The 70,595-nt window shown below is 35.0% G+C and overlaps 8 protein-coding genes across 15 annotated transcripts; 5 read left to right on the top strand and 3 right to left on the bottom strand.

Annotated features, from left to right (window-relative positions):
* Positions 1-13,539: 13,539 nt before the first annotated feature.
* LOC107895166 (uridine kinase-like protein 3) lies at positions 13,540-20,222 on the top strand. Of its 6 annotated transcripts, none has more exons than XM_016820423.2 (15): positions 13,540-13,698; positions 14,552-14,711; positions 15,136-15,227; positions 15,673-15,742; positions 16,148-16,266; positions 16,635-16,731; positions 17,094-17,173; positions 17,423-17,617; positions 17,728-17,811; positions 17,924-17,968; positions 18,283-18,343; positions 18,756-18,852; positions 18,946-19,018; positions 19,249-19,331; positions 19,454-19,613. In XM_016820423.2, exons 2-14 carry the CDS (start codon positions 14,561-14,563, stop codon positions 19,282-19,284), a joined length of 1,200 nt encoding a protein of 399 aa, XP_016675912.1. In that variant the 5' UTR covers positions 13,540-13,698; positions 14,552-14,560; the 3' UTR covers positions 19,285-19,331; positions 19,454-19,613. The 6 variants fall into 6 exon arrangements, with proteins under 6 accessions (XP_016675912.1, XP_016675909.1, XP_016675910.1 ...); XM_016820420.2 differs by having other exon boundaries at positions 13,541-13,698; positions 18,756-18,832; positions 19,454-20,222; XM_016820421.1 differs by having other exon boundaries at positions 13,543-13,698; positions 17,474-17,617; positions 17,924-17,984; positions 19,454-20,222.
* Positions 20,223-20,596: 374 nt separating this feature from the next.
* LOC107895164 (fructose-bisphosphate aldolase, cytoplasmic isozyme 1) lies at positions 20,597-22,515 on the top strand. The gene is made up of 3 exons (XM_016820415.2): positions 20,597-20,986; positions 21,200-21,882; positions 21,978-22,515. The coding sequence occupies exons 1-3, from the start codon at positions 20,959-20,961 to the stop codon at positions 22,338-22,340; spliced, it is 1,074 nt and encodes a 357-aa protein (XP_016675904.1). The 5' UTR covers positions 20,597-20,958; the 3' UTR covers positions 22,341-22,515.
* Positions 22,516-22,789: 274 nt separating this feature from the next.
* LOC107895165 (uncharacterized protein At4g26485) lies at positions 22,790-25,011 on the top strand. 2 transcript variants are annotated; one of them, XM_016820416.2, is made up of 4 exons: positions 22,792-23,032; positions 23,489-24,011; positions 24,125-24,323; positions 24,515-25,011. In XM_016820416.2, the coding sequence occupies exons 2-4, from the start codon at positions 23,549-23,551 to the stop codon at positions 24,795-24,797; spliced, it is 945 nt and encodes a 314-aa protein (XP_016675905.1). In that variant the 5' UTR covers positions 22,792-23,032; positions 23,489-23,548; the 3' UTR covers positions 24,798-25,011. The 2 variants fall into 2 exon arrangements, with proteins under 2 accessions (XP_040941170.1, XP_016675905.1); XM_041085236.1 differs by having other exon boundaries at positions 22,790-24,011.
* A 4,004-nt stretch (positions 25,012-29,015) lies between these two features.
* LOC107894366 (uncharacterized protein At4g26485) lies at positions 29,016-29,880 on the top strand. The gene is made up of 3 exons (XM_016819648.1): positions 29,016-29,196; positions 29,330-29,531; positions 29,604-29,880. The coding sequence occupies exons 1-3, from the start codon at positions 29,016-29,018 to the stop codon at positions 29,878-29,880; spliced, it is 660 nt and encodes a 219-aa protein (XP_016675137.1).
* Positions 29,793-32,775, bottom strand: LOC107895163 (protein CLMP1). 2 transcript variants are annotated; one of them, XM_016820413.2, is made up of 2 exons: positions 32,600-32,775; positions 29,793-32,508 (listed from the first exon to the last, which is right to left on the bottom strand). In XM_016820413.2, the coding sequence occupies exon 2, from the start codon at positions 32,426-32,428 to the stop codon at positions 30,125-30,127; it is 2,304 nt and encodes a 767-aa protein (XP_016675902.1). In that variant the 5' UTR covers positions 32,429-32,508; positions 32,600-32,775; the 3' UTR covers positions 29,793-30,124. The 2 variants fall into 2 exon arrangements, with proteins under 2 accessions (XP_016675902.1, XP_040941167.1); XM_041085233.1 differs by having other exon boundaries at positions 29,793-32,294.
* Positions 32,776-34,240: 1,465 nt separating this feature from the next.
* Positions 34,241-35,926, top strand: LOC107895162 (RNA-binding protein pno1). Its single transcript, XM_016820412.2, has 2 exons — positions 34,241-34,555; positions 34,953-35,926. Exon 2 carries the CDS (start codon positions 34,990-34,992, stop codon positions 35,659-35,661), a length of 672 nt encoding a protein of 223 aa, XP_016675901.1. The 5' UTR covers positions 34,241-34,555; positions 34,953-34,989; the 3' UTR covers positions 35,662-35,926.
* Positions 35,927-36,030: 104 nt separating this feature from the next.
* LOC107895161 (protein DNA-DAMAGE INDUCIBLE 1) lies at positions 36,031-40,108 on the bottom strand. Its single transcript, XM_016820410.2, has 15 exons — positions 39,852-40,108; positions 39,661-39,693; positions 39,281-39,408; positions 38,924-39,155; positions 38,670-38,735; positions 38,424-38,486; positions 38,289-38,333; positions 37,976-38,037; positions 37,670-37,763; positions 37,401-37,493; positions 37,236-37,305; positions 37,039-37,109; positions 36,889-36,943; positions 36,468-36,493; positions 36,031-36,337 (listed from the first exon to the last, which is right to left on the bottom strand). Exons 1-15 carry the CDS (start codon positions 39,915-39,917, stop codon positions 36,209-36,211), a joined length of 1,233 nt encoding a protein of 410 aa, XP_016675899.1. The 5' UTR covers positions 39,918-40,108; the 3' UTR covers positions 36,031-36,208.
* Positions 40,109-68,443: 28,335 nt separating this feature from the next.
* On the bottom strand, positions 68,444-69,867 carry LOC107894365 (uncharacterized). Its single transcript, XM_016819647.2, has 2 exons — positions 69,138-69,867; positions 68,444-69,093 (listed from the first exon to the last, which is right to left on the bottom strand). The coding sequence occupies exons 1-2, from the start codon at positions 69,865-69,867 to the stop codon at positions 68,444-68,446; spliced, it is 1,380 nt and encodes a 459-aa protein (XP_016675136.1).
* Between the last annotated feature and the right edge of the window lie 728 nt (positions 69,868-70,595).

Here is a 70,595-nt window from a genome sequence, read left to right as displayed (position 1 = left end):
AATTATGTAGATAAGCATTTCCATAACTTTAATCATCTTACTTACATATTCATACCCTGTATTCAATCACATGCATTTTCGTTTCATGTACATTGTTCTATCGCATAACAAATATTTTGCAATTTAGTACGTATATCATTTCTCAATAAATTTCACAATCGAAACCCCATTTTATCATCAAACACATATATTTCATATTATATGACATGTTTCAATACAATTTTCATATTAAATATCATAATTTAAGTATTTCATGTTGTTCCCCATTTTATTCATTTTAGTCATTTATCCTGACAATCCATACCAACTCAATCAAAACATTTCATTTTATCATATTAGACTCACCTAAATGACTCATCAATCAATAAACATGCACATACAATCAAATATTTCTATCCTAAATCATAAAAGTACAAATCGGGGTTTCACACGTCACTCATCGATAATTTTAGCTTTCCCTTTCCCTCTTGACGGTTTGGTGTTGTCATTAGCTACAAATAATTAAATCAATTTCCAGCCAATTCAGAATAAGATATCAATTTACACGTATTCTACAATTTATTCAATTTAGTCTCTAAAATTGGGATAATAATAACTTTCAATTTAGGGTCTCATATTAGAATCTGATTTCACCATGACTCTTTAGGGACCTTCTATTTCCTATCCTTATCAACATTTCATGATTTTTTTGCATTTTATTCAATTTGGTCCCTAAATTACTAAACTAACAATTAAGCTTTACAATTTAGCCCTTTTCATATACTAAGCGTAATTTCTAACAATTTCACACCAATTTCATTCAATTCGTAATAATGAAAACTTTAAAAAAAAACTTTAACATTTTTACAAATTGGTACATGGGCTAGCTAAATCAAGTTCTCATGACCTCAGATTTATAAAAATTAAAGAAAAATGGCTAGGGACTTACTTGAATTTGCTAGTCAAATTTAAATAAGGGTTTTAAAGCTCCCTTCAATGGAGGATGACACAAGAAGGAAGAAGATGATGATGTTTATCATCTTTTTCCACTAACTTTACATATATATACTTAAATTAAACTTAATTAAACTTATTTAATTAACTAAATTATGATTAACTAGACTTAATCTTTAATTAAATTAATATAATGATAATCAACATCATATCCCACTAACATCCATCTCAAATTGGTCTATTTTCCATTTTGATCCTTTTGGATAATAGCTATTGAAGTCCCCAAGCCTTATTCTAATTAAAATCCTATAACGATTAAAATTTTACGATATAGTTCCTAAACTTTAATTACTCAAAAATTCAGCTAAATAACTTAGAAATATTTCAATTCAATAACATATTAAATCCATAAATATCCCTATTTAACATTTATAGACTCAGTTTATAGAAACATTGTCCCAAAATCACATTTTCTGACACCAATGGGAACCATGAGGTGTATTAAAGCAACTCGAAAAATCATATGTCCGAAAGTTTTGCCCGGAAGTTGTGGAGTATTGAGATGTAGAACTAAACATATCAATCATCATTGATGACCTTGGTTGTTGATGATTAGAACTAGAATCGGTCATCTCCGGAGGATATGCATAGCCTTGGAACCCCCAGCACAAACTATCAATGCGCAACTCCGAATGATAAGAACTACCCTTTGATTGTGTATCTATCCTCGTAGGTTCGGGCTAGGGATCAAGAGAAAAGACCAATATCTTCAACAAGGATGGGATTGTTGGAAAAATCTCATTTTGAAAACAGTATTCTTGCACAGTGAAAAATTAAAATTTTGAAAAACAACCCGGTTTATGATATTTATAGCAATAAACCTTAACTGAATTTGCATCTATGTTTTCGGCCTAGCGGATGTTCGTTGTTCCCATCCTTCAACTAAATTATCTTCTCCACTATTCTCGTACCACGAACTGCTTCGAGTGTGGGCTCGAACGAATTGAATCGAAACACAAAACTAGAAAAAGTTTTTTCTCCTTTTGGGGTGAAAATGAAAATTCTCTCTACTGAATAGAAATCAGTAGAATTGTTATTCCAGAAAAATATTTGTAATAGTTGAGAATAAATTCTCTCTATTTTTCGAAAAAATAACAATCTCTCAAAGTTGTGCTTATAGTTCTACCTATTCCATCTATTTATAGAAAGAGAAGGTAGAACCCTTGTTGAGTTGTAGTGGTTTATTTCAAATAGAAAAACAACATCCTACTTAGAATAGGATTAGGCTGGATGGAACACCCTAGTATTACTATTAGGGTTGCCACCCCCTTCATGTGCATGAGGGGTTTTTGGGTCTCTCTCACATCGGGTCCAATTACAAGTACTTCTTGGGCCTTTTTGACCCAATACTATGTAATGTGATCCAACCCGATTTAGTTTTTCTATTTCCTAAAATAAACTTTAATATTTATATATATAACAATTTTGAAATCCATATTTTACTCCCAACAAAATTTTGATGATTTTACCCTGGTAAAATTTTGACGATTTTGCCCCTAGTAAAATTTCGAGAAAAAAATATGTTCAATATTTCACAACTGAAAATTTTCATTATGAACCGAGTAGTTTAATTTCATTTTCAAGCTTCAAAACAGTCTAAAAATATAAACTTATTCTTTCAATCATTTTTTAAGTAATCCATATAGGATTGCAAATGGATCATTTTCATTTTCATTTTCATTTTCATTTTTTGGAAACTACATTCATTTCCAAATAATTCCATTTCTCCATTTTAGAGAAAACCATAATCATTCCTAAATGTTTCTCATTTCCCTTTTCCTATTCATTCCATTCATTTCTATTCAAATACGCAATTCATTTTTAGTTTCAACGAGCTAGCGGATGGACCATTTGGACATATGTAGTTGAGGCTCAAATGATTTATAATTAAGTTCTGACTTTTCGCCTATTAATTATAATTTAGTCACAAATTCATTCTACTACGGTATTGTGACTGAGCTCTCCCCAATGACATACCATTACAAAAGCAACTACTTAATGCACATCCAATGTGTAACACCCTTAACCCGTATCCGTCGCTGAAATAAGGTTACGAAGCATTACTGAACAAACTGAACATTAAACATACATTTCATACATTGACATTAGCATGATATAATTCATTGATTCACATGAAATTCGTCCCTAAATCGAGCCCTCGTGGCCCTAAAAATACATTAAAATCAATTCGGGACCAAATTGGAAGCAATTGGAAAGTTCATGAAAAGGTTAGAAAAAATAGACTGCATGGGTCACACGGTCGTGCGGCCAGGCCGTATGCCTCACATGACTGAGACACATGCCCGTGTCTCAGGCGTATAACAATCGAAATAAGGACACACAGTCGTGTCTCAGCCCGTGTCCTTACCCATGTAACTCTCTGAGTTGGGTCACATGGCCAAGCCACATGCTCGTGTGCTAGACCATATGCTAGGTTGTGTAACAGCCTGACTTGCATGTATTAAAACCTACAAGGGACACACGGCCGTGTAGCCTAGCCGTGTGTCACACATAGCTGAGTCACACACCCGTGTCTCAAGCCGTGTGAACATGAATTTGCCTAAAAGAAAGCCATTTCTATCACCAATTCAAACAACCAGCTAAAGACCTTTAGAACACCTAATTAAAGCATCAAAACATGACCAAAACCAACATGAAATGACCAATCCAATAGTCCAAATTCATTCAACCAATATACCATATAAGGCACCTCAAATGCAAACATACAAACTTACCTAAACATATGCACTTTACCACATCTCAAACATACACACATAGTTCAATACCATTTCCAAAACTTACCATATCTTCACCTTACTGAATTTAGCTTATCACATACCATTTTTGTTCATTCAAATATGCATCAAATCATTGTCACATTAACACATACTAATAAGGCACAAAAAGTACCAAAAGTATACCAACCAAAATAACTTATACATGCCAAACTTATCAACTAACTTTCAACTAATTATCATAACAAGTCCACCTATACATGCCATTATAACCTTGGACAAAACATTAAAAACTACCGAAATTTATGTTGAATAGTGTGATATACCTCCAATGAGCTTCCAAACTAACCGAGCTTCTGATTATCTATAAAACATAGGAAAGAAAACTACAAAAGCATATAATGCTTAGTAAGTTCGTAAAACATGAAACATAACTTACAATTTCATTAATTAACATTAAGATTAAGCATGATATAATCCAACTGCAAGCTTGGCACAAGCCTAAGCACCATCAACAACACATGTTAGTGCATTCAAACATAATTCATTTGAATTAACATAAGGTAAGCTATTTGTACATGAGCATACTTCTTTTGAATTCATCATTTTCATGAACATAAGTATACTTCCATTGAAGCTTTCCATTTCAATCATTTTCATAATTACAAGACATATTTCATTTGAACACTCACCGTTCCTTTCCTTTTCATGCCGGTTGAACCATTTAGAATATCATCAGATACTCGGGAAAGCTTATACGAAGTGTGTTTACACATATAACTGTAACCTTTCCTTTACATCATTGCTCACACGAGCTGTGAAATGGGCCTGCTTACACGAGTTGTGGAGTATATACAAAAAATGCAGGACCTCAGCCATCGAGAGGACATTCAAGACCAGCACCCGAAACATGAAAATCCTAATGACATGTCATTTGTATCCTACGAATTCCTAAGGTTCAACCAAGACTCGGTAACTGTCAAGGCATTATTGGATATTCATCATTTAATTATATGACAATTAACATATTAACATATAATAGAAAATAACATTAAAATGATAATTATTCCTATGAACTTACCGCGACGATTTGAGTGTAAAAACAAAGTCAATTAATCTGAGGCTTTAGCTTTTCCCCCAATGTAATACCCCTACCCGTATTCATTGCCGGAATAGGGTACGAGGCATTACCGGAGTTTACGAATTAATTTTTTTTAATTCAACATATTTTCATGATAGATTCATGCATTTATATAAGATAACGTCATCACATATCTATAACTAGGTTTGTTAACCATACTAATGGCTAACTTTACATTCATTTCACGTTAACATTTACTTTGTTAGCTTATACATGCCATTGATTTCCAAAATAAAGTTTCTTTATATACCGAAATCCTGAGGTTGACAGTGTGATGTGTCTCCGACCAAATCCGACCTCCGAGCTCTTAACACTACAAAACAGGGAAAAAGGAAACGGGGTAAGCACTTTGTGCTTAGTAAGCTCATGTAACAAGAATTATACTTATCTAATATTTTCAATACAATATAATAAACATTCATATATCCATTCAATGCATTATTACCCTAACATGCACAAACTCAACATTCAAGTTAGTACAATAATTTCCATGTACCAATAATATATACTATGATTGATGAGCTCGTCAATACCATGATTTCCATTTCCTTGTTATTTTTCCATATTTATCCCGTTGAATTTATCGGAATTTCGATGGATTTTCAGAGGTACACATTTATTGTACAATTCCGGGTCCGTCAATTCATATTCATGTGCGCACATTTCCATTTCAGAGAGCACACTCCCGCGAACCTCAACCTTGCAGCGGGATTACCAGTCCAAGCTAAATCCCCTGCAATATAAACTCATAGAGTATTGTCGGGATTACCAGTCCAGGCTAAATCCCCTGCAACGACAATTACTCTAATGAGCTTGGATCTGAATTACCAGTCCAGGCTAAATTCAGACCCTAATTCGGATTACCCGTCCGGGCTAAATCCATTTTACACATATTCTTCGGGAGGGCTATATCAGGATAGGATCACCCGTCCGGGCTAGATCCTTTTTACCATCAATTCCTTTTCAGAGATCCATCGAATTTTCCTTTCATTCAAACGGGATTTCTTCCCATTTTATCAAATATATCAACGTTTCATAAATTTTCATACAATGAACATTCAAATCATATTCACATCAATAACATACAATCTCAAGCAATTTATGAATATAATTCAAGTTACATGAACTTACCTTGATACTTGTTTGTAAACAGTAAAAATCTATTAATCCCGAACTTTTTCCTTTCCTCGATCTAGCTTCATATTTGAATCTTCTGGATCTAAATAAATAAATTTAATTATCAATTTAATACATTTCATGTTCATATGCAACATTCTCTATAATTCAACTATTATTTATAATTCATTCAAAGCTGTCTACTTGAGTCATAGTCACTAAATTATTTATAACTTGAGATACGGAACTCCAAATTAAGATCCGTTAATTTTCCCTGAAACTAGACTCATATATATTTTTACCATAAAATTTTCAGAATTTTTGGTTTAGCCAATCAGTACGGTTTATTCTTCAAAGTCACCCATGTTTCATTCAGAATTCTAGACATATAAATTTAAGTCCCTAATTATTTTTTTTCAATTTTTTATAATTTTTCAAAGTCAGAACAGGGGAACCCGAATTCATTCTGACCTTGTCTCACAAAATTCATTATATCTAAAAATTTACAAATCCATTGCTTACAATATTTCTTCTATGAGAAACTAGACTCAATAAGCTTTAATTCCATATTTTTTTCATCTTCTAATTCGATTCCTACAAATTTTGGTGATTTTTCAAAGTTAGTCTACTGCTGCTGTCCAAACTGTTTTAGTGTAAGCTGTTTATTACCATTTTTCCCCTAAGCTTTTAATAAATGATAATTTCGTCCCTACTCAATTAGCCTCTCAATTGAGCTAATTTTTCTCAATTAACATTTTATTCTATAACCTTAAACTAGTTTACAACCTTTAGGAATCAGAATTTCAGCAATAGACTTTAATTCCAAACATTTTCACAATTAGGTCCTAAAAATCAATTTCCATTGAAATTGCCTAATAAAATCATATCATAAACAAATTAAAGCTTTAATTTCATTATATTTCATCATAAAATTACAGCACTCAACCATGGTGACTTTCAATTTCATCCATGAAATCAAAAACTAATGAATTTAATAGTAGGACCTAGTTGTAAAAGTCTTAGAAATACAAAAATTACAAGAAAAAGGCAAGGATTAACTCACTTGGTGCAAAAATTATGAAATACCAGCTTAGAGAACCCTCCTATGGCGTTTTTAGCTGCTGGAATTGAAGAGAAATGAAGAGAAATCTAGATATTTCCTATTTAGTCCTAGTTTTATTTAGTTAATTTTGCAATATTCCAATTTTACCCTTAATTTATCAATTTTTCTGCTGATTTCATACCCTTGCCGTCCAGCCCAAATAACTTTTGGGTCTAATTGCCTTTTAAATCCTTTCTCATTAGACTCTTAAGCTATTTATCACTCTAGCAACTTTTACACCTATTACAATTTAGTCCTTTTCATTTAATTGACTACCCAAACATTAAAATTTCCTAACCAAATTTTAATACCACATTAATAACATTTCATAAATATTTATAAAATTATTTTTGACTCGGTTTTATGAGATAGAGGTCCCGATACCTTATTTTACCCAATTTCTTCAATAATTTCTTTTTCTAACTAATCACTAAATTGATAAAATTTTCCTATCAATATTTTCATACGATTTTCCTATCATATAAATTTTCAAGCAAAAATATTGAAATAAATTTCTCTTTAAATCGGATTTGTGGTTACGAAACCACTGTTCCGATAACATTGAATTTACGCCATTACACCCGATCTAAGTCCGTACGTGGTCTATCTTAATCTAAATAGATAAATTCAATTCATTTAATACTTCTATTATTCAATTTAGTCCAAATTTCATATTTTTTACAAAATTACAATTTTCCCTAACATTTTAACTTTTTCACAATTTAGTCTTTAAGCTCATAAATTCAAATTTAAACATTTTAATCCTCATCTCTTGCTAGCTTAACTCTCTAGGGACCTAAATCAATCCATACAAATAATCATTTCATGAATTTAACTTGAACTTTTACTAATTTTATAAATAAGTCCCTAAATGTCATTTTTATCAAAAATCACTTTACAAAACTTGTTTTTTATCAACAATGACTCATAATCTACCATTAAATATCAAGAATCACACAAGAGCATTCATGGCACAACCCTAAATATTTAACATTTTTACAAATTGATCCCCAGGCTAGCTAGATTAAGTTACAACGACTTCAAAAACATAGAAAACATTAAAAACGGGCTCAAAATCACTCACATGCAAAGTAATTTTGTTTGGCCGAAACTCTCTCCCTATCTCAACAATGGTGGCCAATTCTTAGGGTTCAAAATGAGGAAGATAATGTTTTATTTCATCTTTTATTATTAACATTAACTTATTTTAAAAAATTAACCTCAATAACTTACTAAAATTTCATTAAAACCAAATCATGGATACCCACTAACCACACTAATGGTCTAACTAGCCTTTAAGTCCACTAATTTAAAATTTCATAGTTATAAGACCCCTTTAACTACTAGAATTCAACTATTGCACTTTTTACTATTTAGTCTTTTTTACATAATTAAGCATGCAAATGATAAAATTTCTTAACAAAATTTTAATACAACTCTACTAACATCCCATAGATATTAAAATAATAATAAAATAATAATTTACTCATCAAATTTGTGGTCTCAAAACAATTGTTCTGATTTCACGGCCTGATACACAATGACCTTGTCATAAGTGTGTTACCCTCATAGGATATCCTTGATCTCTTTGGAATAATATATGTTTTCCCAATATGATCCTATTTTACATTTTCCTTCATGAAAATTAAATCACTATCAAATAGTGATCAAGTCATCCATCACAAAGATGGATGAACCATGGTCACATTTACTTTTCATTAATCACGTAATGCCAATAAGAGGATATCATTTACCCATGTTTTGGGTTATAAATTCCACTATTGTGAATGACACTATATACTGCAAAAGTCGTACACCCAATGCATCAGCTTTTAGTTCCTTGTCTATTTAAACTCAGGCTTTTTCTTACATCAAAGTGTACGAGTCACGCATACATAGTCTGCCATCCACTCAGGATTTAGGTATGCCACACTATGAACTTCACAAGTGAATAAATATATAAAAAAAATTCAGAATCTATTTTGCTTGAGTCCTTTCCAATGTACTGTCAGTTCAGTTAGTCACATCTATGTCTCTATCTTCTGGGAGTCATCCACTCCGATGCCGAAGACACAGCATCTCCTCATTTGGACTTGATAGACAACATATTAGTATTTTAATCGGTTTGCTCATTTTCGATTAGGCTAAGGACATGTTTAGGTTCGTCTACTAATACAAGTTGTCTTTTCGTATTACGATCTAACCACGTAGTATCACTTAGTATTAGTTAAACAGTAGACAACGAATGTGTAACATTTGCTTCCATTTTGCTTTGTGTGCAAAAACCATTTGAGGACAATAATACAAAGTATATTAATCGTAACCAATGAATTTTTTTATTAACCAATCTATTCAAAAAATTACAAGTTTATATTGAAGAAAATGCTACACTTAGGCATCAGATCTAAAAGAGATCAACTCAATCCACTTTGTTGATGCCCTCGTGGGTGCATGTGTCTAGGGACTATCATCAATTGGCCACCAAACAAATATGGCAACTCGTTCTCCATATACCAACGTTGGTAGTGGACTGAGGGCGTGAAATTCCTCATACAAGACTCTAACCAAAGCCTCCTATCCACTCGGGCGTTCAACATTACAATCCATTGTTGTTGCTTCAATGACCAATTATTTGCATCCTTTCCCCTTTTACTAATGTTGTGGACATTTTTGAAATTCATTGGAACGTCCGTAAAGTTTTGCTTACTCTCGAATTATCGTAGAACTCGATCCCTGTTGTATCACTCAACGGTTGAAATTTCCAACACGGGTGCGTTAATGCACCGCACATGTGAATGGTGGTAAGTCGATTGGGTAATTACACCTTCAATGTCTGACACAACATATGAAATCCACATGAACTGCATATTTAATAAGATGGTTATAATGACATGAGTAAAATAACATAACTAAAATAATTACATGACATGAATATAATTTTATTTTGAAAAAAATTACCTCAATTGGGCGAGAGAACGGGGGAATCCCATATGACCCAATATATTTGACAAGTCACACTAAAATTCCTCAAATTCCTGGAGGTATTGGCTTGGGCAATAAACCAATTTTAAAATGGGATAACATGCTTGATAATCGACCTTTGCGATATATAAAAAATGACCGGGTTGAAAATGCTATAAAAAATGAAATGTCAAAAAAATTACCTCCTCCTCGGCGTATGCCTTAATCATTTGTCTGTAGTCAACAAGGGTTTTGGGCTTCCCAATCCCTGGACAAGTAAACCATCTAACAATAAGCAAACTTGTTAGATAACATTTTCATAAAAAAATAATTATTAATCAAAGTTTAAAAAATTTTAACCTATTCACAAGTGGGGAAACATATTGTTGGTCACTTAGTGATGCTAGAAATGGCATTTTGTACAACGCCCAATATTGTAACAGTATCAGACACCTATCCATATCTTGTATATTGTGTTTTATCTCCTCAAAAAGCTCACAATACAAAGTTGCTAATACTTCTGAACCCTAATTGTATGAACAAGTAACTTGAAAATCAACCAACAGAAGAAAGTACATCAGGTGGACTTTATTATTTGCGTCTGCATGAGTACCCCCTATCAGTTTCAATATATACGCCCCAACAACGGACATCTTCTCCCACTCAAAAGCACTACTTGATAAGGTTTTGAAATTGTGCTTTAACCAAGAAATTTTCAATCTGGTAAACTTAGCACCACCATCGCTTAGTGATCGTCCAAGCAACTAATAGTAAAGCGACACAGGTTCGATCACTTTACTTGAACTCGTGACCGCAACACCATTAACTGGGAGCCCGAGTTGCAAAGCAACATCTTCTAAGGTGATGGTATGGGTCTCCACACACCATCGCTCAACCAAAGTGGATATTAAGTCAACCCTTAGCTCAAACATCCTAATCAATGTTGTTGTGCCAAATCCCGCAACATCCAAATAGGGCAAAATAAGTTCGTTCAGCTGGTAGCTCGGACCATGGACACGCGCCCTCAAGACGCAATACTCATCCTGTCTATAATAATTTAACGTATTAGTTAAATATGGCAATTAAAAAAATAATGATGTGCAACTTTATAAATATACCCATGAATAGCACGTAACAATTTTTTTTTCTGACACATTAATCATCATGGTTGTGTGATCAGTTGTTATAATCAAAGAACTCATTTTAATATATGCACAAATAAAATTGAATAAACATATCATTTTAAAACATAAACGCTTCTATGTAATAACATTTACCACAACCAATTTTCTTGAAATATTCACATAATAAAAATATTGATCACCAACTAAACAAAAAAACAATTAAAATAAATTACTGTAACACATATTTTGCAATTGAATTTTAAGTATCTTTATTAAAAATATATAAATATAAACATAACTAATCTAGTGAAATATAAATTACAAACATAAAAAATTAAAAATTCTAAACAAAAAACTCCAACACAAATAAACTTTTCTTCTCCAAAAAACTCAAATACAAACAAATTTGTTTACAAACTAAAATATAATCTTAAACATTAAATCTAAATATTATAATTAAAATATTATAATATACAAATTATTATTACAAATTAAAAAAAAAAACATATCGTAATCTATCCCTAAAACTCAAATACAAATATAATCTTTACAAATAAAAATATAATCTTAACTATTAAACCTAAAAATTAACAATAATTTAAAATCTAAATATATATATATATATAATATATAAATTATTATTACAAACAATATAAACATATCTTAAAACTATTAAACTTTCTCCCTAGAACTCCAGCACAAACAAATTTTTCCTCCCAAAATTCCAACAACCAACTACAGTAAAAGAAATTAACAATAAAATGAAATATAAACATATATAATATACAAATTATTATAACAAATATTAAAAATATACCTTAAAAATATCACACTTTATCCGTAAAACTTCAATACAAACATACTTTTCCTCCCAAAATTTCAACAAAGACAAAAAAAATACAGTTTTTTTTTCTACCTCAATTTCGAAATTAATGGGAAAGGAGGAGCTTGTGACTAATTGGCCATGTTGGACAATAGGGTGTCAGGCAGCCGCAATAACTTTTTCCAGCTTTCTTTTCTTTTCTTTTCCCTCTCTTTTCTTTCCAGCAGGGTTTTTTTAAAATTAAAGTGTCCATCACGTATAGCCACGAAAATACAACACCAATAAAAAATATTATTTTTCTTAAAACGGTATGATTGCATGATGATTGGGAAAAAAGTAAGGTGGTTGGTATCATTAATATTCAGTAGCTAACATCCCATTTTTATAATTAATTTGTTTCCCACCCTTTTTTGTATTTAATTATTTTTTTAGTATTATTTTAATAAAATTTCTAAATTTTATTAAAACCTAAAATTACACTTAATTTAATTTTTAGAAATAACAAATTTAGTAAAATTAGTTTATCATATATATAATAAAATAATAAAATATATTCATTCACATACCTCATCCCAAAACATACATATAATCAAAGAATATTTAAGAAAAGAAAATTCAATATTTTGCAACAATATTTTTTTTTAGTTTCTTCAAGTTTTACTTCCTTATTAAACTTTATTCCTATTTGATGGCGCAATTCAAATATACAATTAACTTTCGTATGATAAATTATCTCATTAAAATAGACGTATACGAAGAATTAATATTCATCTTTTACATTAAATCTATAAAATAAATTAAAATTAAAATATAAATATTAATTACTATTAAAATAAATATAATTCAAAACTTTATTATAAATCACGTATCATATCTAAAAACTCAAACATTAACTAACATAAAATATGAAAATTTCAACCATTCATCATATAGTAACATAATTATCCATAACAGTACATAAAAAATAATTCAAAACTAACCTTATCAACTCAAAACTAAAATTCTAAAATGAAAAACAATATAATTTTTTTTATCTTCAATCTTCATTTCTTGTTTGTTTAGAACAATTTTTCACAACGAAAATAAAAAACAACCCAAATTTTTTCTTTGTTTGGTGAAGAAAGGAAGATTAAATACTGGTTTGATGTTGTCTCGTTTCCCAATCAAACAAACTGAGCAGTGTTGGCGACACGAGTATTTTATATTTGTAAATATGCATACAAAATAAAAAGTAAAAAAATAATAAATACCTATAAAATTCGACATGAGTTAAAAAAAGTATTTTTAATTTCATTGTAACTATTTAGTTATAATAACGATGATAAATTGACAACATCCAGATGTTAGTATTTAAAATAATCCATTCTTGTAATTAATATTATTTTCATCGTATTTTCGTAATTAATTTTCATCTATTAGTAATGTAAAAAAAAAACAAGATTCTCGTGTAGATTTTTCATTTGAAAAAATAATATAGTAAAAAATAAAAATTCCTAAATTAGAAAGAGGGAATATATGATATATGATAGAAGAGTAAAATACATCCCAAATAAAATCCTATTTTGCCTTTCGTTTAGAAAATAGATCTTTGGGTCTTAAATTCTTAAATATAATAAACTCAATAAAAACCTCGAAATCAATCAATCAATCCTGTCCGTATCGCCCACCTCTCTCCTTCTCTGGTTTATCATTCATTAAATCAGGTAATTTTAATTAATAATCCTCGTTTTCATTACTGATTTTATTTTTAACGTTGTGTTTTCTTTTTTCTGCATTCAGTGATCTGGGAAATAACTAATAATCTTTGCTGAACTGAATCTGAAATTGATTTTCTTTTTGTAGTTAATTTGTTATTTTTTATCTGGGTATTTATAATTCTTTCAAATAGTGAGTGATGATCATCTGTGATTTTGTAGGGATTATATAGATTTTAGTTCCACATTTTGGGTTAAGTATTATGTTGATTGGGAGCTAAACTCTCTTTTTTCTATATGTTGGTTTCACTTTATGTCTATTGAGTATAGTTCTATTTTATTGTATGAGAGATTTGATTGGTGTGGCATAGCAAAAAGCCAGTGCTTTGCATTACGGTGTTTTTTGTGAACGTATGACTGGTTACGATTGTTTGTAGCAATCGGCTTAGGATGATTGATAATATGCAAAAACCGAGAAATAAAGGAAGCAACTTGGGTTTTCTGTACAATGATTCTGCTTCTTAATGAATGTCTGTACTCTGTAATGGGATTGCAATGTGCCTTATTTTTTTATCTTATGTTTGTTTGTTGAACTTGTAATATGTAAAATCAAAGGTGGGCTATCTTTTATGGGGATTGGTAATAAGGGGGAAAAACATTACTTCCTTTTGAAGATTGTATGAATGGGATAGGGATTGTTGTATCTGTGAATGTTTCTTGCTTCTTGGAAAAGAAATGAAATGGACTGAGACTCAATTCAATCAAGCCAGAGTCTAGCATATCTGTTGGATACTTGGATTTAGCTTCTATCTTATTTCTAATCTCATGAATTTGTTTTCTTACTTGTAAGTTTTATTTGTAGGTCAAGCATATGGATTCTAAATCAGTTGAGGATATGATAGAGGGCTCGTCAGGGTTCCATTTTTCTGGGTTCCATATGGATGGTTCGAAGTTAAACAATATTGAGAAGCCTACAACCACATTGGCTATTGAAAATGTGCATAAGCAGCCTTTTATTATTGGTAAGTTTGAACATGGCAATTGTTACTATTCATGCCATCTTCTAGATGCCATAATGATCAAAAGTAGTTGGTGCGAATAAGATTGGATAAGAATTCTGATAACAACTTGATGGACATCCAACTCATTATTTATTTTGGAGGAAAAATTTTAGCATTGCCATAGTATAATATTCTTCCGAGTACTGGTTGTTTTCGATTTATTGTGCTTGAGATACTAGCCTTGTTAATAATAGTGATGTATAAGACTATAAGGTTCTTTTATTCAATTTGTGCGGGTTATGGTTTAAAAACTACATAAAGGCACTGAACTAATAGTTATTTCATACTAGTTTGGTTATTGTGTTTGCTTCCTTACAACTTTGTTATGAGCTTTGTCTTTCTAATCATCTTATTATCTAACTGTGGCTATTGTTTTTTGGGTTAGGAGTTGCTGGGGGAGCAGCATCTGGTAAGACTACAGTCTGCGATATGATTATTCAGCAGCTTCATGATCAGCGTGTAGTATTAGTTAATCAGGTAAATGTTCTAAGTTCCCAATGCAGATTCTTTTAAGGATTACTTAGGAAAGGAATTTTCAATGTAAATTGTAATTTCCATGAACTTCCAAAGTTGAATAATTGAAGCTTTATCGAGTGTTTGAATACCTTGCTGCCTGTTTTGAAGCCTATTTCTTCTCAAATCCTTTCTAAACTAGAGTCTCTGAAAAATGAATAGTTTTGGCATTCTGTTGGTTCTGTTCTCCGTCATTAAATTGGCTCTGCATTCAGTAGATAATATAACTGTTGTCAATTATTCAAACAAAGAAGGGAGAGAGAGGTGGCATTTATCAATTAAACATCACTTGCTGAAGAACAGCGTTCAACATTTTGATCTGACCTCTTTCTCTTACCTCTCTTTTTCTGTACTGCTAGAAACAATTGGTCACCCATTGGTTAAACTTTTAACATGAACAATGTGCCAGGATTCCTTTTATCACAAACTCACTGAAGAGGAACTTGCAACAGTTCATGAATACAACTTTGACCATCCTGGTGAGAATAGTTCTACTAACAGAGATCAAAAATATCTAGAACACTATGATCTGCTGAGTTGATCTGCTTATTGATTGACTAAGACTCGTAGTATCAATCTTTCATCTCAAAATAATTGTTTACAAAATGTTTTCTATGTATTATTTCAGTAATGGAGCTCTCAGAAATTATTTTCCTTATATTCTGAATTTCTAAGTGCTTGATATATTTCACTTGCGCTAAATTTTGAAGTATTTGATATGTTCTGAGAGCATTCGAGTATTATTCATCAGAAAATCGAAAAAAGGCATGTCTGCATCGATTGTCCTTAGCAAAATGTATGACTGTAATTTACGTGCATGCTGTTTGTGTTCCACTTTATGTTTGCTTTGAATTTTATTGATACAATGTTGTTATTTTCTGCAGATTCATTTGATACAGAGAAATTATTAGATTCTATGGAGAACTTGAGGCATGGTCAAGCCGTAGATATTCCTAATTATGATTTCAAGAGTTATAAGAACAGTGTTTTTCCGGCAAGAAGGGTATGTTCTCAGAATGTTCAGCATGCTTGTTACTATGTAATGGATCCCACATTTATTACATCTTGTACTTGGGTGCTTTTTGGTTCAAGGTTCGCTCAAAATTAATTTCTTCAACATGGTACACAATGAAACCACTTTTTGATAAATCTTTTGCCTTTAGTAACTAGAATTCAGTTATAACTGTTTTGTATGTACAATGTCCAAGCTCTTAACATTTTCTAATAATTCCTTATAAATGGTATATATGTCTTTCCACATCCCCTTTTGTAAAATTTTCTATAGCAAAGGAACTTTGGTAATGGAATTTCAATTCATATTTCTTGTTTTAAGAAGTCCAGAAACTCTCACAGCCACAAAACTTTCTGCAGGTTAATCCTTCGGATGTTATAATCTTGGAAGGGATACTCATTTTTCATGACCCTCGTGTCCGAGAGTTGATGAACATGAAAATATTTGTTGATACAGGTTATTGAATTAAACTTTTATCTCTACTATTTGGCTGATGATGTTTTTTGTGTGCTTCATATATCTGGGATTAAAAATTTTTACTGCCTAAATTCTATATTTATTTAGTTCTAGACAAAGAAGCAGTTCTATGATATTGTTGATTGTAGTATAGTTTTCTTACCCTCCAACATCAGTGTTCTTCTCTTGAAAGATCTATAGATCCCAGTTGCTGAGGAAACAACAACCTTTTGTTGATTTATTATTTATTTCTGAAAATTTTAAGTGAATAACTTGTGTATAGTAGGGGACATATCATTTGGGTTGTTTTGTTGGTGTTACTAAGTTGGGCTGTTACTTCACATTGAAACTTTTCAGTGCAGATGCTGATGTACGATTGGCAAGAAGAATAAGGCGTGACACCGTTGAGAAGGGCAGAGATATTGGTGTTGTCCTTGATCAGGTCTACATTTGCTTTACTATTTACACTGACAAATTTTTGTTTTAAAGTAACTGGGCACCACAATCTCGTTGTTTGTCTGTCTCTGGCATAAAACAATAGAAATGGCGCTTTACATAAGCTTCTAAAAGTGTTTCCAGCTGTTGTTCAATGCAATAAATCCTTTCTATTATCACTAATGTTTCCAGTTTCTCTTCTTTGGGAAGGGCTTCTTTTTAGCTTATATTAGAATGCAATTAATTTTTAATGCAGTATTCAAAATTTGTGAAGTCCGCTTTCGATGACTTTATACTTCCAACAAAGAAGTATGCAGATATTATCATTCCCCGCGGAGGGGACAATCATGTAGCAATTGATTTGATTGTGCAACATATTAGGACAAAGCTTGGCCAGCATGATCTCTGTAAAATCTACCCAAACCTATATGTCATTCAATCAACTTTCCAGGTATATAATTTTTTATTTTCTGCTATTAACCAAAGGTGTAATATTTTTCCTGCATGTATTGAGAAGATAAATATACATTTGTTAAAAGAAAATAGTTTTGATTTATGCAGATACGAGGCATGCATACCCTCATTCGTGACTCTCAAACAACGAAACATGACTTTGTTTTTTATGCTGATAGGTTGATTCGTCTGGTGGGTGTTTATTGACTTATATGCAATTCATTTGTCTTCTGGTTTTCTTACATGGTAATGTAATGCAACAAAAGCTCCCTTGGGTTTCTCACTCATTGAAGATCTTTTCCAGGTTGTTGAACATGGGCTGGGACATCTGCCATTTACAGAAAAGCAGGTGATCACTCCAACTGGTAAGCTGGTGCTACTTCGTCTAGTCCTGGGCATCCGGTAAAGTTTTCTTTAGGTTATGGAAACTTTGAGTATGGTTTTATCCTTAAACTTCATTAATGTTATGCATGTTATATCTAGTTGTAAAGATTTCTGATCTGACATTGTCTGGTTGAAATGTTCTCTGCAATTGGATTTTGTAATATACTCTGAAAGTTTCAAGTTGATTCTGTAATGTTCTGTCATAATGGCTCATTTTCATTTGCTTAGACAGTGCTAGTTAGTCATAAATTATTCATATTGGTGCTATTGTTAATGCAGGGTCTGTCTATACTGGTGTGGATTTCTGTAAGAGGTTATGCGGTGTATCAGTTATTAGAAGGTACAACTTTGTCTCAAGTCTTAAACATCTGGATCAATAATTCCATGACTTGTATTATATAGACCTTTCTTCGGAACATGTCAATGACAGTGGTAGAAATTGCTTGACGCTGTGGTAATTTTATAAGGGTAGAACATAACTACTGCTTGTATGCCTTAGGCATGTGAACTTAAAACTAATACTCTTGTAGTTTACCGTGTTAAATGGGTTTGGGGAGTTTAATGAAATATTTCAGATAGTTCTACACCCACAGCAGAGGTGGTGGAGTGAGTGCAGCTGCTTTTCTGATACAAGTTGAATCTATCATGATTTAACATATTGCTTGTCTATCACACACTCACACTATATCTCAATGCACTCCACACAGATTATTTCTAATCATTAGCTACTGACCTTTTGAAACCAATGCTAGTGGTGAGAGTATGGAGAATGCTTTGCGAGCATGTTGCAAAGGGATCAAGATTGGCAAGATTCTTATTCATAGGGAAGGTGAGGACAACGGTCAGCAGGTTTGTAAACTCAACTACCTTCCGGATATGAAAATTTGTGATCATTTGCCTACTTTCTCACTATGTTTCCTTCTTGCTCCTACGATTGGGTAGCTTATTTATGAAAAATTACCACAAGACATCTCAGAAAGGCATGTGCTGCTACTGGATCCTATTCTCGGCACGGGTTTGTTTCTTTTCATGGTTGATATTAACTTCTGCAATAGCAACATGTTTTCATGTTAACCATTTTGTTTTATCATTCCATTCCATTTTTTAACATCATTTGGTTTAACATGTTTAAAAATTGTGCACAGCTGGAATTTGTATTTAAAAGCACCCTGTGAAAATTCAATGATATTTTTCTTTTTCATCCATCTAGGACTAGTGATTTTACATATTGCAACTATTTTATAGGCAATACAGCTGTCAAAGCTATTTCATTACTTATAAGAAAGGGTGTACCGGAATCCAACATCATATTTCTCAATCTCATATCCGTAAGTTATTGTTGTTTCAAGCTGTTACAATTTTCAGTATATTGTGGGGTTCTTCTTTTGAATAATTTAGATTTAGATTTACTTATCATCTTGCTCTACCATCATGTCACTTGATTCCCCAGGCACCTCAGGGTGTACATGTGGTGTGCAAAAGCTTCCCAAGAGTAAAGATTGTGACATCTGAGATTGATATTGGTTTAAACGAAGAATTCCGTGTTATCCCTGGTATGGGTGAGTTCGGGGACCGATATTTTGGAACGGATGATGATGACCTGCAAGTGGTGCCCCCTTCTCAATAGCCTAATTCAAAGTCTTCCCCCTGGCGAAACTACTGTGAGCCGGAGAATTCAACTGAGCATGATTTAGTACATTTTGCGCTTCGCCTAATCATTTTTGAAACAGTTTTGACTTAAATCAGACCTAGAGTCCCATGGTTGATTTCTTTTTTTGTCATTGTTACTCAAACTTGGGTGGGATGTGCCGGACATGGAGATGTTCAATTCTTTTACAGTTTTTCCAAGCATGGGAGAGTCATATCCTTATATCCAAGTTTGAATACATGTCAGAAATAGGCGTCAGATATAAGTAGTACAAAAGAAAAAAAAATTGAAGTGTCGGAACAATAGAGTTGCCATTTACGTATCTTTAACATCTGTTGAGATAATGCTTGAAAATGAGTCTTAAAATACCAGAAAGTTGGAAAGAGCTGACCTAGTAAAACCCTCACATAGAAAACTACTTGCTTTTATCTTTTCCATCGTACTAGGGGGAGTGGCTGAAGGAGGTCCCAACTTAATAAATGATTCAGCAGCCTCCCCAATATGTTGTGTATTTATAAACCACAAATTTTCACTTCGATATAATGAAATTTCATTTTAGATTTTGAGGTTACCAGGAATTGAGCACTGATGATTGGAATCAAGAGTTTTATCTATATTATTTTGGTTATCTTAATAGAAACTTTTCTTCCTTTCTACGCATCATCTCTAATCATCCTTTCTAGCTCAAGCGAGTGAGTTGAATTTAAATATTTTAGAATTCCAACATAAATAATTGAGGCCAAAACTGATTTCTTTTTCTAAATAAATAAGTCTGATAAAATAAATCAACATTTAATTATCTAAAAAAAGAAAATTCAATGGAGTGGAGAATCATAATGAAATTATGTTAGCTGACAGATATATCAAAATCAAATAATAAGTAAGAAAGTTGTCGCCAAACATGTTAAGTTGAGGCCGAGCGTTTGGACCAATTGTTAAGGATGTGGCTAAAATAGAGGAATTGAGTTTCCATCTCTCGTTTGCTCCGATTCCCCCTACTAAACAACAGCTTCAATTGGATAAGCAATTTGCGATTCCACTGCATACACTGTAACCCGGGATAATGCATGGATTTAAGCTGCCACTTGGGCAGGAATGCCATCACTCATTACTTTATCCCACTATGATAATTTTCCATGGGCTATTCTTTTGACACGTGTACCCTACTTCATGCATGGTATCTCATGGATTCCTGCATGCATATTCCTTACCACCTCATCTATATAAGAGTGCTACCCCTTTGGATTTGCTTTTGTATTTTCCTCTTGTTATTATCCATATTATATCTTCCTCTCCACCCTTGAACCATGTCGGCTTTTGTTGGCAAGTATGCAGGTGAGCTCCCGTTTTGGATTTTGGCTTTCGTTGTCTTCCCCTGCATGTTTTATTCCGTTGTATTTGGGGACATGCATGTAAATCCTTAGTGACCACAACACTTGATCGATCCGTACCATAAATGTTCATATTTTTCATTACAGATATGCTATTTTATGCATGATTTTGTTAGTCCTAGCTTTGACTAAACCCTATATGTATATTTTCCCCCAGAGGAGTTGATCAAGAACGCCAAGTACATCGCCACGCCAGGCAAAGGTATTTTGGCGGCGGACGAGAGCACAGGCACCATCGGGAAGCGTCTCTCGAGCATCAACGTCGAGAACATCGAGTCCAATCGCCAAGCCCTCCGCGAGCTCCTTTTCACCTCTCCCAACGCATTATCCTGCCTCTCCGGTGTCATTCTTTTCGAGGAAACACTTTACCAGAAAACCTCTGACGGGAAACCCTTCGTTGAAATCCTCGAAGAGAACAATGTCATTCCAGGTATCAAGGTCGATAAGGGCACCGTTGAGATAGCCGGCACCAATGGCGAGACCACTACTCAAGGGTTCGACTCCTTGGGTGCGCGTTGTCAGCAATACTATAAAGCTGGTGCGCGTTTCGCCAAATGGCGTGCAGTGCTCAAGATCGGTCCCAACGAGCCATCCGAGTTGGCTATCCAGCAGAACGCGCAGGGGTTGGCTCGTTATGCCATCATTTGTCAGGAAAATGGGCTCGTCCCCATTGTTGAGCCTGAGGTGCTAACTGATGGCCCTCATGATATTAAAAAATGTGCCGCTGTCACTGAAACCGTGCTTGCCGCTGTTTACAAGGCGCTGAATGATCACCATGTTTTACTCGAGGGCACCCTTTTGAAGCCCAACATGGTCACTCCAGGTTCTGACAGCCTAAAGGTAGTGTAAAAACCCATATGTTATCTCATGTATACGATCAATGAAATTCCTATATTATACTGATGTCTGAAAAACCATGTACCGATTCACCACAGGAGGCACCAGAGGTGATTGCGCAATACACAGTAACCGCACTTCGCCGAACCGTTCCACCAGCAGTGCCAGGGATTGTGTTCTTATCAGGAGGCCAAAGCGAGGAAGAGGCGACGCAGAATCTGGATGCGATGAACAAACTGGAAGTGTTGAAGCCATGGACGCTGTCGTTCTCGTTCGGGCGAGCCCTGCAACAGAGCACGCTTAAGACATGGGCGGGGAAGAAGGCGAATGTTAGGAAAGCGCAAGAAGCGTTTTTATCGAGATGCAAAGCGAATTCGGAGGCCACGCTGGGGAAATACAGCGGAGGCAGTGCGGGTGGATTGGCTTCAGAGAGCTTGTTTGTTAAGGGTTACAAGTATTAAAGCATTCATATGTTCGTTTGGGAGTTGGTTGATTTCTCATCTAATGGGGTGGTCTTGTACTATATATGTTTTTATTCCTACGACTCACTAATTTCTGCTGTCAACTTAATATTTACTTTATTTTTCAACCAATTCCTAAGGATAATGTAAATGGCCTTCCCATTTTTTCCTCTTCCATAGGTTTCTTAATATTAATAACCTTTATCCTCTATTATATCTAGGTATAGGCCATTTATTTTTGTAATAATATTATTTATTTGGTTGACGAAAATCACATTTTTATTAAATTATTTATTTGGTTGACGAAAACTGACTTACCCTCTGCACTTCCCAAAGAGTTACTGTACAACTCCTGGCCTTGCCCTTGTGTCAAAATCAATATCATTGTCGGAAGCAGATGCTTAAACACAAAGAAAAGAAAAGTTGATACTTTACTAAAATTTACCCCCCGCAATTGGAATAACTTAGCGTTAGGTGAAAATTATTAACCCAATAGAGAGAAATGCTTTCCTTCTCCTTCAGTTTGTTTGTTGACCATAAAGACTTTTACTTCCTTTTTCCATGCTTTCTTTCTCCCCATTTCTCCGCAATTCTATTAGTGCATTAATCCCTTTAATAATCTCTCTCCCTCCTTTTCTTTTTCTGCATTTAATCTGCAACATTCCATGCCAAAACCCGCTTCAAAGTCAAAGGTATTTAATTAATTGCTTGCTCTTAACTTCTTTCTTTCTTTTGATGATCAAAAACATCAAGATCATATGTGCTTAATGCGTGGCTAATCATCTAATTTATCTGTTGATGGCTGGATTTTACAATGATCTTTGATCTAATTCTGGTTTTGAAATTGCAATGATCGGGTCTATGACCTGTGATCATCGAACCTGTATGCACTTCATGAATGACAGCAATGTTTTCAATCATCGAATTAATCATTTTAGTTTTATTTTATTGTATTACACAACGTACAAGTGATAATGGCTATGTTTCCCCAAGGAAAATAAGATTTTTTTCTCGGAAAATGGCACTAACATCACATCACCAGTTTTCAAAGAAAAGAAAAAAGAAAACCAACGTCTCATCAAATGCTTTGAACTTCGATACGACGGCTATTAACTCACTAAGAAACCCCACAAAATTGCTCCTCACAGGCAGCGTTCCATTGGCGCTCTGTTTCCTTCAATGCCATGTGAAGAAGAAACGGAGGATCAATGGATCAAATAATCTCCTTCATTCAAAAAGGTTTGGTGGGTTTAGTTTTTTACCCCTTTAAAAGATTGCGGAGTCGTCAAAGCGTGGAAAGTTCAGAGGATTTAGAGGACCCAAAGGAGCAATGTACCCTACTGATTTCCACACCGGAGCTGTCGGATGATCCTTCATGTAACAGTGAGAGCGACACGGATACCATCTTTAGATTACATCAAAATGTGGGCACTACTTGCATTGATATCGTGGGAGACAACAGCAGGCAGGACTCTGATGTATGTGTGGTGAACGTGGAGAATTTGGGAGGAAGACAACTAGTTGGAGCAGGGGAGATTAGATGGATACGCCATTATTGCAGTTCTCAAAGGATGTTGTTGGTGGGGGAAGGCGATTTTTCATTCTCTGCTAGTTTGGCTCGTGCTTTTGGTTCTGCAACAAACATGATTGCCACTTCTCTCGACTCCAGAGGTAACAAATACGTAACCTTATGTAAATTTATCAGATATTGTTAAGTAAGAAGAAAATAAGTAGGAAAGTCCTGTTTTAAACTGGAATTGTGTATTATTTATTACATTTTGCAGGGTTCTTGTTCAGAAATTATAAGAAGGCAATAGCCAACATACATGAACTAAGGGTTAGAGGATGCATTGTTTTGCATGGGATAGATGCAACTGAAATAGCGAATCACTGCTACCTGGGAGCCTTTAAATTCGATCGAATCATTTTCAACTTCCCGCACGCTGGTTTTTGTTCAGACGAACCAGGCGAATCCCAGAGACGGTAAGCAAAACAGTTCCCAAGCCAGAAATTATTCTTAGAGGTCATAATTAAATGAAATTTCACCATTACATTAATCTATAATTTCGTACTTTTAAAGGAGCTTATACTGAAATTTTACCGTCTTAGGCCAAGGTGCTCCCAAACTCTTAATGTTAATTCCATTTGCTTGCTGGTTTTCTATATTGTTGCAGTCGGCATCAGTTGCTGATAAGCTTGTTTTTGAAGAATGCAAAGGAGATGATTGAGGAGAGAGGCGAAATCCATGTGACCCACAAATCGAATAGGTTCTTTCGGGACTGGAATTTGCGGGGATTAGCGGCTGCCGTTGGGCTGAGGCTTATCCAAGAGGTGCCGTTCAATTTTACCGATTATCGGGGGTACCGCACCAAATATGGGTTCGGTGGTGACAACAATTTCAACTGTAATCCTAGCAAAACTTACAAATTTGGTCTATTTCCGATTATGTCGCCATGAAAAGGCCTGGAAATTTAAAGATGAACTGATTGTAGGGGTATTATTATGCTTATGGTAGCCTTCATTTACATCTCAGTAGCCTTCAGTTTCATGCTTGCATTAAATGCATAAATTATAACTTATTTATCAACCAAAACTTTATTCTGTAACTTTTAGGATAAACAATCTCTGAAAATTTTAAATTTAATTATTAAATTATCTCAATTTGATTTTTTATTCATTGTGTTGTTAAGTCTGAAATAGTTGAAGGACTGTTTATTTCTTGGATAAACTGTCGAATAGGTAACTCAATTATAAGAGAGTTTATATTTTGGTCATTTTAAAATTTTTTTTTTATTAAATTTTGTAGCCACTGTGATGTTAAGTTGATAAGTTGATAATGAAACTTTTACGTACACTTTTTTATTGATTTAATAATAAATTTAATTCTTTAATATTTATACTTTTTATCTTGGTTTTTTTCTTTTGTTCTCTGGCTATTCTTTTATGCTTTTAGTCAGTGTTATTCATCGCAAGAAAACTTGAAAGCTTCTAGACTCTAGTTTCTTGTGCCAAAAAGATCATAAATTGTTAGTAATTTTTTTTAACGCTTTAGATTAAATGATGCTTCTCCAACACGGTTTCTAGTTTTTGACGCTATCATGATAAGTTGTTAGAATGGATTTTTAATATAAATTTTTATGTTTTCCGGTACCAAAAAAACTTAAATAATAAAAAATTATATAAAAAAAATTTAAGCGCCAAATAATGTTTAGGGTTAAAACTTTTTTTTTTAAGACTTAAGGCTAAATTGATAGAATATTTAAATATTGAACGATAAAATTTGTTACTAGGCCTATAAAAAAGGTCATGTCAAAACCTTTGTTATCAACTTAACGGTATAGTGATTAAAAAAAATTGATTTTGAAAACTTTAGTGATTAAAAAATTTCTTTCTTATAATTAGGTAACCAAAAAGAAACACTCATAATCAAGGACCATTCATGTAGTTTATTCAAGAAATAAACAACCACGTTATCTGAACTTAATGGCACAATGACAAAAAACGAATTTAGATAGTTTAATGATTAAATTGAAATTTTTCATAATTGAATAACCAAAACAAAAATACAATAAAAGTTTAGTAAATAGTTGTTTACCCTAATCTTAATATAAAAATTATAATACTCTTGACAGGACTGAGGAAATAATAATAATAAATCAAAAATCCATTTGAATTAGGATAACTAATATCTTTTATGTTCGTTTATAGTTCATGTTAAAAGTTTGTGGTTGCACCTCTCAAAAAAATTGTATTTAAAGTTCAAACCTACATTCTCTTCTTAGAAATGTCATATGTCTTATTAATGTACTCAGCATTTGTTGACGGTTATAATAGGCTTAATATAATTTGTATTTGTGTAATTTATTTTATAACGAAACGAATTGATTAAGGGTAAAGTATCAAAATAATTACTTTTTTTATCTTAGGTTATATTTTAGTCACTTATGTTTGAAATGTTACATTTTAATCATTTACATTGTCGCATTGTAACATTTTAGTCAGCGAGCCGTTAATTGTTATTAACGGTGTAATGGTAAGTTGACGTGGCACGTTAAATAATCATTTCAAACTAAATTTTTAGGTTAATTTATATAATCGGTCCCGATATTTTTTCATTTTGAATAATTTAAATTTTTTCCTTTTATATTCTTTTAACTTTATTTTCCATTCTCTTCTATTTCTACCTATGTTTTCCTCCCGTATCCATTTCTTTTAACGTAATTTTCCTATATTTTCTATTTGTTAAAACTAGTCTCTATACTTTATTTTTTAAAATTTTTAATTTTTTCGAGTGAGGCGAGCTTGTGGACTAATTTTAGCAAATGAAAAACATAGAAAAACTACGTTAAAAGAAATGAAGAAGGGAGGAAAGGAAAACAAAGAGAGAAACAAAAGAGGATGAAAGAAAAAAGAAAAAAAAAGGAAAGTTTAAACAACATAAAATAAAAAAAATTTAAATTGCTCAAAATGAAAAAATATATATATAGAGACCAATTGTAGAATTTAACCTAAAATTTTCGTTTAAAATGATGATTTAATGTGCCACATCAGCTTACTGTTAACGATAATTAACGGCTTAATGACTAAAATGTTACAATTTGATAACGTAAGTGACTAAAACGTAACATTTCAAACATAAGTGACTAAAATGTAACCTAAGATATTAATGTATTAATAAATTAGTAATTGTAATTTTAAAAATAAATCTTTTTTTTTAATTGGTGTTATACAATTTATGCCTCTTGTGTAATAATTGGAGAAAGAAATCTTTATTTACTACATATATATTACAATAGTTAGACATAAAATAAAAAATAATCAGTACAATTTTAAATTTGAAATTAGAAAGATAAGTAATAATTAAGACAGTTATTGGAGTGGCTAAATTTTGCCAATTAAATTAGTTTATTACTAACCCAAATATTAAAAAATGTGTAAAAATAATACTTTTACTAAGCATAGCATTAGTGTTTATTACACAAATCACTTTAATTGTTTTCACAACATACTAGTCATTTTTGTTTTGATTTTCCTTTTCATATCATGAAACAATTAATCTGTTTAGTAGGGGTGAGTATTCGATCGAGTCAAAAAAATTTGAGTTAGTTAAGTTGACGAATCATATTTTAGCAACCGAACTCAATTTGATTTTTTTTCGAATCGGATCGAGTGAAAAAATTTTGAGTTAAGTCGAGTCAAGTTAACGAATCATATTATTTATACTCAATGTTGTGTTTACATGGACCGATTATTTAACTAGTAGATGGAGTACAAGATTATTTAACTACATAAACAATATAATTGTTTTACCTTTTAACTTAATGAGTAAATATTTATCAAAACAACGTAATTTTACCTTTTAACTTAATAGTTTTAACTTTTAACTTTAGGAAAGGTAAACATTTATCAAAACGACGTAGTTTTGCCTTTTCTTATTCAGATTTTCGGATAACTCGAATTGTGATTCATATTCAAGTTAAACCAAAAAACTTATTTTTTTATTCAAGTTGATCCAAATAACTTGATTAACTCAAATAACTCGAACTATTTAATTCAAAATTTAAATTTTTTATCGAGTTTTTCGAATCGAATCGGATTTTGCTCACCTCTACTGTTTAGTCTACAAAAAGTAGGGGTTAGTTTTGTTTTTTTTGGATAGTTAGTATGAAAGCTCGCCTAGCTGGACGTGTTTTTCATATTTTATCTTTAAAATCGGTTTATTTTCTTAATTCTTGTAAAAAAATGACCTATTTAATCAATTAACTAAAAAAAAAGCATGTATACCCAATTTAGCCAAAATTGTAACATAAAAATTGTTTTTGAAAATGAAAATAAAAATATTTTCAAAAACCAAATTAAGATTAAATATACTCGCATCACAATTTTAATTATTCAATTCTATTTAGCTATTCATATTTAGAAATAATAATTTGAGGATTAAAAAAAGAAAAAGAAAGAAGAAAAATCATTTCTTCCCAAAGGTGCCAAATATTTGGTGAGAAGCAGTCAGAGTCAGAGGCAAAGCCAATCTGATTCTTGCAAGATCGTCCATGCCAACTTAATAATATGGGTTTAATTCCCTATGCTTTGAAATTTGAATTCCTATGCCACCATTCCCTCGTAAAGCCTCACTTATTTTTACTCTCAACTTCTTTTATTTTTCTTAAAACTTTTCATATATTTATGAAATAACTTAATACCTTTTAGAAGAAAACAAAATTATAAGTGACCCAAATCTAATAGCACTGAGCTCGCAATGGAATAGAAAAGAAACTGGATTTCATAACAAGTGTGAGAGAAAGCTGAAATTTGATCAAAATGGCTATGTTTTAAGGCAACTAATGGCGGAGGAGTTGAAGATTTTTAAATTTAATCCCATGTTGGATGTGCCAATTAATTAACTACAGATAATAAACAAACTAATCTTGAATCATAATGCTGCAATTAATTTTGGCCTTTGATCTTCTGCATTCCATACACTAACTAGACGAAACTAAGGCATAATTTTGGCCTTTGATCTTCTGCATTCCATACACTAACTAGACGAAACTAAGGCATTGATTGATGCAAAGATTCTTTGGAAACATGAACCTCGAAAAACTATAAAATCTTGGGTTTGAAGGCATGGTTCAATGCAGGATATGAAAAGGCCAGGCCTCTAGTTCTTATAAATACATGGGATTTGGGAAAACTGCATGTCAAAGGAATGAAATGGAAGCAGAAAAAAGTACAAAACATTATAGCAGCAGTCATAAAATACTGCTGGTTGGTGAGGGCGATTTCTCTTTTGCTGCCTGTTTGGCCACGTCTCTAGGTTCTGGTGTTAACATGGTCGCCACTTCTCTTGATTCGAAAGGTTTGTCGTGGAACTTTTGATGATATGTTACAATGGTGTAGGTTCAATTTTTTACTGTTCTGCTTGACTGAATGTTATCACTGTTGTTCAATGTTGATGTTTACTGATTGTATATATTGTCTGTGAATGATAGTGATGTTAAACTACAAGTACAATGACGCAATGGCAAACGTGTCTCGACTTGAAGAGCTTGGATGTACAGTTATCGATGAAGTAGATTGCTGCACTATGAGCCAACATCCCAAGCTCAAGTCGAACTTGTTCGACCGTATTGTCTTCAACTTTCCTCATGCTGGATTCTTCTTCGCGCGTGAAAGCACACCTTACGTTATTGAGTAAGCTTTAATTAACCTATTTACGTATATATTCGAAGGGTATGAAAAAAGAAATAAATGGTTTTTTTTCAGTCTCCATAAGAATGTGGTGAAAGGGTTTCTGAGGAACGCAGTTGAGATGCTAACAGAGAATGGAGAAGTTCATATAACACATAAAACAGCACATCCATACAAGATGTGGGAAAGTGAGAAGCTCGCTAATGAAGTTGGATTAGGGTTGCTTGATAAAATTGCATTTTATTACTGGGATTATCCAGGATATAAAAACAAAAGAGGAGAATGTCAACATTGCGATAAAAGCTTTCCAATTGGAGAATCCAGTACATACAAGTTCAAGATAATGAATTAGTTCATACCAAATTACATGAAATCAAATGAAGTAGTTTATTGCAAGGCTCAATGGTGTCCAAACAATATCCAAGGAAATGAAAAAAAAGGGGTCAGATTAAACATAACCTCGAAACCCAAAATCTTTCAAGTACAACACTCATCAATATAGGGACCCAATTGTTCATTTGCAAGTAGATGAGGAAAAATGCACTTTTCATTCACTAAAACTATCACATGGATTATGGTAAATACCAATTTTGTATTTACTTGTCAGATATTTGATTCACATCTCCAACTACCTTCTTTTCATCACCTTCAACTGCATCTCCATTTGAGCAATGATTCTTCAAAACTGTAGAAATGTCAGCTTCAGATGCGCCGGCAAGCTTGAAGCGTTCAACGGCAGTATTGAGATTCTTTTTCCAACCATCCATTCCTAATTTGCATTCAACTTGGGATCGTTCGAAGAGCATGTTGCCCCAAAAAAGATGTATTTGTGATCTCATTACAGCTGCTTGTTCTGCTACTTCTTCGGCTGAAAGCTCACACTGATTACCTGTTCCTGGTAGCTCATTTTCAGCACCGCTTCCCAGTTTCTTCTTTATCTTCAACAACTCTTCCTTCTTGCCTGAATTTGGATCCTTCAACTCATTTACTCTCTGCTGCTCCAACTTCTCCCACATTTCTGTTGCGTCTTTCATCATCTCCTCTGCACTGTTGAAAAGTTGAAGTGTTTCCGCAGGATCCCATGTTGAGAGGTCTATTTTCTTTGCAAGTGCAAAAGACCAATTAAGTTTAGCCATTTCAAAATGTTGCTGTCCCAATGCTAGCAACCCTTCATAAAAGTCCGGCTTGATCGAGAGTGCTTCAGCATACTTCTCTCTTGCCAAAGAATACTTTTCACCAACCCAATCGTAGGCTGTTTGAAGTTTCTCTGACACTACCTCCTTCCCGGCAGACTCATCTAAGGGAATCCGTTTCCTTGCAGAACACATATGAACATTTCCCCAATTAAAGAAAGCCAAAGCAGCCACCTCCTGGAACTTAGCAGCTGCTTTGTCAAAGAGGATTTGAGCTTCCTCACTTGTAACCGTCTCCTCAAGAGCCTCTGAACAGTGCTCCATTCCAAGCTCATGCAAATCAATATGAGCATCCGGGTCAATACCAACATTGGTGCGGAAAAGCTGAGCAAACTCAAAAAGCCAATCATCCATCTCAACTTCCTTGCACTCTGGATCTTCGTTAGCCCCAATTTTCCCCTTTGAAGATTCTTTCTCTGTCTTTTCAATCTCCACATCAACACCTTCTGAAACAGAATCACCAAGAGACGAGTGCGACACACTTTCATCTGACTTAGCTCCCTGGCTCTCCAAAGGCTTCTCTACCTCTTCTTCCGGTAGTGGAGGCTCCTGCTCTGGACTCACCTCAACAATGTGCAACCTCAACGTTCCGAATCCACTAGTTTTATCAGCTTGAGGCTCTATTGGAACAAGAGCATCTACAGAAGACTCGGCCAATCTGAGTTCTGTTGTGCAAGTAATAGTCACCAAATCTCCATCATTATCCTTATATTTGATCAAAACTGACTTGGATGAAGGAAAACGTTTGCTCACAATCTCTCTCAACACTTTGAAGCTGCAATTCACCGGCATTTGAGAAAGCCTAATGTCATGATCGTAAACAAGTTTCAATGGCCTCCATTGAATTGCAACCTCAGGAACCTGCCCACGCATAGAAGTGGAAAAAGACTTTTCTCTCAGGCCATCCTTATTCGGATTATCAGTTGCTTTTGAAGAACCACTGCAAGGCTTCAGCATGAGTTTTGGCAACTGGTTCTTGTTCTTGGAACCAGTTTCAGGTGCTACATTCATTTGGTGCTTATCCAGCTTATTATTTGGTGATACAGCTGATCCTTGAGGTGGTGATGTTGATGTCTTCTTAGGCACTGGACGAGCAGGTAAGCAAGGCCCAAGGCCAGCAATTGGTGCACCACGAACAGCAGAAGCCCCAAGTGCAGCCGGAGAGGGCCGGCTCTGGAGGTCTTGCTGAGCCTCCAGACGAGGACCCAATGCAGTCCTTAATCTCCGGCCAATCTCCAAAGCGTCCTTGTTATTGGGTTCAGCCCCCAAAAGAAGTTGCACATCCTGCATAGCCATTTCATACTTTCCAACAGCCTCAAAGGCTCGAGCCCTTCGAAGAAGAGCTCGAACGTAGAGAGGCTGAGCCTGGATTGCCATATTACACTCAGCAATAACAGCATCATAATCAATGGGTTTCATTTGCATCAAACAAGCAGCTCTATTGCTGTGAAAGACAGCTCGGTCAGGGTGGGTTTTGGGGATAAGCCTAAGAGCATTATCATAGAGTTGAAGAGCAGCCATATAGTCCTTGTTTTGATACTTGACATTGCCTTCTTCTTTGAGCTCATTGGCTCTTTTCGAAAACACAGAAGAGTCTAAGTCAACACCGCCATTAACATGTGAATTTTTATTACTAGAATTATTATCAACTGAAACCTGGTTTGCATTTAAACCACCCTTCTTTTTTCTACCTCCTGATTTCCCCATAAAATGACTAAAAAATATTCAAACTTTATGATTCTCTCTTTCTATCAAACACAGCAGACTGAAGAAATTCTATTCTTATTCTGATACAAAACAAAAGTAGAAATGCTTGTAAATTATGGTCGTGTGATAGAGAGAGAGAGAGAGAGGCAGAGTGAGGAAAATGGTACTTACAGAAAATACTTAATAAAGTGAAGAGCTTGCTGCTATCTTTCTAGCTTTGATCATTGAATCAGGGAAGTGGGATTTGCTCATTCAAATGCCTGAGAGTTGAGAAAGGGAAAATGGGGTTTTGATTAAGTGAAAAAAGCAAATGGGGGGGTTTTGGGCGTGCAGAAACCCTAGTGGTAAAAGATAGCCATAGTAGAGTCAGATATATCCACTTTTGGACAAATTAAGCCTGCAACCTTGGGCCCATACCCCAACTCGAATACAACCTGTGTATCTTACAAATATTTTTAGGTTAAACTATGTTATTAGCGTCAGTACTTTAATAAAATTTAAGATTTAATCCCGGTTAAAATTTAATTTTCCTGTTTTTTTTTTAATTTAAAACTCATAGTCTAATCATCTTCCTTTTTTTTATAGTTTTTATCAAAATTTTTCAATTTCACATCACATCATATGAAACAATCTAATTAACATGCTAAATTAATAAAATTTGACAAAAAAAAGTGCTAATAATTTTAATTATTGGACTAAAATTTTTAAATCACAAAATTTTTAACTCTTTAAGCATAAGAACTAAATCTCAAAATTTGTCAATATGTGGGGATTAAAAACAATTTTAACTTATTTTTTAATATTTTGTTTTAAAATTACAACTACTAACTAAAGGTGTAGACACATCTTCGGTCAATTTTAATTTTAATATTGAGTAAATTAGTAACTCTAAAAAAAATTGAAGCAATTTGATCCTTGTCATATTTGAAAGTGAACAACTAAAGATAATTAATTACAAAGTTAATGCTCGCCATTAAATATGATTAGTAAGAAAATGTGTAAATTTAGAGAACTAAATTCATTATTAAATCTATAATGGATGAAAAATATTGATAATGTAATTAGAGGTGATCATGGGCAAGGCTGGACTCAACTAAAAATTCAGGCCTATTTATTAGGCCCGAGCCCGACTTGGCCCAAAAAATGGACCTAAAATTTTGTCCAAGCCCGACCTGAATAAAAATGCTAAAACCCAAGTCCGACCTTGCCCGCCCGTATTAATTTTTTATATTTTTTAAATATATATAATATATCAAAAATATTAAAAATATCAAAATAAATATCTCCCAAAAAATTGAAATTAAATTTTAAAAAAATATGTAGACTTGAATAATAATAAGATAAATACAACTTAATAAGCAAATGTCTCTAAAATAATAACAAAATTAACAAATGCCTTTAAAATAATAATAAAATTAACAATAAAATAAGTTTTATATAGTATTCAAACAATAACAATAAAATAGTAACAACATAATAATAAAATAATAGTAAAATAAGGAGAAAACTACAAGAAAATAACATTCAAAAACAAAAAAAGAATAGATTTTTTTTGTCTTTTAGTGAATTCGGTCAGGTCTGGGCCAAAAATATCTTACCCGAGGCCCGGCTTATTTTTTAAACGTATCTTACTTTTTGTTCAAATATATTTTTTAAGCCTATATTATTTACTGAAACCTTCTCATATTTCGAATAAGCTTTCGTATCAAGCCGAGTAGCCTATACCATGATCAGGTGTACTTGCCTTCCATTAAATGCTCACAAGATTAAATTACTATAATTGTACCGTACAAGTCCTTTTTCCAATAATATGAGAAAAGATGGCTTGATTTGTAGCCCACAGTTCATGAGGATGTGTGCAGTCTGCTTAAAAGCCCAAAGTCCAAGGCACAATTTGGCGAATACAGGCAAAGGGTTTTAGGTTTTAAGGTTCTTCTCTGCCTTTCTGATTGACGCTACTCGTCTCCATCTCTGCTTCGAGTTAGGCTCATTTTGAGGCTTCTCTCGTTTTAAAAATAGAAACAACTTCAAACTGTGCCTAACCGCCTTAGTTCGCTCTTTGACGACGAAATTACCCTTTGAGTATTCACTCCAGCCACCATCCGTTTCTTCCAACTTCTTCTCCAGGTCACTTCAACCTTTTACTTATCCTTTTCTTCAACTCTTATCACTCTGAATTCATGTATATAAGATCCGTGTTTCCAGAAGTTCTCTTTTTTTTTTTTGGGTTCTATGCAAAATTTGTTCTATTGAGTACTACAGCTTGTGATGAATATGTCTTCAATTATGCTTTTTTTTTGTTATTATTTAAGTTGGGGTTGGTTAGTTTAGCTTTGGGGATTACTCGTTTCTGTTATTGATTGATTCTGACATATTCAAGTAAGAAAATTTGATCACATTGAACATAAATCTTAGAAATGTAATGCTGTTTTTATGTCTAGTATAATTTCTTCATGTTGGGAATTTTTCAGTTTTTGCACTTCAATCATAACTTGGAATTTGTTTTAATTTTGGCTTCATTCAGGCTTTAAGTGGATTGATTGTATTGAAATAGCAGAAAGATGTCTACTGAAGCACCCACCAGCATGGAGACTGAAACAGTGGCTTCTAAAACTAAACTTGAATCCAATACATTGCCCCCAAAGCCGAAATTCGAGCCTCTGAAAGCTCACGAAATGTCCGATGGTCGAATCCAGTTTCGAAAGGTCTCGGTTCCACCGCATAGGTATTCACCTCTGAAGAAATACTGGATGGATATCTATACACCAATTTATGAACAGATGAAGGTTGATATCCGTATGAACCTGAAAGCTCGGAAAGTTGAACTGAAAACTAGATCCGATACACCTGATGTTAGTAACCTACAGAAGTGTGCCGACTTTGTTCAGGCTTTCATGTTGGGTTTCGATGTCCCAGACGCCATTGCTCTTTTGAGGTTGGATGAGCTATATGTTGAGTCCTTTGAAATCAAGGATGTAAAGACACTCAGAGGAGAGCACTTGTCTCGTGCCATTGGAAGACTGTCTGGGAAAGGTGGTAAAACGAAGTTTGCTATCGAAAATGCTACAAAGACTCGGATCGTCATCGCTGACACCAAGATTCATATACTGGGATCTTTTGCTAACATCAAGATTGCCAGGGATTCTCTTTGCAACCTCATATTAGGTTCCCCTGCTGGGAAAGTCTATTCAAAACTTAGACAAGTTACAGCCAGATTGGCAGAAAGGTTTTGACTGTTCTTTGTAATTTGATTGGAGTTTTGTTCTTGAATCATGGGATTTTAACTGACATCCGCCGGGGGTAAATGAAAAAGAAAGATAAACAGGATATGGTATTTGTTGGGAGTATTACATGTGAAATTTTGACAGTGAGGGATTTAGTGAATTTTCTGGAAACCATCCTATGAGGTTTCTTTTATGAGTTTTTTCAATGATATTTACTTCAATGATGGTGTTTAAATTTGCATTTCAATGAAAATATCTCCTTTGTTTTGGAGAATTTACACCTCTATGCAAACAACACTATTAACTGCTGCATGAAATTTCAGGTACATGATGAATCTGCAGTTTAAACTAAAAACAAGGAAATTTCAATTAAGGAAATTAAAGAGTAATTTCAGTTTTCTTTTGAATTGCAACAATTTGGCAATTGTGTATGAACAGTTCGAATGAAATAGATAATCGAAGTACATAAATCTCAATGCGTTAAAAGTTTGTAATTGGGTGACTGAAATCAGAACATTAGTTCTAAAAAGAAATGAAAGAAAATTGGAAGTGATTTTCAGCCTCCAAAGAGAATTCCAGCAGCTTGTTCTTCATTACCATCACATAATTTAAGAGCTTCTATCACCATTTCTCTTGCAAACCCCAACTCAATAAGCTTGGCAACTTTGGCTTCAAATTCAGGTTTCTGCAGAAAAAATAACGAAAGATTAGGAACTGAACCAACCAAATTCCTTGGGTTATCGAATACAGCTTAAAGAAAATATTCTGCAAAGAAGCTAGCAAGGAGCTCAAAGAATTGTTTAGAGAAGACATACATGTGTTGCATCGCCTCGTGCACCTCCTGGAGCAAAGAAGAAAAAACATCCAGAGAAATTCATAATCGTAATACAAATCCTTTACAAATGACTTACGTAAGGCCTCTTTCAAGAAACAAGAGCTCAACCGATGTTGCTAGGACTCACTCATTTTTCTTATGTGTTCCATGCATGTTCAAAAATAAGTCCCAGAATATCACCCTCCAAGGACCCCTAAAGACATGATAAAACTTGGAAAGAAATGACAAACCCATGTAGGGTACATACGCATTCTCAACACTCAAACCTGGTCAAAACTAACTAATGCCAGAAATCAGAACATGTACTTAAAAAAAAGCCATATGCTTGCATTAAGATGAATTTCTGGAGTAAAAGCAACATGAAACATGCATGACAACATCGTGAGATGCCAATTACTAACCAGAAGACTGGCCTCCAGATGGCACATTAGCATTCTTTGTTGTTCCATTTTTCACCTGAAGGATCAGACAAAAGTTCAGTGTGTGTTGTAGCAGATATATATACATTTGTGTGTGTGTTTGTGTTGTAGCCAATATGTAAAAGGACTTACAGAAGCTCCTGAGCTTGATGCTTGTTTTGCGTGCCTTTCTTCATCAAGGAAGCGAGAAGGGATGTCCTTTTCTGAGAAGAGTAAATACTTGGTAAGAAATTCAATTGTGGAAAGTCATGAAAAGATTGACGTCAATGATTGCGTGATAATCTGGAAGCTTTGCAACACTTCCACAATATAATGATAAAGTCACCAACCTTGCAAAAATGGTACTGAAACTTCTCCTCCTCCAACTCTAAGCACATTATTCTTCAAGTCAATAATACACTGTACAAATGTAGCAGTAAGGTTTAAGCAGAGTTATGAATGTGAAGCACAAAAATGGAGGAATACGTCACAATATTAAAAAGAGATGAAGCTACCTGGTGTTTACGGAGCATATCCAATCCAAAGAGGAACTCCATATTGGGAGAGTCCAAAACCAAGAAGGAGCAAGGATAAAATATCTCCCCAATCTACAAGAGAAACCATGAAGTTGGATGCAACATTAAGCATAATGAGCAAGTAAAGAATTGTAATAAATGAGACATATGATGAGGATAACTTATTGGACAAATTTCATATAAAAGCAACCAAAAAGGAAAAGAAGATTACGAAGTGTTTTATACTAGAAAAACAATAGACATACTACCTTGATTGGAGCAACATGAATTCGTCCTAGTATCTCGGATTGACCAACTCCATGAGCAATACCTTTATACCTTTGATCCATAAGCCTCAGCAATCTGGAGGAAACAACACCAAAACAGCAAGACTAGTATCAACAAAATTGCCCGTTTCAAGAAGCCAGACACAATGTAAATTACAAGCCCCCACACCTTCTCCATGTAAGGAGGGACAGGAATATTTCAATGACTAATGCAATTAAGCTACGATGACTTCTATAGCAGAAGGAACTTTCTAGATATCAAAAAGGCAAAACGTTAGTAGTACATACCCACATCGCTCAGCACAGCTTTTAGAAATAATTGTTGACTGGGCACCACTATCAACAAATGCCTAAAAAAAATTATAAAGTAAAAAAAAATTAGTATTCTCAGAATCCTGTATTCAAACATCAAGAGTATATACAAATAAAATAATGCAAAATTTCAACTAGAAAATCAAAAAACAACTGCAGAAGTGTTCCTTGGATGTGCACAAAGAAAGGAAAAGTATCACAAAAGGTATGACGGAAACCATACGCTACAATCTCATAATGGTGATCCTTGTGAAATATGTGTGTGTAAAGGACCTGCCATCTAATTTACCTTCAATGGGACACCATTAACCTCCATGTCCACGTACAGCATAACCTGATTAGTACGACAAGAAGATTACATTCTAAAGGGGAAAAATAATAAATTTAAATGGGTACACTTCGCAAGGAAAGCGAGCCTACATACCACCCTTGCAAAGCCTTCAGGATTATATTCTAAGGCAGCAGCCCAGTTCTCATCAATCCCTTTCTGCATCACAATATTGTAAAAGGTCAAATAGCCAAAATATCATATTGTCCAGGAAAAGGAATCGAGTGCTAAGTATGGAGATACCACAATCCTTTGTCAAACTGTAAATTAATATACAAACACATTTCAAAAGGAAATAAGATACAATTAAGTTAGATTGATCGAATGTTGAGGAAAACTAACCTGCCGAATGGCAGCCTCAATTTTCTTTTGTGCTTCAACATCAAAAGGATCAGCTTGTAGAAGAGCCTATAGGGCAAGATTAAGTAAATGTGCGTCAATCAAAGAGATGATCAAGCAAATACAATTTTATCATAAGTATGATCATGCTGTTCTAGTATTTTATAAGTTTTCTCAATAATTTTATCAAATCATGATACATTCACCACTGATTCACAACCAACTAAAGGCATAGACAACTAATATAAGCTACTCACAAGCTCCTCCTCCTCTTGTTGTCGCAATTCAGATCTTCGTTGATGACGAGCTCGGAGAATCTCCTGCAGTTTGTTGAGATCGTTTCCGACAACGGCTTGAGCAAGCTCAGGATCGGTCTGAAATAATTGTCCAATTAGATTAGAATCCTGTCGAATCTGTTGTTGGAAAGCTGCAGGATTCACGGCAGATCCATCAGGATTCAAGCTCAAGTCATTCCTAGATGCACTGCCACTGCATTGACAGTACACATCCATGTTAAAAATCTCATAACAAGCATCCAAGTCAGGTCAGTGATATTTCAACAGATGAGATTAAAAAGAGTCAACGTCAAAAAACAAGATAAGAAAACTACTTGCCTTGAAGCAACACCAGAGACCATCATAACTAGGTCATCATCCTTAACACCCAAAGCACTCAATTTCTCAGAGTTGTTCATTTCCCTTCCATTAAACAACAGTTGCTGCTGCTGCAATGGCACCATAGTCTGCCCATAAAACCCAAACAAGCTCTAACCTATTAGCATAAACTTCGATCCACCTCCAACTCTCAAAACTTCTTTTGGGGAAGGAAGGGATAAAAATTGTATTTTTTATCAACTAACGTAAGCTAATGAATCTCAATAATCAACTTTCAAGAACCCCAAAACTAAGGAAAGACAATGGTTTCAGTTAACCCCCAAAAGGATTAAATAATTTAAAAAGGAAACATAAAGAAAAAAACGGTACTAATCTCTTACCTCAACTTCTAGCAAAGCTTTCAAATTTTCAACCTATTAGAAACAAAGGAAAATACCAAAATCAGCAAAATAAGTATAAAGATTGAGGAAAAAGGGGTAGCTTTCAAAACAAATTCAATCTAATAAAACAAGTAAAAAAAATCAGCAAAAAGGAGTAAAGAATTAAAAGAAGGGATTAAAGGGTGCTTAACAGTTTCATGAGGATCAACATCCAAGCTAAGGATCTGTTCATCTGCAGTCATTACAGTAATTCTCATCCCGGCAGTAGCTTTAGATCTTCTTCGTCTCTTGTTAGCTGAAGGGTTTGATTTTATGAAAGTTTTGGGTTTAATTTACCTTTGTTTGAATTTACTTTATATTGGATGTTGTTTCTTACGACAGAGTTTCAGTTCCCTTCGCTCTTTTAACTTGTTGTCGAAGTAGGTGCAAGTGATTCTCCACAATGGGGTCTAGAGTTAATCGCTTACATGTCATACTTTTATTGGTAGTCTTCCACTGTACGTTTTCTTTTAGATAAGTATATCAATATCGATTTTGGTCTATGATACTAAATTTAAATTCCTTAAAAAAAAAAAAGGTAAATATACAGATATTTTTAAGTTTTTCTAAATATATGTTATAATTTTTAGTATTATAATTAAAATAATAAATTTTGTAAACATTGATGACCAAATTTATTATTACTTAATAAAAAAAATTGACATTAAACTTTTGTTACTCTCTGAAGACAAAAGTAACTAAAATATTTAATTTTAAAAAATTAAGTAATTAAACAAAAAATATTAACAGTGGATGACTAAAATAGAATAAATTGAATAGTTAAGTAATTATTTTTGTGCTTTGCCTTTTTTTTTCATGACATTATTTCAAATGAAGCTTAAAGGTGAAAATACCTCTTTAGTCCTCAATTTCAACATCGAAACGAATTGGTCCTTCTTAAAAAAATTGAAACAATTTAATTTTTAAAGATTTCAAAAGTGAGTAATTAAAGACAATTAATCATAAAAATTGATATTTTCTATCAATCGTATGTAGTTTTGATTGATTAATAATAAATTAAGTCATTAATATTTATATATTCTATCAACTTGATCCTGATTTTAAAAAAATATATAAAAAATATATAAAATTTTAAAAAATTAAAAGATAATATATAAAAAACTTTAGCTTAAAAATATATATTAAAAAAATAAAATTTATAAATTTTGAGAGTTAAAATTATTATTAACTAATAAAATTATGTAAAATTAATTAAAAAAACTAATATTGTATTTAAAATTGATAGGGAATAAAATTTATTTGATTGTTTTAAAGAGGGAGGTGAAAAATGATATTGACCGCCTAAACGGGAAAAGTTGAGGTGTTTCAACAATTGAGTTGGGTTCAGACTGTGCGGTTGGATTCAAATTATTAAATAATATAATGGTTCTTATGTCCGATTGCAGAACCTAGCTCCTTTATTCAATCCATGTATTTCCATTGCCTTTTTTAAGTTATTAACAACTTCCATCTCTAAACCCAAAAAGTTAACCAAGTCTCCATTAGTATTTAGTATTTATTTATATATTATGTAATTTGTTCTTATCATAATTCACTTCATATTTTAGTTTTTTGTATTGAATTCAGTGACTGATTACTAAGAGAATTTTTAATTTAAATCTTTTATGATTTATAAAATTTTAAATTAATAATAGTAAAATAATATTTTTATGTCTAAAAATAATAAAAATTTAATCATTTTAACTTTTAAAAAATTATAAAAATATAAACTATTAAAATATGAAATTATATTTTTACTATTATAAAAATATACAATTTAATTCTGACAAAAAAAAATTTTCTTGACTCCACTACTGAGTGAATCAGGATGTCTATCCTCCTTCAACTTTTGAAATAATTAAATTGAGTGTTTCAGCTTTGAATTCCAAAAAGTCCATATCCCTCCTAACTTACGCAGAGAGGCCACATTAAAAAAATCACGTCTTTAAATTGAAGAGCATCACTCAAGAATCTAAATATAAACAGGTACAAACAAACACATCATAATATTCATAAATCCCAAGAAAGAAACAATCCAAACTGGGAAAAAAATGAGATTTAAAAACCAAAAAAATGGGAGGGAGGAAATTAGAATTGAAGTGGAGCTCCATAACCCAAGAAAGGCCTTCCACAAGGAGAGAATAAAGGATCACAGGGATAAAAATCAATCTCATCGTGCGTTGAATTTTTTATCTTCTCTATCCCTTTCTTGAAAACACCAAAACCAAACAAAGTACCGATCACAATCACTATAATTACCAAACATGTGCAGCACATACATATTCTCCCAAAACACATCTTTTTTTTTCTTTTATTTACAGGGAAACTTTTTGGTTTTTAACAGAAAGAGAGACGTGAAAAGGGGAGTGGGAAATGGAGGTTTTTGGATCTGAGAAAAACGTGGAGTGATATGTTTGTGACTTTGGTTATAAACATATGGACTGGGCTTTAAGCCATTTTTCACACTCTAAATTTGCAAAAGATTTAGTGTTTCTTTTCAATCATCAAAAATGGGTATAACACAAGAAACAAATATCTTGCTCCGTTGTGGCGGTCCAACTCAGACCCTGTCTTTAGTCCACAAACATGCCGACTCGAATAGTAAAGGCTTTTGCAATCAAATTCCACCATCCATCAACCACTTCAAACAAGATCTAAAGAGGCATCACAATCGCATTTAACAAAATCAACAATGGAAAATTCCCAAGAAGTAGGCAATCCAGACTTGGGAAAATAGTTTCTATTCGTAGTCATTGGCTCAATTAAGCAATAGTACTGCTGAAAGACAGACTTTCCACAAATGTCAGCAAAGAGGAGCTCTTGTCTCGCTTCTTTGATGTTACCAAAACGAAAATTTGTTTATCTTCCTTGCTATCTGAACCAAACTCATTGTCGAGTTTGTCTTTACTCAACAAATGACCTTTCACATCCTCGAACAAGAGTTTGTCTCTGCCATAAATCATGATATCCTTGAAAGACTTATATGAAGAGGGTAAAGAGCACAATAATACCATAGTCTGATCTTTATCATCAATCTTAACCTCAACATTCCTTAAATTATTCAAAAGAGTAATAAATTTACTAATGTGATCTCTAAGTAGCTCACATTCGTTCATGCGAAACGTAAATAAATGTTGTTTCAATATTAAACGGTTAGCTAGAGACTTAGTCGCATAAAGAGTTTCTAACCTTTTCTACAAGGCGAATGAGGTTTTCTCCATCAATATTATGACACCCCTAACCTGTCTCCGTCATGGGATTAGGGTTACAAAGCATTATCTAACAATCGAAAAAAACATTTAACATCAAAACATCTAAATAAAATAATTTAGCACTAAATAAATAAATCTCATTAAAAACCTAATAAACATATGCATTTGGACCTAAATCGAGCCTATCAAGCCCTAAAAATGGTTTAGAAGTAATTCGAGACTAATTTGAAACAAATCAGAAGACTTGAGAAAAAGTTGTAAAATTTGAAAATAGTGGTCACACGATCGTCTGACATAGCCCAGGCCGTATAACAATCGAATAAAGGGACACACGGCTGTCGAAACCATCTTTTTATTTAAAATATTTTAGGTTTAAATAATAATAAAAAGCGGGGAATCAACTTTTGAAAATAAAACATGGAGTCGCCATCGATCCTTTTGTTTTGGTGTGATCGGATCACCTAAAAATGAGGTTATTTTAATAAAACATTTTTGGTTACTAAAACAACAGTTTTGGTCTACAAATTTTTGAGAAAACGGGTTCGGGAGTCGATTAAATATTGTCCTTATATCTAAAATTAAAATTGTTTTTGAAACGTGGTTCTTTTTTTAATAACGTTTGAATAACCCAAGTTGGTTGCCAAAAATCTTCTTATGTCGATGTCCGAAAGTTTATAATTCGAAAATCACAAAAGGATACTCAACTATTAGGCCCAACGAAAAAACGAAATCTAGCACAGTAGGGCATGATTCCTCGAATTTCCAAACATTGAACATTGCCTCAGCTTAGAAAATACGAGTGAAATTTCGAAAGGATCTTCGTTTGTTTTAAACAAATGAAAAAGCGCAACCCAGCACGATAGGGTTCGATTCTCAAATCGCCAAACATCGAACATCGCTTTCGTTTTGAAAGGTTTTTAATAAACATGAATGAAAACCTAAAGGAATATTCGATTGTTTTGAACAAACGAGAAATCACAACCGAGCACGATAGGGCATGATTCCCAAATTGTCGAACACCGAGTATTGCCTTCGTCTTAAAGGATTTTTAGAAGACATGAGTGAAATTTTGAAGGGATATTTGATTATTTTAAGTGAACGCGAAATTGCAACCCAGCACGTTAGGGCACGATTCCGCGAGTTACCAAATATCAAATATCGCCTTCGTTTAAGGGATTTTCAAAAGACATGGGTAAAATTCTAAAGGGACCTTCGATTACTTTGAGCAAACGAGAAATTGCAACCCAACACGTTAGGGCACGATTCCACGAATTGCCAAGAATCGAATATCGCCTTTGTTTTAAAGAATTCTTAATAATTGTGAAACTAGCTTAAAACGCTTTAATAAGACGAAATTAATTATGAAATTTGGATTTTATAAAACCACATTTCAAAAACCAAGTGGAAAACGATGACATGGGATCATTGACATATATGAGATGTGATCAACTAACAAACTAATAATTAAAAACAGCTAACCTAAAAATGTAATCCGATTGCAATAATGCATGGAGAATAGTTGATGTGACAATATAAGACAATGAACAAATAATATGCTACAACAACATGCATAACATAAAATGATTACTACTAGATGCACAAAACAAAATGCAAGTCGAAGAAGCAATATGATAAAATCATTTCAAAGCAATGATAAGTACATGACACATACTATATGATTTGATGAATTGATAAATAAAAAAGTATTTACAAAGACAAGCTTAATAAACACATGCAATCATTAAAATATATATTGTAGAATGAATATTTTTAAAATACGTAATATATAAGTTGATAAATTTGCGTAGAAACTAAGAATATATATAATTATTGAAAGCAATATTATAGAATTAAAGTTTGAATCCAATTGTATGTAAATGTAAATGTTTTAAACACAAATTTATTTAAAGGTTTACAAAATACATGATAATAAAAAAGATACAAAAGAGTAATAAAAATGCATGACAAAACATAATGCCCAAAATAGATTTAAAAAAATGTACATATAAATTTACAAAAAGAATGAGATTAATAATAATATACCTAAATTTTTTTTTAAAATAATCTAAAAATTATACCCATCCTTATATCAAAACATTTAAAATAATAGACTATATATACACAAAAACAATATAATATATAGATATACTCAATAAATAATAATTTTATAATTACAAAAATGAAGTTTCCCAGAATTATTTCATATATATGAGAGAGAAAATATTTGATAAATCACAAAGTAAAAAGTGTTTTAAAATAGAAAAATCCATTAAAGTAATAAGTGTATTAATATATATATATATACATGTAAATTTAAAAGTAAGTACATGTAAATTAACATAGAAACGATAATATGTATATGACTAAATTAATTTTATTATATATTATATACATAAAGAATATGCTTACATATGCGTGAAGAAAACTATATACGTAAAATGTATGGGTTTAATAGTGCATATAAATCAAAGGTATGTACTAATATAGACAAGTATAATAATAATTTAAATTTTACACAATACATATATAAGACATATTAGAATAACAAAAATATAGGTTAAAGTGCATGGATGAAACCAAAAAAACCATTAGGTGTATGAAATGATATTAACATTATCATAATATATGCATGTATATCTATATAAAAGAACACTTTAGACAAACAAATTTGAAAGAAAATAAATAGATAGATATATATAATTACACATAGATGTATGCACATGGAATGAAATTACTTATTATAATGCAAGTATAGATACGTATATATGACTATGTGTAAAACGTTTATATAAAATACGCACGATATGACGATGATATTATAAAAAAATAAAAATAAAAGAGAAGCAATTACTAAAATAGATTAAAATGTATAAATAATTAATTGAGAAAAGAAAGCCATAAGCTAAAAGGATTTAATCAGAATCAATCCCAAAACAGAAGGGAAATTTTGAAAACAAAACAATACACTACACCAAAACAGGTTTTTAGCGGCGTTTTTTTAGGCCTTTAGCGGCGCTTTTTAACGCCACTAAAGATATTTGCGGCGCTTCTTAAAGCGCCGGAAAAAATGCCGCTAATGAAAACGTCGCAAATGTTTGCAGCGTTTACAAACAAAAACGCCGTTAAAGACCATGTTCTTTAGCGGCGCTTAGAAAAAACGCCGCTAAAGATCATGTTCTTTAGCGGCGCTTAGAAAAAAACGCCGCTAAAGAACATGTTCTTTAGCGGCGTTTGTAAAAAAATGCCACTAAAGACCATGTTCTTTAGCGGCGCTTAGAAAAAAACGCCGCTAAAGAACATGTTCTTTAGCGGCGCTTAAGGGAAAACGCCGCTAAAGATCATGTTCTTTAGCGGCGTTTTTTTTCTAATCGCCGCTAAAGAACATGTTCTTTAGTGGCATTTTTACAAACGCCGCAAAAGAACATGTTCTTTAGTGGCGCTTTTATACAAAAACGCCACTATTTTTGGGATTTTTTTTTATTAAATTTTTCATTTTTTCTGCCCTCCTGTAGCAAAATTTCAAAAGCAACATTTCAAAAGCAACCAATAGCAATAAATTTATATAATATTTTAACATAAGGGAATAAAATAATATTAATATCAATAAATAAAAGTGAATTCATATTGTTTTTGCAAAAAATGTTAAATGTTAAATGTTAAAATGATAAAAATATTTATGTCATACACTATGAAGGTGGAAGTTGCGACTTAAACATCTTCATCATAATCTGAAGCTGCTGCTGAAGTTCGTCGTACTTTTTACTCTGCTCTGCTTCTCTTGCTGCAGCCTCCGCTTCCCTCGCTGCAGTCGCTGCTTCCCTCGCTTCCGCCTCTGCTTTAAGTTGTAGCTGGAGTTCTTCATATTTCCTTTGAACCTCAATTGTAGTCGCTTGCATCTGAGCCATTTGGTCTTTTAACCTCTGAACTTCAGCTTGAGCCTGACTCCCCGAAGCCATGTATTGGTGGGAGCTGGATCCAAAATATTGGGTTGGGCTAACAAAAGATCCTTGAAATCGAACCCGACCATACCTTTCAGGACCCAAAACTTCAGTAATAATCCGATTATCAATATCTTCAAGATGAACCGAACTATCACTAGAAGCAATTGCTTCGTACTCCGCCTTTTTATCATTTAGTTTTTCCTAATAAATATATCACATAGTTAGGAACACAATATTATATATTGAAAAACATATGCAACATAACAATAGTCGCATTAACTGCAATGAATTAAACCATTAGAAAATAAACACTATAAATAACTAAAATAAGTCAAATCGTATTAAGTAAACGTACCATTATTTCAGCAGCTTCAGGAGTCATGGGAGATCCATCTTTCTTCCTATGTGTAATTTCAAAAAGTTGAAGGCGTCCAACTTTTTGACCGGACGACCGTTCCTACAATATAGTAGTATAAATATTATTTAATAGAAAGTTATACATATTCGACAATATTAAAAAATTTAAAAATACCTCCGCCTCAGCTACACATGCGAAACTTCTCGACCCGGCTGTGTGGGTGAATTTTTGTTTCTGCCTGCTGCTTATTCCAACTTGTTCACGATCCTACGTTATGAAATTTTTTAGTACGTAAATAGAAAATACTATAAACCAAAATAATTACAATAGTTTAGAAGGACGTCAGACCTCGCCTTTATTCGAATGCCAAAATCTAACCGCATCTTCCCATTGGTACCTCAACATACCCGGCGGGACATTTTGCAATTTCTCATCGAGGGTTGTTTTTGTCTTATAATAATTTTTCTTCAAAGTACTTTTGTTGTCTCTCCATCTTTTTCCCAATGCCTTCTTTACATAAGCATCCGAGACCTCTAAAGCAAACCTCGCCTGCAAAAAACAAAAAACACAAGTTAATAAAGTAAATATAAATGAAACTATTTCCCAAGCATTATAGATGACATTAACATTTTGTTACCTTAATATTATCGAGGGCTTGGTTTTTGTTGCTATCGGGCATTTGATGCCATGACTCGTAGTTTATAGGTAACATATTCGGATTTCGTGCTAAAATGCCCATGTATCCAGCTAAAAGTCGAGCTTCTGATCCAACAGGCTGACCAAAACTGTTTCGTCCAACTTTGACACGCTCGACTGAATCTAACTCGTACAACTCTCTAAGTAGCGTACGTCCTCGACCTCTGCGCGTCCCACCATTTTCAGCTACAAATGGTATATTATAATATAAGAATTTGAAAAATAAATCAACTATAACAGAAACACGCATGTAAATTAAATGAAAAATTACTTTGAACTTCTGTAGGATCCTCAGCTGTAATCGGAACATTTGAAGATCCAACTGCTGTCTGTTGTTCAGTACTATTAGTTTCTGTCGAGTTTGGATTATTTTGAACAATGCTTCCCCTTAGAATTTTTCTTCTAGGCATTTTATCTACAATACACATAAAATAGTTAATAACTTAATAGCTAATTACAACAATAACAGCACATATAAAACAGTTGAAACATATAATAAGACGAAGATTTAAATTATGATATTATATATAATTAAACAATCGTAAAATCTTACTACATCATTATTCGTAAATATCTTCATCGGTATCCTGACGAACCCATCCAAATTGTGCACTAGTACTAGGGATATTATCGTTTAAGTTTAGTTCTGGAAAGGGTAAAGTTACTGATCTATCTTCGATGTTATCTCTACTTCCACTGCCCATATCAAACAAGTCTCTAGGGATGTTACGGAGTACAACGTACCAACCCTCATCAGTTGGATCTTTTGAGTAAAAAACTTGTTTGACTTGAGATGAGAATACATACGGCTCATCTATCAGTTGTTGTCCTGTGTGAATCAATCGGTCAAAGTTCACCATTGTAAAACCAAATTGATCTTGCTTAATTCCACGAGCTGTATTAACATCGGCCCAATCACCACGAAATAAGACAACTTTCCATTTGCCGTAGTAATCCAACTCAATTATGTCAGTAAGTTGTCCGAAATATTCCACATTTCCCTCGACAGGATTATTGTCCCTAGCACTAGCATAACTCGTAATTGCAGAATTGACAACAATTCCACAATTTTGCGTTCTCCTCAACCTCTCGCGATATTTTGTATGAAATCTGAATCCGTTGATGAGGAACGCACTATATCTTTTAACCACTCGATTTGGACCTTGGGAGAGCCATTTAACATCGTCGTTTACGTTCTTCCCGCTCCAAACCTATTGAATGGAAAGTAAACTGAGTAATTCATTTGTTATGAGAAAACATTATTATTTGTAAGCGGAAGCTCGAACTGCATACCGTTTGGCTTAACCATTCATAAAATGATTCTGTAAACAACTTATTGATATCTCGATGTTGTGTTCTTCGGGAGCGCAAACGAGATCTCAATATTTGTTTGTACTCACTGTGTTAAAAAATGTGATCTTTGTTAGAAGATAAACAATTATTAGTTTGATAAATATTTATCAAATTTGTAGAACTTACTTCCGTAAAGGTTCCAATAAATCGTGGTGAAACAGAACATATCGATGTGCTTGTACCCACGATAAATGATCTAATTCTGTAATTTCAACTTTTCCGATTGGTTCTCCAAAACTTTGGAACAAATAAGTATCGGCTAAGTTATGATCCGTGAGTCCAGCATTCCTATTTGGTCTGTTTAACCTTATTTCAACATCTTCCAAATATCTTGAGCAGAAGGTCATACATTCTTCTGCCAAGTAGCCTTCAGCAATCGATCCTTCTGGATATCGCTTGTTGCGGCAGTAAGACTTTAATTTGGATAGAAACCTAAACATAATATACAACATTTCTTAATTATTGAAACTAAAGGCATAAAGGTGAATGAAGGAAAACTTTAAAACTTTTAATTAACACCTTTCTATGGGATACATCCATCGATAGAAAACGGGTCCGCCAAGAATTACTTCGTGCGGGAGATGGATTATCAAGTGAACCATAATGGTGAAGAAGGAAGGTGGGAAGATTTTCTCCATGTTGCATAAAATTAAAGCGGTTCGATCCTGTACCTTCTGAAGTTCTTGAACGTCCAAAACTTTGCCACAAATGGCTTTCATTATGTTGGATAGTTCAATTATACAAGACGTCACCTTCTTGGACATACAACATCGTAGAGCCACTGGCAGTAAATCTTGCATCAAGATGTGATAGTCATGTGATTTTAGCGAATATAATCTTCTATCTTTAACACTAACACATCGAGATATATTTGATGCATACGCATCTGGAACCTTTATATCCTTCAACACCGTGCAGAACAATTCTTTTTCCGTCTTTGACATTGAAAAAATAGAAGGCGGCAACCGATATTTCCCATTCGGAAGTGGATTGGGATGAAGATCAGGTCGGATTCCCATTTGGACTAAATCAAGTCGACTCTGAAGATTGTCTTTTGATTTTCCGTCGACATTCAAAACTGTACCCACAATGTTCTCGCAGACATTTTTCTCAATGTGCATAACATCAAGATTGTGTCGTAGAAGGTGATGCTCCCAATAAGGTAACTGAAAAAAAATACTTCTTTTTTTCCACAACTCCGCCTCATTAGGATCGTCCTCTTCATCAGAGTCATCATCAGCTTCATCATTGGATCTTCTATTTCTTTGCGTGTTTGGCGGTTGGTTCATCTTCCCATAAATAAAATTCATATCTTCCAACATGAACAAGATTTCAGAGCCACTGGTCTGCGAAGGAGCTTCTCTGAACTCTTCAGTACCGTCAAATACAGAACTCTGAAATCTAAATCTATGATTTTCCGGTAACCACCGACGATGCCCCATGTAAGAGAACTTCTTCCCATTGTATAACCATTGCGAACATGTTTGTGCAGCACAACAAGGACACGCATAACGACCCTTGGTACTCCAACCGGATAAATTGGCATAAACGGGAAAGTCATTAATGGTCCACATTAAAGCTGCACGTAAATTAAAGTTCTCCTTTCTCAGCACATCGTATGTCTCAACACCAACCCACAATTGTTTTAACTCTTCAATAAGTGGCTGCAAATAAATGTCGATATCATTCCCGGGCCCTTTCTCTCCAGGGATAATCATAGATAAGATTAGGGAAGATTGCTTCATGCAAATCCATGGAGGCAGATTGTAAGGAACAAGCACTACTGGCCAAGTACTGTAGGCAGTGCTCATGATCTTGAAAGGATTAAATCCATCAGATGCTAGCCCAAGCCTCACACTCCTAGGATCGCTTGCGAAGCTTGTAAATTTATTGTCAAATGATTTCCAAGCTAAAGAATCTGCCGGATGCCTTAGTAATCCATCAACGGTTCGTCCATCATGGTGCCATGTCATTGACTCCGCTGTCTTCGACGATAAAAAAAGCCTTTGAAGCCTTGGTATCAACGGAAAATACCGTAAAATCTTGGCTGGCTTCTTCCATGACTGTGCATCATTTTCATCGTCGTTCCCATCTTCTGTGTTTCTACTTGTCCAATGAGAGTGGCCGCATACATGACAGCACTGTTGGTTTCTCCGATCGCCCCAATACAACATGCAGTCATTTGGGCAACTATGGATTTTGTTATACCCAAGGCCTAAATCTTTTATCATCTTCTTCATATCTTTGCAGGACCGAGGGATTTTTGCAAACGGGAACATTTCTCTCAAAAACTCTAACAGCATTGTCAACGAGTTTCCCGTCCACCCTCCCAAACACTTTAATTGAAAAAGACGAACACAGAAGGACATCTTTGAAAATTTTGATCCCTCATACAGTTCTTCGTTCATGTCATTAAGTAGCGCGTAGAACTTCGCCGCTTCTCCATTCGGCTCTTCATGACGTACACTACTTCCCGGTTCGGTAAAAGTATTTCCACCAATATTACAATCATCAGAGGCCATAAAGTCCGCTGGGAATGATTCGACACCATGATTGTGCTTATTAAATGCATCCCGCAACATACCTTCCATGTCATCCCCTCTACCAGACTGATGGTAAGCAGTATCAGGATAAGTTACATCCATACTTGAAGAGGAAGTACTAGGCGGGCATTCTCCATGAAATAACCATTGTTTATAACCCCGAACAAACCCATCAACAATTAGATGCTCGTATACAACTTCACGATAATGCCAGTTTATGTTGACACACTTCTTACACGGGCAAAGAATCATGTTCTCTTGGCTTGCATATTGAAATGCAAAATTTAGAAAAGTCTGTACTCCATTTCGATAACCGTCGCTTACCCTTAACAAATTCATCCAAGACCGGTCCATTTCTTAGATCTTGAAGTCTGATTTTCACCAGAAATTGCAATGGTAAGTTATGTAAGTTATGTAAGTTAAATGTATTATGTAAGTTAAATGTAAGTTGTAAGTTATTATGTATTATGTAAGTTGTAAGTTAAATGTATTGTGTAAGTTGTAAGTTAAATGTATTATGTAAGTTGTAAGTTATTATGTATTATGTAAGTTATAAGTTATTATGTATTGTGTAAGTTGCAAGTTAAATGTATTATGTAAGTTGTAAGTTATTATGTATTATGTAAGTTGTAAGTTATTATGTATTGTGTAAGTTGTAAGTTATTATGTATTATGTAAGTTGTAAGTTATTATGTATTGTGTAAGTTGTAAGTTAAATGTATTATGTCAGTCAAATGTATTATATAAGTTATGTAATTCAATTTTTTATCTTAACATGATATAAGTTATGTAATATTATATAAGTTATCTTAATATTATATAAGTTAAGAAATTGTAACTTTAATTTATGTATGTTATGTGAAATTTAACTTTAAAATAAATAGTCAGTAACTTTGAATTAAATTATGTATGTTATGTTAGTTTTAACAAAATTTTTGTAAGTTATCTAAAATTAAACTTAAAAATCGGTCAAAGTTTGAAATTTTTTTTCCAAGATTCAAATTAAATAAAAGAAAACAAAACAAACTAAATTTCCGTGATTAAAATAGCAACTAAAGGAAAAACAAAAAATTTGGACGAAAACATATAATTATTTTAAAACTATACAAGCTTTTAACCAAATGTTTATATTATTTAGAAATAAATAACCTTCATTTTCGAAATAATTTACTTGCGATATAGAATAATATGTATACAACAATTAAGCATATTTGATATCAATGAAACTGAAATGTGAAAAGAAAGTGGACTAATTTGTTATTGAATGTAACGTATAGTTCCGAAATTTCGAATAATTTTAAAATAAAATATTTTAATGTAATTCCGGTACAATTTAAACAATTGCTTCTATTTTGCTCAACATATATAACAATCGTTGATGGATAATACAAGAAAACATAAGTCAGAAAAGTACATGGCAGTTGTAAAATAAGTAAAATGAAACATAAGCTAAAGGAAAACAACCAAAACCAATTGCATGTATACAAAACCAGTGCCGCAAAAGAAACATTTTTCAAAAATCATCATGATAAAACTAGATCTGATTTAAGTTATGAACCAAAACATACCTTAATATTTCACTCAACTTTGTCTACTTCACTCACACCAACAAAGACAGACTGCAGTCAGAAACATGAATTTGGTTAAGTAATTTGGGAAAATGCATATAAATAAGGGAAAATGTATATGAATTATCCTGTACCTGCCCAAACAATAGTTTGGCCAAAACACAGGCAGCAAACCAGATGTCAATGGTCAGATATGAAAATAATTGCACCAAATATTAATTCTGCCTACAGTAGATGAACCATGATCAGTTAGCAGCAAATATTTTTTCAGTTTGTAAAACTTTATCAATATGAGAACCAAATATGTTAAAAAAAGAATGCCATCTATGCACAAACGATTTTAAAAAAATTCAAAGACTTAGAAAATATTAAAACACTAAACCTTTACTGCATATATGTGTGCTGTCAACTTTTAACATTGAAAAAGTAATAACGAATAAATAAATTAGCAGTACTGAACAAGCTAACAAGTTAACAATTAAATAACCCCACATCAAGCATATCAAAAATCAAAATGACAACAAATCATTGTTTTTGACAACTTGGTAACATCATCTCTGCTTCAACTTCCAAGTGATTGAAAGAAATATCAAGTTCATTTAGCCTTGACAAATTGACAGAAACACAGAAAACAAATCATGCCTTGAAACTCATTGCTTGATAGAAAAAGTGACTGGTCTGCGTTAATATTATATAATTAGCAATGAAGGAAAAGTGCTATTGAATTGATTGTTAGAGAGATCCACGTGACAGAGTGAGATCATATTTCTCAAGCATGAATTGATACTTCCAAAGAGATTATTAAGAGAAAATTAGTTCTTTCAAAAATAGGTTGTCACGTAAACAGTTTGGAAGATTCTATTGTAATTAGCGAGCAATCTAAACTAAGGGGCGGTTGTAACTAAATTATTGAAATTTGGCTAAGTGCTTTAATAAGTTAAATTTTTTTCCTGCTAATATCCACTGAAGGGGTTCTACTGGTTGTTGAACCCTAAAAGAGATAACAGAAGGAGGCATGCAGTTTGACGTCAAAGCAAAAGACTAGCACATGGGGACTGCAAGCTGAACCAAATCCCCCCAAAACACAAGCAACAAGTACGGATATGCACGGATAAGAAGCATGCAGTTTGAATTTAAATCGGCATTCCAGTCTCCAGAAAATGTTCACGCATGAAAAAGAAAAAGGAAGTTGACGAACTTATCGATGGTTGCGGTACCGGATACGCACGGAGGCTGTGATGCAGCAAAGAAATCGGCGCCGTTCTGGACTACGTTGGGGAACTGTTAGGGATTAGGGGAAATTTTAGGGATTTGGGGGAGATGTCTGTTTTGGGGGGGTGGAGAATCGGGGACCTTATGTTAGTTTTGTTTTGGTGAAAATGGTGGAAAACAAACGACGTCGTTTACGTCAACATATTTAACCCCTTTGCGGCGTTTATAAACAAATGCCACTAACTATATCGCCAAACGCAGTCGTTTCCCCATCAAGTAACTAAACCTCTTGGCGTTTTAGAAAAAACGCCACGAATAATATATAGAAAACGGCATCGTTTCTATTAAAATTAAAACAACATTGCGGCGTTTTAAGCAAAGTGCCACTACTAACAATGGAAAACGACGCAGTTTCCTTAAGTTATAATGCAAATTTGCGGCGTTTAATAAAAGCGCCACTAAAACCAACTAAGTAAACGGCGTTGTTTTCCGTAACACCATTTCGATTTTGCGGCGTTTATATATAAGCGCCACTAAATATAAGGTCAAACGCAGTCGTTTAAAGCAAACTCCTGTAATCTTTAAAATATATTTGCGGCGTTTTGGGTGTAACGCCACAAATATCCTTGAAAACGATGCCGTTTCTGTAACAAAGAAAACATACTTGCGGCGTTTTATCTAAAACGCCACTAAATGTAATAAGAAAACGGCGTCATTTTTCGTAACACCATTTCGAGTTTGCGACGTTTATATATAAATGCCACTAAATATAAGGTCAAACGCAGTCGTTTAACGCAAACTCGTGTAATCTTTAAAATATATTTGCGGCGTTTTGGGTGTAACGCCACTAATAACAATGGAAAACGACACCGTTCCCGTAACAAAGAAAACATAGTTGCGGCGTTTTGTATAAAACGCCACTAAATGTAATAAGAAAACGGCGCCGTTTTCTTCACAACTTACAAGATTTTACGGCGCTTTTATAATAAACGCCGGTATTATTTCATCTATTGCGGCGTTTCATGTTTAGCGCCGCTAATTCTAATGCAAATCCACTAGAAACGGCATCGTTTTCAATGAATACAATTTAAACCCTAAAACCATCTAATTTTTGTAAGCTTCTGGGATTTAATCCTTTTTCATATATATATTTATTAAATTGATAATTTAAATTTAATTTAATTCGAATTATATTGTAAAATATCCACATTTAAACCATAAAACTCATGACCCGTGACCCGTTAGCCGGAACACCGTACCTGAACCCAAAAACTAGAAACAACCATAAACAAACCCTAAAATCAAATATTATATCATAACTTATCTTTAAACCCTAAACCCCAAACTGGCCCTTAAATTTCCAAACCCCAAACCCCAAACATTAAACTCTAAACTCAAAAACCCAAATCCCAAACCCCAAACCCCAAACCCCAAACCCTTACATCCGAATCCTAAACCCCAAACTCAAAAACCAAGAATCCCAAATCGTAATATTATTGTAGTACAAAATAAATATTTTAGATACTTATAATATCAAATGGTATGAATCTCAGTAATTAAATATAACATATATTAATATATATCTCTTAAGCCATAATTTCAACTATATATATACTCATAATTTCAGTTTATTAAATTTATTATTATCTCATTTACAATTACGTACATAAAGAACATATATTTAAAATATAAATTAAAAAAATTAATCTAGACCCTAAACCCTAACACGACCCCTATAACCCTAAACCCCTAAACCCTAAGTCTTAAAGCCTAACGTCTAACCTCTACACCCCTAACCCCTAAGCATCTCACTTAATTTGCATATCATTATCCAGAGAAAAAGATCGATGTTTCAACCCATTCTACTGGGGCATGGACTACAAAATATTATTAATTAGAGTTTGGTGCCCACTCCACATCGTTTTAGGAAGCTATATGCCATGTCCAATGCATATTATCATAATTATTCATCATTATCCGTACTAACCCGACTAATTAAATAATATATAATATTATTAATCACGATATTAATTTGGTGTTTTATATTACTTTGTTTGATTTATATATTAATTTAGTCGAACTATATATCAAATTTTTTTCTATTTTTTATTCTTTACAACACAACAATTTAAGTTGTATTATATTTTATTTTACTCATAATTTTATATATATATTTCTACTAAAGTAATTTAAATAAACTGTGATTGAAAAATAATAATAAATAGTTAGGACTTAATTAGGACTTCTCTTTAATTAATAAAAACATTTTGTATTAAACATTAATATTATTTGTTATCATTTAAATGTAAATTTGACCAATATATAATAAATACAACGAAATATTCATCTTATAATAAAAAATATATCAAATCATGAGATAATTGGAATCGTTTTTTATTACTATTAGCGGCGCTTACAGAAAAACGCCGCTAAAAAACAAATCATTAGCGGCGCTTTTAAGAAAACGCCGCTAAAGGCCCAAAAAACAAAGAAAACGGCGTCGTTGCCCTTAGGTTTTTTGCGGCGCTTCTCAGAAAACGCCGCTAAAGACAGGAGCATTAGGGCGCTTTTGTAAAAACGCCGCTAATGGCCCAAAAACTCAATAAACGACGTCGTTGGCCTTATTTTTTTGCGGCGCTTTTTGTGAATCGCCGCTATTGCTTATTATTAGCGGCGTTTTCGTTAATGCGCCGCTAATGTTCAATTTTTAGCGGCGTTTGTTGTCCAAACGCCACAAAATATACCGCTAAAGACCTGTTTTGGTGTAGTGATAAAAGAAAGGACCACTACGCGATGCACGCAAATGCACAGGGGCTCAATCTGGAAATATTCCAGGCTCCCAAAACGTGGCTTTGAAGCTCGGACCGCAATGCAAACGCGCGCAAATTGTGGGGAAAATTTAAAAGGAAAAGAAAGGCGAATATAAACTGATTTGCACATGGCGAGAAAAGGGAGGGACCTAGACCACAAATTTCCCATTAATGGGAAGCACGTGGATCCTCTCCAGGTCGGGTCACACGCGCGCGGGTCGTGCCAAATAGGTCCACACGGCGTCGTTGCAAAGGCTATTGAACTTAGCCTGAAACGGCGTCACTCCATGCCCTCAATTAAAAGGGAAAATCGGCCCAAAAATTAGAGTGTTTTGGCAAAGCAGACAGGGGAAACTGAAACCCTAGATGCATGCCCTCATTCAGCCGCCGTTCGACCCTTAATCCACCACGATGATTGATGGGTAATAGTCTGCGGTGGAGCCTTCTTTCTACTCGACTTCAAGGTTTGATTATTCTAGCCACGAAGCTCTCTCTCCGTCTTCGATGTCGACGAAGGGGATGGAGATCTCCAAGGCACATTCACGTAGGTAAAGCTTTTTGTTCCCTTTCTTCTTTTCTTTGTGCAAAATATGCAATGTATAAATCTGAAGAAACAAGAAAATAGGGGGAAAAGAATCAAAAAGGAAACCAGACTCTGAATCTCACCTTTCAATTTCTTTTACGTTTTGTATTTTCAAAATGTATTGATTGTGTGTGTGTAACCGATTACAGGGATTGAGATTTCGGCTTTATTGCCGAAAAAGAGAAAGGAAAATCAATAAAAATTAATAGAAAAAAAATACAATATTTCTTTGTTTCTATTTGCTCCTGCTCTGTTTGTCTTTTTGCAGGTACGGGTGCGCGCTGACGTGTGTATAGGAGCTTGGCGTGGTTGTTGGAGGTGTTGTACGGCGCCTGGAGGATGCAGGGGTTGCTGCATCATTAACAGAAGACTGCTAGGGTTTCCAGTTTAGGCATTGGGCTTATTGGGCCTATTTTGGGTCGGGTCTAGGTTTAGTTATTGGGTCTGGGTTATGTAACTGGGTTTGGGGTTGTAAAAAGAATATTTAATGAACCGTGGTTATTTATTTATTTATTTTATATTTATATATATGTTTGGGGTTTTTAGCGGGCCTGGGCCAAAATTGGTCACTACAGCTGCCCCTCTTTGCTCATTGTCGTGCAACGAGAATAGAGCAAAGACTATTAAAAGACCAATTTTACTGAGACCTGCTGAGTCTCGATTTCTCGGTACTTATTTTCTTCCGGTAGCTTCAGTATGCCCCACTGCAACTTTAGGGAGATCTGTTTCGTGTGTTTTGATCCTGCTCTACTGCAACTTCAGGGAGACAAGATCTTACAATCTTTGGCCTGTTGCCCTAATACTTAGGGGATTAAGGCTCGTTTTCTTCGATCTGCTCTACTGGAGATGAGATTTGCAATCTTCGGCCTACTCCACTACAACTTTAGGGAGCTAGGTTGGTTGTGTAAATCTGCTTCACTGCAACTTCACGAAGACTAGATCCACCGTCTTTGATCTGTTCCACTGTAACTTCAGGGAAACAAGATCTAAAATTTCAGCCTACTCCACTACAACTTTAGGGAGTAGGTTGGTGGCCTAAATCTACTTCGCTGCAACTTCAGGAAGCCAAGATTCGCCGTCTTCAATCCTCTTCACTGCAACTTCAGGGAAACAAGATCTAAAATTTTAACCTACTCCACTACAACTTTAGGGAGCTAGGTTGGTGGCCTAAATCTGCTTTGCTGCAACTTTAGGAAGCCAAGATTCACCGTCTTCGATCCGCTTCACTACAACTTCAGGGAAACAAGATCTAAAATTTCAGCCTATTCTACTACAACTTTAGGGAGCTAGGTTGGTGGCCTAAATCTGCTTTGCTGCAACTTTAGGAAGCCAAGATTCACCGTCTTCGATCTACTTCACTGCAACTTCAGGGAAATGATATCTGTAGGATTCACCAACGTCACTACACCGTCTTCTAAAGACATGATTTGTAGAATTGGTTTCCTGTATCTATGTATGCCAACTAATTAGGGTGTCATGATCAAAATGAATCAAATGCCCCTAACTAAATGTGGTGTCTATGTCTAATAATTAGAATGCTATGATCGAAATGAGTCAAGTGCTTCTAACTAAATGAATGACTATGAATATAGAAATGTCATGAGAGTAATTCCTTTTTTAAATGTTTAAGGTATTATTGCTTATAGTTCATGCGAGTTTCATCATTGAAGTGCCATCGCGTCTTCTTGTCTAGCTGTTTTCTTTGGCAGAAAATTTAAAGATAGTCGCAACTAGGACTATTCTTTTTCGAATGTTTCTAACTTTTGAACTTGGTTTGTCCTGACTAGTGGCCCTGTTTCAGGTCATTGTACTATTTAGAGACTTTCTAGAGTGATATGCATAACATCTTTTATGTGAATATTACATGTCCAAAAATCGCGATTTCAACAAAAATACTGGAAAGAGATTATCATAATTGACAAAATGAAATTTTATTGAGTAAAACTTGAAGTGAATACATCAAACAGGATAGCAAATCTACTAAAGCACAAAATAAAAATGAGAAAAGAGATGCCCCAGATATCACAGCACGAGTTTCACTATTCTAATTTCTCAAAGGCTCCTTCGAACCAAATGTGTATTCAAGAGATCCTACACATTTTGTTGATGCTCCGAGGTGTACTATTCTTCTTTCTTGCTGATTTCGGGAGGACAAGACTACCATATGCCCCATATTCAAAATTTGAGCTACCCGTTTTCGGGTTTTTAACTCAAAAGCCCATTTATTTTCAAAGTGCCCTTTGCGGGTTTTCACCTTGGCCTCTCTATCTTTTTTTTTTGATTTTAGAGCGCCCTTTGTGGGTTTTCACTCTGGCCTCTCTTTCTTCAGGTAAAATACTTCTTGACCGAATCTGAGTTTACAGGATTGGGCAAGTTTTTACCATCCATCTCGGCTAGAATCAATGCTCCTCCGGAGAAAGCTTTCTTCACCACACAAGGCCCCTCCCAAATAGGCATCTATTTTCCTCGAAAATCCTTCTGTATGGGAAGGATCTTTTTCAAAACCAGGTCTCCCTCATGGAATTCTCTAGGACGATCCTTTTTATCATATGCCTGCATCATTCGTTTTTGGTACATTTGACCATGACGAATAGCTCTTAGCCTCTTTTCCTCGATCAAGTTCAATTGATCATATCGAGATTGGATCTATTCGGCTTCATCCAACTTCAAATCCGACAATACTCAAAGGGGATCTCCATTTTGATTGGCAAGACCACTTCCATTCCGTAGACCAAAGAGAAAGGGGTTGCCCCAGTTGAGGTTCTGACTGACGTTCGGTAAGCAAAGAGGGCAAACGGTAATTTCTCATGCCAATCTCTGTAGGTTTCAGTCATCTTCCCCACAATCTTCTTAATGTTTTTATTGGCCGCTTCCACTACCCCATTCATTTTTGGGTGATATGGCGACGAGTTGTAATGTTTGATCTTGAATTGACTGCAGACTTTCGCTATCGTACTGTTGTTCAAGTTTAATGCATTGTCTGATATGATCCTCTCCGGCATTTCATATCGACATATGATCTCTTTTTTCAGAAATCTACTCACTGCCGACTTTGTAACACTAGCTACGAAGCAGCCTCTACCCATTTGGTGAAGTAGTCAATAATCACAAAGATGAACCGATGCCCATTGGAAGCCTTTGGTGATATTGGTCCAATCACATCCATACCCCACATAGAGAAAGGCCACGGGGAAGTCATGACATACAACGGTGAGGGAGGCACATGAATTTTGTCTCCGTAGATTTGGCATTTATGACATCTCTTGGCGTAATTGACACAGTCTCCCTCTATAGTGGACTAATAATACCCGAATCTCATAATTTGCCTGGCCATTGTAAAGCCGTTAGCGTGCGTCCCACAGAAGCCTTCATGGACTTCTTCCAAGATTTTCTTAGCCTCTACAGCGTCTACGCATCTTAATAGCACGTGATCCTTTATTCTTTTGTATAAAATCTCCCCATCTAAGACATAGTCTATGGCCAATCTTCTCAGCGTCCTTTTGTCATTCTCGCTTGCCTAGTCTGGGTATTCACGATTCTTCACGTATTGTAGTATATCGTGATACCAAAGGTGGTCATCTTTTTCTTCGTCTTCTTCAATATTGTAACAGTGGGCCGGAGTTTCATAAATGCTCATCCGGATGGGTTTGACATCTTCTTGTTTGTTCACCTTGATCATGGAAGTAAGATGGCCAAAGCATCGGCCATCTGATTTTCGTCCCATGAAGGTAGCAGAAAGTAATGTCATCGAACTCTTTAATTAATTCCAGGACCAATTTTCGGTAATCGATCAACTTGGGATCTCTAGTCTTCCATTCTCCCTTGAGTTGATAGATCACTAGCGCAGAATCTCCATACAGCTCTAGCACTTTAATCTTGCGTTTTATGGCTGCGCGGATACCCATGATGCACGCTTCATATTCCGCCATGTTATTCGTGCAATCAAAATCTAATTTACTAGTGAATGGATAATGATCTCCGTTTGGGGATACTAATACTGCCCCGATTCCATTACCCACGACATTTGATGCCCCATCGAAGTTCAGTTTCCAGGGAAGTTCTTCCGGATCACCTTCTTCAGCGGTTGCAACACACATCAGGTCTTCATTCGGGAAGTCGAAGTTCAGTTTCCAGGGAAGTTCTTCCGGATCACCTTCTTCAGCGGTTGCAGCACACATCAGGTCTTCATTCGGGAAGTCGAAGTTCAGAGGCTTGTAGTCTTCCAAAGCTCTACTGGCCAGAAAATCTACTATTGCACTCCCTTTTACTGCCTTCTGGTTTACATAAACTATGTTGAATTCGGAGAGCAGAATCTGTCATCGGGCCATCCTTCCATTCAAAGCTGTTGACTCCATCATGTACTTCAAAGGGTCTAATTTTGAGATGAGCCGAGTAGTATGATACAACATATACTGCCTCAGCCTTCGAGTTGTCTAAATTAGGGCACAACACAACTTCTCTATCTGTGGGTAACTTGTCTCACATTCTGTGAACTTTTTACTAAGATAGTAAATGGCTTTTTCTTTCCTTCCCGACTCATCATGCTGACCCAGTACACATCCCATAGAATTCTCAAATACTGCCAGATACAGTATCAATGGCTTATCTGAGTTAGGTGGCATCAGCATCGGAGCGTTGGACAAGTGCTGTTTGACCTTGTCGAAAGCCATTTGGCATTCTTCATCCCATTCACTTGGGTTATGTTTCTTAAGGAGGCGAAAGACATGGTCACATTTCTCGGTTAGTTGTGAAATAAACCGAGCAATGTAATTTAATCTTCCTAGAAAGCCTCGAACCTCTTTCTGAGTGCGCGGCGGAGATAGCTCTTGTATGGCTTTGACTTTGTCTGGATCGATCTCGATCCCTTTCTCACTGATCACGAATCCAAGCAACTTTCCGGACTTGGCTCCGAATGTATATTTGGCTGGGTTGAGTTTTAGCTGAAACTTCCTCAACCTCAAGAATAATTTTCTTAGGACTTGTATGTGCTCCTTATCTGTTCGAGACTTTGCGATCATATCATCGACATAAACCTCGATTTCTTTATGCATCATGTCGTGAAAAATGGTTACCATGGCTCTTTGATAAGTTGCCCCCGCATTCTTCAATCCAAACGGCATTACCTTGTAGCGGAACGTACCCCACATGGTTACAAATATGGTCTTCTCCATATCTTCAAGATGCATCTTGATCTGGTTATATCCGGAGAAACCATTTATGAATGAAAATAGTGAGTGTCCTGCCATGTTGTCCACTAGGGTGTCGATGTGAGGCAGTGGGAAATTGTCCTTCGGGCTGGCTTTATTCAAATCTCAGTAGTCCACACACATTCGCACTTTTCCATCTTTCTTAGGGACGGGGACGATGTTGGCTACCCAATCTGAGTATTTTACCACCTTCAGATCCAGCGTCGAACTGCTTTCGAACCTCTTCTTCTATTTTTAGCAAGACATCGGGCCTCATTCTTCGGAGTTTTTGCTGAACTGGCTTGCATTATTCCTTTATGGGGAGTCGATGCACCACAATATCAGTGTTCAACCCGGGCATATCTTGGTATGACTATGCGAAGACATCTTTGAATTCTTGAAGTAATTCAATGAGGTCTTGCTTCATCTCCATAGTGATACATGTTCCGATCTTCACCTCTTGTCCTTCTCCTAAGCTCACAATTTCTACTGATTCTTTGTAAGGTAGGATTTGTTTCTCGTCTCGTTCCACCATCCTCAACAAATCAGGAGACAGGTTACAGCCTTGGTTATCCTCAAAATCGTGAAAATCCTCTATACACACATCTCGCTCAAAAGGAAATTCTGAGTTATTAGCAGTGTTACTCGTATCATTGATATCTGGGGACCTGTTATGGGGATGAAGGCAGATACAAGGAATCAAAAGAATTCAAAAATATTTATATGTATGGTATGATTATGAATGACGAATGAAAGAATATTTAGAAGAATGTTTAAAGAATAAATGAATCCAAAAGTAATCATTTGTATGTTTGTGAGTGAATATTTGAAGAATGAGAGAACATCTGCTCAAAATGATAATAACCGTGCATTTTATTGAAATAACGTTTTTAAACATCAGCCTATTTCACAAAATATTCTTATTACTCCTAGGCCTAGAGCAATAAGTGTGTTTTGGACATTACTCTGAATCCGTTCTAAAAACTACAGGAATCTCTTCCGCAGTCTAGTTGTCCAGAACACTTTTAGGTGTGTAGGGGCAAATGCCCGACAAATCTTCTCTTCTTGTCTCCTCTTCGTATGTGGCGTTAATGTCCAAGTTTTCTAGCCTTTCTTCTATGGCTCCATTCATTGGCGTGCCTCTATCGGGATGAATGATTCCCCCGGACACAAACGTTTTCGATATATGAAGGAATATCATTGGCTCCCATTTGATTTCCTCCCCCGTTAACCGTGCTCTCCTTCTTTCTTTCTTCTTTTCCAGCTTCTTTTTCCATTGTCTCGCATCCGGCCTAAATCCTAAGCTAAAGCGGTCTCTCTTGTCCTTCAGCATTGGCGTTTCAATTCTTCCTTGTAGATGTCTCCCAAGTCTTTTTCCGGGTAGAGCCCCTTTTCCAATCGTCAACTGTAGGCTCATCCTCGTGGTTTTGGACAATTTTGGCACCAGAATCTTGCTTCCCTTGGCGATGAAGGTTGTATTAACAAATTCTAAAGATCATAATGAGCATTCGATTGCTTCTTCATCCGTCTCCAAATAAGGCGCATTATTGCTCACAGTTGCACTGATATCCTCTTCAGCAGTGATCGTTATCAACTGCCCCTCTAATACCAGTTTCAATTTTTGATGCAATGATGAAGGCACAGCCCCAGCTGGATGTATCCAGGGCCTTCCCAACAAGCAATTGTATGAGGGCTTGATATCTATTACTAGGAAATCCACCTCATATGTGTTTGGCCCGATTGAAAAGGTACCTCTATTCTGCCCATCACCTTTCTCTCCGTGCCATCGAATGCCTTCACGATGTTCTGGCACTTCTTCATGTGAGAGCTATCTATAGGTAACCTGTTTAGCGTGGTCAATGGCAGGACGTTCAAGGCCGACCCATTGTCAATCAGTACGCCTGGCAGCGTGTACCCCTTACAGCGCGTGGTGATATGCAAAGCTTTAGTCGACCCCATGCCACCGGGTGGTATCTCATCGTCATTGAAGAAGATATAGTTGTCAGCACTGATGTTGCTAACCAAGTGGTCCGACTTGTTAACGGAGATATCATTGGCAACATATGTTTCATTCAAGACCTTCATCAGCGAGCTACGATGAACTTCCGAGCTTAAAAGTAAGGCCAGCATCGAGATACGGGCTGGTTGTTTACGTAGTTGTTCCACCATATTGTATTCGCTATGTTTTAGGAATTTTAAGAACTCCTTGGCCTCCTCCTCGTTAACTGGCTCGTTAACAGATTTGGTCGCTTTATCCTTCATTTTCTCGACCACTGGGCCTTTCCTTTTACGGGTTGTGCCTCTTCATTTGCTGTATCGTAACGTCTCCCGCTACGTGTATAGGAGCCCCTATCTTGGTCCCCTCTTGAAGCGTCAACTGGCTCTCCTTTCCCGGTATCGTCACACTGCATTAATAATTCCATGGGACCTTTTTGCTGTCTTTGTAGGGGAAGACTGCAGGTCTTTGGATTATGACCCTCGGTGGCATTTGTACTCCAGCTTCATTATTTTTGGGCCTCAATATGATAACTATGTGGTAGTTAGCTGTTTGATTCTGCGCCTTTGATTCTCCCTTCGATGCGCATATATCTCCCTCTACGAGGTTTTTAGCTTCTTCATAAAACTCGATTTCCTTATTATTCATCATGTTCTGTACTAAGGCTTTGAACTCCACGCAATCTTGGATTTCATGCCCCACCTCGTCGTGAAACTCACAATAGTTTCTCCCTTCTTCAGATTCTTCCCTCGAATCCAATGCGATCAATCCTCTTTTGGCCATCTCCTTCCATACCCGCCTCAACGGGGTTCTGACTTTTGCCACCTTATACTTGACCTTCTTGTTCCTACCTTAACTTATCCTATTCACTCCTTGGTCGGTATGATTGGGGAGTGGGTTTTCTGTTACATTGGGTGTGGCTAGGTCATCAAATCTCACGATCCCCATCCTAATGAGTCTTTCGACTACTTTCTTGAACGCAGTACAGTTTTCAATTGAGTGCCCGGTGATTCCCACGTGGTATTCACATTGGGCGTTTGTGTCATACCATTTGGGATACTAGGGCTGCAGTGGCTTCAGGTAGAAAGGGGACACCACATGAGCGTTGAACAGGTTCTGGTACAACTCCCTATACGTCATGGGTATAAGGGTGAATTGTGGCCTTTCTGTGTTCTCCTTTGCATTGGATTCTTGTCTTTGTTGATTAGTGGTCATCGTTTTGGGTTGATTTACGGTGAATGACTTGGCTTGACTCTTGTTGAATGTGCTCGTGTTGTTCACTTCATTGTCTCATTTCCTCGGGGCTGATTTCCTGGCACTCTCTCTCAATTCTATCTTACCGCTCCTTACATCATTTTCGATTATTTCCCCTGTCATCACTATGTCGGAGAAGCTTTTTGTGGCGCTTCCCAACATATGAGTGATAAAAGGGGCTTTCAAGGTGTTGATAAAGAGCATTGTCGTCTCTTTTTCTAGAAGCGGCGGCTGAACTTGTCTGGCCACTTCTCTCCACCTTTGTGCATACTGTCTGAAGCTTTCATTTGACTTTTTCTCTATATTCTGGAGAGTGATTCTGTCAGGGGTCATGTCCGTCACGTGATTGTATTGTTTCATAAAGGCTTGAGCCAGGTCCTTCCATGAGTTAATTTTAGAGCGGCTTAATTGGTTATACCACTTAGACGCTGCCCCGACCAGACTATCTTGAAAGCAGTGGATTAATAGCTGGTCGTTGTTAACATATCCCGTCATTCACCTGCAGAACATAGTGATATGGGCTACAGGGCAACTTGTTCCATTGTATTTCTCAAATTCGGGCATTTTGAATTTAGGGGGAAGAACTAAATCTGGGACCAAACTCAGGTCCTTGGCATCAATCCCTTGATGATGATCCGCGCTCTCTATGGCTTTGAATTTCTCCTCAAGCCATCTACACCGTTCTTCTAATTGTTTTTGCGAATCTATCCTCGCCTTTTCTTCTTCAGCCACTTCATCCAAATCGGGAACGGGCAGATAGTTCGGGTTGTTAACAAAGTTAGAGCCTGAGTCGGCTTGGAAGTTCATTGGTATTGAAGCTCTGGCCTGAACCTGCTGGGGCATGATCGTGACAGATGGTTTTGGTAGGTTGATCTCGGGCTTCATCGGTACATGTGTCAGAGTGAAGCCAAGGGGGTATTGAGGATCTTCATGAGTTTCCTCGACTTTGTCCATAGGGCCCTTTCCCTTATCCATTCCTCCTAACAGCAATTGAGATAACTGGGTCATCATTTCTCTCTGGGACTCCATCATTGATCTTTCATTTCTCGTTGAATCTTAGCTAGCTGCTCTTGCATCTGAGACTGTATTTTGTTCCTGCATGTCCTTTTGCATTTGCTCCAATTTCTCGAGTCTCTTATCCATTGACTTTTTTCTTGTACGGTAGAGGTGCGTGGTTGGTTGGTTTTCGTTGGTTTCCAGGTTACTGAAATGATTTTTAATTAATTAATTAGAAACCTTTTATAGTCTTTAATGCATAATGACATGATGTAATGCAAATGCTTGAATGCAAAGGAGGCATCAATTTTGATTCAATTCCCTTTAGAAAATTTCACTTGAAAATAAAATCTTTTACATAAAGTTGAGTGTACAGATAAAATTTCACTCTAACACTCAAAGTCTTAATTTTTCTAAGCAACGAGGCCAGCTCTTATCTGCGATCTGACTCCAACTCATACTTCACGCTCAGTGTGTCTGCATGCGCTGCTAAAGCTTGCAAGTAGTCAGCTACCTCCCGAATCTAGGTTATGGCTTACCCTATAAGATAATCTCTGTTTCTGACTTGGTCTTGCGCATGGTGAAGCTGCTCTTTCCAATGATTCTCATTTGCCTCGAAAAACTGAATCCTCATCTCACAGTTTTGCAGCGATGCCTCTAGTTATTCTATTTTTCCTTTCATTTCTTCTATCTTGCTCAAGCTTGCCCTTAATTCCATTGCAGTGTTGCGGTTTCGGTACTGATGCAGAGACTTCTCGAGCTCCGTCACTCTAGCCCTTAATTCACCTCGCTCACTTCTGCTTTCCGATAGACTCTTCTTTAAATCTTCGTTTCGTGCCTGAGCTTCTCGAAATTTCCTTTCCCATTGGTCTGCATTGGTCTTTTCTTCTCAAATTTCATGGCACCATTGTTCGAAAGTCTTACCTAACCCCGCAGTCTTCATAGACAGACACAATTTCTTATAGTCGGTCTTCAAGCTGTCTAGATCTTCTTCGGCCTTAGTTTTCTCTTTTCTCCACTTTTCAGCCTCTAACCTCTAGACATCAGCGCCTAACCTTAGGTGCATCTTCTCTTCCTCTAATTGTTCGATCTTCTTCCCAAGCTCTGAACTTTTCTTCTCGAAGTCTTGCTTTATAATTTCCAACTCTGACGGGGCGACTTGCAAGTGTTCTCCCGTAGGTCGAGCATTCTTCAAGCTTGGTCTAGGAACGTTATCATTAACTCTCTTCTTAAACCATTCGCCATACTCGGGCATTACCATGGAACCGACGGCCAACCTCTTCATCCAACAAGTTTGCTTCCAAGCATCTGATAGCTCCCGAACTTTCTTCTTATAGTGAGCACCTTTGAAAAAGAATTCACTCTGAGCAAGCCAGTAGGTCGTGGGTACAAACTGCCTTGACTTATATTGCCTCAACGCAAGTAATGGAGTATACCCGGTAGCTCCCCAAATTCCTAACAATGGCACCCAATCGAAGTTACCACATCGGTACATAATCTCGTCGGGAACCATCCAATAAGCTCTCCACTCGATACCCCCTCTTTGAGGTTCAGAAGAATGTCCGTCCACTTCTCCTCCGAGATATCCTCTCTCCTTTGTATAGCTGCCTCTTCTTTTAACGGGGAAGAACCTTCGGAAAAGACCCGGTAGGAAACCTTGTCTACCTTCCCAAAGTGCCCGTGAAACTATGCCATCAATAATTGTGCGCATCCAATAAACCGCCCCTCACCTGTCTTCCTACATGAGCTTAAAGATCTGAACGTCTCAGCCAATATCGTCAGTACCGGAGTGATTCCCTTCTCAAGACGATCAAATAAGTCAATGACTGCCTCGTCCACATGCCTCAAAGCCTTAGGAAAAATTACCAATCTGTAGATGCTTAAGGCGAAGATGTCGACCCTCTTTCTTTCGTCTGGATGTGTCAAGATCAAATCTCGCAAATTCTCCCAAGGGATACATTTACTGTCTCCTTTTTGTTGAATCTGAGCAGTGACCCAAGGCTCGTTCATCCCAGAAATGCTCATCAAGTTCTTCATGAAAGTCTGACTACTAAAAACCTGGGCATAAGTCTTCCGGACCTGAATTTTTGGACACCTGAGCAGAGTAGTGTATTCCTCTATAGTAGGTACTAAATCCACTTCTCCAAAAGTGAAACACTTGTACGCAGAATTCCAAAACTGAACTATAACCCGAAATAGATGTTTGTCCACTCTAATGTCTAGCAAGTAGGATATATCACCATAGCTTTGATAAAACAACTGCTTGATTCCTTCATCCCAACTACCCCAAATGTCTTTCAACTCTTGTAGCTCATTTTGTACTACATTGACGCTACTGAAATCCTGCAACTCTAATATATATCCTTCTGCTAAGCTATCCCCTCTCTCTGATTGTAGCTTCTCTGACCATGCACGGACAACCACATTATCCTCGACTTTACTAAGAAATTCATTCTCCATATCAAACTTTCTAATTTAGTAATCGAATACAGATCAACACCTCCTTTAGTATGCAATGTCATGAAAAATACAATCAAAACAAAACACGGGTTAGTATCAAATAATAGTGATAAAATGCAAGCACATAAACAATAATTACAACGCATATACGGGTAAATACTAAGGCTTGACATGGCTCCACCTAAGGAAAGCTCCTAAGGTTCATTATATGTGGTACGGTTCTAGGGATAAGGTACCCGAACTAGCAGATTCCTCAATCCTCACCCATTATAGGCTCATATAGATCGAGTTCGGTTCGGGGGGATACATTTCCCTATGACCATGCGGAGACGAAAATCTCATGAAATCATTGGTACGAATGTACCCCGGAAGTAATCCACTAGCCCATGCGGAGGTGAAAACCTCACGAAAGCGTAGTTTCTTACTCCTACTTAGAAGGAGTGACCACAGCGGTCATCCAATGAAATGCAGTACATTTCTAAGAGATCCGAACCATAACAATCATACAAATGAATGCAATCATGATTAAAACAAATTTTCAATTTCTTTGACAAAAGGACAACAAATAATCAAATTTATGGCTAGACTCTCTTACGTCCCCAGTGGAGTCGCCAAGCTTTCGAAACCATCTTTTTATTTAAAATATTTTAGGTTTAAATAATAAAAAAAGTGGGGAATCGACTTTTGAAAATAAAACATGGAGTCGCCACCGATCCTTTTGTTTTGGT

This window comes from Gossypium hirsutum, chromosome A13 (genome assembly GCF_007990345.1).
Source record: "Gossypium hirsutum isolate 1008001.06 chromosome A13, Gossypium_hirsutum_v2.1, whole genome shotgun sequence".
NCBI classification, from domain to species: Eukaryota; Viridiplantae; Streptophyta; class Magnoliopsida; order Malvales; family Malvaceae; genus Gossypium; species Gossypium hirsutum.
The sequence above is the reverse complement of the archived record's forward strand: the minus strand, read 5'-3'. Positions and strand labels throughout refer to the sequence as shown.

What these genes read in the sequence shown, in the direction of transcription:
- LOC107894365 (XM_016819647.2), bottom strand. Translation starts at nt 69,867, where the DNA reads ATGGAGAATGAATTTCTTAGTAAAGTCGAGGATAATGTGGTTGTCCGT. An exon ending in AAGCTCATGTAGGAAGACAG is followed by an intron (nt 69,094 to 69,137) that starts GTGAGGGGCGGT and finishes TTGATGGCATAG; the next exon opens with TTTCACGGGCACTTTGGGAA.
- LOC107895165 (XM_041085236.1), top strand. Translation starts at nt 23,549, where the DNA reads ATGGATCAAATAATCTCCTTCATTCAAAAAGGTTTGGTGGGTTTAGTT. An exon ending in CACTTCTCTCGACTCCAGAG is followed by an intron (nt 24,012 to 24,124) that starts GTAACAAATACG and finishes TACATTTTGCAG; the next exon opens with GGTTCTTGTTCAGAAATTAT. An exon ending in CCAGGCGAATCCCAGAGACG is followed by an intron (nt 24,324 to 24,514) that starts GTAAGCAAAACA and finishes ATATTGTTGCAG; the next exon opens with TCGGCATCAGTTGCTGATAA.
- LOC107895164 (XM_016820415.2), top strand. Translation starts at nt 20,959, where the DNA reads ATGTCGGCTTTTGTTGGCAAGTATGCAG. An exon ending in TTTTGTTGGCAAGTATGCAG is followed by an intron (nt 20,987 to 21,199) that starts GTGAGCTCCCGT and finishes ATTTTCCCCCAG; the next exon opens with AGGAGTTGATCAAGAACGCC. An exon ending in CAGGTTCTGACAGCCTAAAG is followed by an intron (nt 21,883 to 21,977) that starts GTAGTGTAAAAA and finishes GATTCACCACAG; the next exon opens with GAGGCACCAGAGGTGATTGC.
- LOC107895162 (XM_016820412.2), top strand. Translation starts at nt 34,990, where the DNA reads ATGTCTACTGAAGCACCCACCAGCATGGAGACTGAAACAGTGGCTTCT.
- LOC107895166 (XM_016820417.1), top strand. Translation starts at nt 14,561, where the DNA reads ATGGATTCTAAATCAGTTGAGGATATGATAGAGGGCTCGTCAGGGTTC. An exon ending in GTGTTTTTCCGGCAAGAAGG is followed by an intron (nt 16,267 to 16,634) that starts GTATGTTCTCAG and finishes AACTTTCTGCAG; the next exon opens with GTTAATCCTTCGGATGTTAT. An exon ending in GTGAGGACAACGGTCAGCAG is followed by an intron (nt 18,853 to 18,945) that starts GTTTGTAAACTC and finishes ACGATTGGGTAG; the next exon opens with CTTATTTATGAAAAATTACC.
- LOC107895161 (XM_016820410.2), bottom strand. Translation starts at nt 39,917, where the DNA reads ATGAGAATTACTGTAATGACTGCAGATGAACAGATCCTTAGCTTGGAT. An exon ending in TTAATGGTGTCCCATTGAAG is followed by an intron (nt 38,038 to 38,288) that starts GTAAATTAGATG and finishes AATTTTTTTTAG; the next exon opens with GCATTTGTTGATAGTGGTGC. An exon ending in ATATGCTCCGTAAACACCAG is followed by an intron (nt 37,306 to 37,400) that starts GTAGCTTCATCT and finishes ACATTTGTACAG; the next exon opens with TGTATTATTGACTTGAAGAA.
- LOC107895163 (XM_016820413.2), bottom strand. Translation starts at nt 32,428, where the DNA reads ATGGGGAAATCAGGAGGTAGAAAAAAGAAGGGTGGTTTAAATGCAAAC.
- LOC107894366 (XM_016819648.1), top strand. Translation starts at nt 29,016, where the DNA reads ATGGGATTTGGGAAAACTGCATGTCAAAGGAATGAAATGGAAGCAGAA. An exon ending in CACTTCTCTTGATTCGAAAG is followed by an intron (nt 29,197 to 29,329) that starts GTTTGTCGTGGA and finishes TGTGAATGATAG; the next exon opens with TGATGTTAAACTACAAGTAC. An exon ending in AGCACACCTTACGTTATTGA is followed by an intron (nt 29,532 to 29,603) that starts GTAAGCTTTAAT and finishes GTTTTTTTTCAG; the next exon opens with TCTCCATAAGAATGTGGTGA.